At 34.9% G+C, this 72,089-nt stretch overlaps 4 protein-coding genes and 1 long non-coding RNA gene across 7 annotated transcripts; 1 reads left to right on the top strand and 4 right to left on the bottom strand.

Moving 5' to 3' along the window:
* Positions 1–29,969: 29,969 nt before the first annotated feature.
* Positions 29,970–38,518, top strand: LOC109148840 (probable cytokinin riboside 5'-monophosphate phosphoribohydrolase LOGL1). The gene is made up of 8 exons (XM_019296586.1): positions 29,970–30,016; positions 30,052–30,169; positions 30,319–30,416; positions 30,568–30,598; positions 30,928–31,027; positions 31,457–31,527; positions 36,620–36,763; positions 38,258–38,518. The coding sequence occupies exons 2-8, from the start codon at positions 30,074–30,076 to the stop codon at positions 38,336–38,338; spliced, it is 621 nt and encodes a 206-aa protein (XP_019152131.1). The 5' UTR covers positions 29,970–30,016; positions 30,052–30,073; the 3' UTR covers positions 38,339–38,518.
* Positions 38,519–38,638: 120 nt separating this feature from the next.
* LOC109148839 lies at positions 38,639–41,133 on the bottom strand. Its single transcript, XM_019296585.1, has 2 exons — positions 40,603–41,133; positions 38,639–40,527 (listed from the first exon to the last, which is right to left on the bottom strand). The coding sequence occupies exon 2, from the start codon at positions 40,507–40,509 to the stop codon at positions 38,836–38,838; it is 1,674 nt and encodes a 557-aa protein (XP_019152130.1). The 5' UTR covers positions 40,510–40,527; positions 40,603–41,133; the 3' UTR covers positions 38,639–38,835.
* Positions 41,134–56,677: 15,544 nt separating this feature from the next.
* On the bottom strand, positions 56,678–58,180 carry LOC109148708. 3 transcript variants are annotated; one of them, XR_002048841.1, is made up of 4 exons: positions 57,761–58,180; positions 57,161–57,358; positions 56,970–57,052; positions 56,678–56,852 (listed from the first exon to the last, which is right to left on the bottom strand). XR_002048841.1 is itself a non-coding variant. In XM_019296444.1 (4 exons), the coding sequence occupies exons 2-4, from the start codon at positions 57,324–57,326 to the stop codon at positions 56,793–56,795; spliced, it is 261 nt and encodes an 86-aa protein (XP_019151989.1). In that variant the 5' UTR covers positions 57,327–57,358; positions 57,761–58,180; the 3' UTR covers positions 56,678–56,792. The 3 variants fall into 3 exon arrangements, 2 of the variants coding, with proteins under 2 accessions (XP_019151989.1, XP_019151988.1); XM_019296444.1 differs by having other exon boundaries at positions 57,209–57,358; XM_019296443.1 differs by lacking the exon at positions 57,761–58,180 and adding an exon at positions 57,665–57,701 and having other exon boundaries at positions 57,209–57,379.
* Positions 58,181–59,195: 1,015 nt separating this feature from the next.
* On the bottom strand, positions 59,196–60,406 carry LOC109148555. Its single transcript, XR_002048832.1, has 2 exons — positions 60,190–60,406; positions 59,196–60,078 (listed from the first exon to the last, which is right to left on the bottom strand). It is a non-coding gene; the product is annotated as an uncharacterized LOC109148555 (long non-coding RNA).
* A 3,860-nt stretch (positions 60,407–64,266) lies between these two features.
* Positions 64,267–67,372, bottom strand: LOC109148611 (receptor like protein 30-like). The gene is made up of 2 exons (XM_019296344.1): positions 64,457–67,372; positions 64,267–64,356 (listed from the first exon to the last, which is right to left on the bottom strand). Exons 1-2 carry the CDS (start codon positions 67,370–67,372, stop codon positions 64,267–64,269), a joined length of 3,006 nt encoding a protein of 1,001 aa, XP_019151889.1.
* Between the last annotated feature and the right edge of the window lie 4,717 nt (positions 67,373–72,089).

The following is a 72,089-nucleotide window of genomic DNA, read 5'->3' as shown; positions in this document are numbered from 1 at the left end:
ATCACATCGATCAATGCGCAATGACCATGATATCCATCATCATTCAATCAAACAATCATGTAATCAACAATAATAATCAAGGCACATCAACAAACGACACACACTACACACAAATTCCTAGAACGATACTCAAAACGTCACACGAGACTCATAAACATCAAACGGGGTGCAACGGGACACGGGGAAACATCAAACGAGGGAAAACATTCCGCCACACACCCACTTTCCAGTGGGTGGGCGGTGGGTGGTGGACCTCGGCCGGCCACCCGCCGCTGTGCGGTAATGATTCATGCGGGTGCCCGGCGGGCAGCCCACTCCCTGCCGGTTACTCACTGGAATCGGGCAGTATGGGCAGTGAGTAGGTGGTGGGGACTTGTCCCCCCACCTACCCCCAACTGGTACGAAGGTGTAATTCTCGTTCGGTGTTCGTTCGTGGAACTCAAAACCATGTCCAAACACATTCTAACACGTAACAACAACATCACGGATTCAATTAACGAAGATTAAACCAAGAATCATTCCAATTTCATTCTAACACGATTCCTAAACATGCCAAGACTCGACATCACTCACATAACGGTTCAGGAACATCCGGAACCTCAAGAACATTAAGAAATCTATATGCAAAGCCCTATAGACAAGTCCTAGGCTAGACTCAACACCCGAGCATGCATAAACCCACCTAAGAATACCAAGAACATCACAACAACGAGATTCACGATATAAACCCTAGGGACAAGCTCTAGACATAATTAAATACAAGATTACACATATAATCAATCACAACATCAAGATCATCAAGATTATCAAATAAACACAACATAAACCCTAGGCAAAGCTCTATCAAGACTCAATCACATAATCACACATCAAAGGAGCCAATAATCAAGATATAGCAAGGAAAATAGGTTTTGTAAGACATGGGTTACCTCTTAGCCTTAATTAATCCTCCCTTGGCTGTTAAGATTCTTCTCTAAGATTTTCATCCGATTGATCTCCCTAGGCTTGGTGGTGGGGAATCTCTTGGGAATAATTTCGTGTAAATAACTATGGGTGGTAAGGGTTCTAACTGCTTTCTAATACCCTATTTATAGAGTTAGGGATCCTAATCAGAGTCTAAATAGTAAAGACCTACTTTCTATTCCTAACAGGTATATAGGTCTAGGATTCCTAATTAGAAACAATGGTCCACGGTCCTTCGTGGACCACATTAATTAATTAAGGGATCCTGGCCAGAATTAATTCATTTTTAACTATTCTATAACGGAATTAATTAAATAATTAATCTGGGATTAAAGGGCGTAACACGGGGTGTTACATCTCCGATCCTTGCTGCAAAGGCCAAGTCCGAGCATCACTCCGGTTGCTCATCACGGCATATGGCTCCAAACGGGGACTTGTTCGAGCTCTCCGATGCACATGAGTGCCCGTCATGGTATTCTCCCAGCCATGATGCTCAGCAGCTTGGCAGTTCTCTGATCCTTGTTGCCAAGATGGGGCATAGCTCCAGTGAGTCCCCACGTCATGAGGCTCCAACCGGGGCTTTGTTCGACCACTCCGGTGCACTGGAGAGCCAACCACGGTGGTCTCCCACTCATGATGCCCAACAACATCACTCGGCATCAAAGCAGGCCCACCATGCTTCATAGTCCCAACCCCACCATGCACCATAGACCTTGCCACCATTCCGCCACCCTTCAACGACGAAGAGCCGACGTCGAGGGAAGGGGCAGCGGCACGATTCTTCCTCCGACGTGGCCTCTTGATCCGGATCACCTTCGGTAATCTTCCAACCGGTAGGCCACCGATCTTTGAACGCCGGTCATCAAGCTCCATGTCTGCCCGTAAGAGGTCCCAAAGGTCCTCCCCCTCCGTCAAACATTTGGCCGCCTCCAAATTGCCGCCCACCAAGGCGAGCTTGGCCATCGCTGCCATATGGGACTCCTTCTCCGTCTTAGGCCTCGACTCCCTCACCCACACCTGGCCAAAAGGCCTTGCGGAGACAAGAGGTTCATGATCGCAAACCCTAGGTCCGAGAATGCGATCACAAACCCTAGGTTCGAGCTCTCGGTTGTGCGTGGTCTCATCCAACGCCCAAGTCTCAGCCAGAGACTCTTGAGCACGCTGTGGGGGCCCCGTGGCCTTCCCACGTAGACCACCGGCCACATCAGGCGACGAAACAACCGCCGTAAGCAGCCCCAAAGCCGAGACTTGCCGCGACCCCTCAACCAGCTCTGATGACGTGCAATCTCGGGCCCGAGCACATAGCTCGATCCCCTGACCCCCCCCCCCCCCTGACTTGTCCGGCAGCCCCAGATGGCCCCTCGGTGACCGGCAATATCGCCGGAGCCATCACATCAGAAGTCAAGGGACCAAAACCCTCGATCGCCTTCCTCGGCTAACGATAGCTAAACTGAGTATGGAAAACACCTTCTTGACCTCCCATGAGACTAATAGGTGGTCTTGGCTCAGGATCACCGGCTGGAGTGGCCAACAAAGGCCGCACGGCCGAAACCCTAGCGCCACCACCATCGCACTTCTGCACGCATGTCCGATCATCTCGATTGGCGAGGGGGATGGTTGTGGACTGGACGATGGAGGCTGAAGGTCGTCTAGGCCCCAGATCGCCAGCTTGGGAGACCGACATCGCCGTCGAGGCCGAAACCCTAGGTTCGTCGGAATCACGATCGCACACAGTCGCAAACGACCTCCGATCGTCGACATTTTTGGTGCGATTGAACGCTTGAAGCTTGATGAATGCTACAGATAGGCGAGGGAGTGGATCGCCGGCTTGGAGACAACGAATCACCACCAGTGAGAACTCGTAACCTTCGCGACACAGTACGGCCGCGAGGTGTTTTGCTTGTCGAAGGGCCTCCTCGACGGAGTCAAGCCATCTACCACCCTTCACCATGACCGCCTCACCGAGGCGGAGCCTTTCACCGATTCAGATCGCCGGCGTGAGACGTGCCGACGCCAGAAAAGTCGGTTCTTTATTTTTCGAAAGTGCAGTCGCCTTTTTTCTCTCAAAACGCCAGGAGTAAGTGGCTCGAGCGTGCGCGAGTGAGTTGTGTCGGGTGATTTTTGGTATAAGGTTTTAGGGTTTATGGCTTAGGGTTTTGGGTTTAGGGTTTAGGGTTTAGCGTTTAAGGGTTTAGAGTTTAAAGTTTTAAGTTTAGGGTTTAGGTTAGTTTTAGGGTTTATGGTGGTTTTAGTGTTTCGGGTTTAGGGTAGTTTAAGGGTTTAGGGTGGTTTAAGGGTAGTTTAAGGGTTTAGGTTTAGGGTAGTTTTAGGGGTTTAGGCTTTAGGGTAGTTTCAGGGGTTTAGGGTTTTTTTTTTTAAACAAGTTCTTTTATTAATAACTGAAAGGGAAATGAAAGCCATGGCCCAAAAGTGGCCAAGGCAACAAATAAAGCATAAAGGCCTAAGGCAAAAAAGTAAAGGAGATAGACTTAGAGAACGATGCTCCAAAAGCCAAAATAACCAGTACCACCTTCAAGCGTCAGGTCGGTCCCCCGTGGTACAGAGCTCTGCATTTTTATCCGAGGAAACCTATATGACCATCCACATGAGCAATGATACCAACCACCCTTATGCGTTGGACAGATCCCCTCCGGTACAGAGCTCTGCATTTTAATCCCGGGGGACCGTGAAAAGTCCGCCACATAAGCAATGGTTCTCACCTCCACCCACCCATGAAACCAATGCCACCCCCGTACGTACAGATCTCTGCATTTTGCCGTAGAGAGCTTCAACGGCCTAAAATCCTATGCGATGGCTCTCTAACCACTAGTGCCAACACATATACCACCCCCCTTAAGCGCTAGACCAGCTCCATCGGTACAGCGTACAGTATTTTGACCCGGGGAGCCTGTACGGCCATCCACAGAAGCAATAGTATATATGCTAAGCACCAGAAGCCCACCTCACACCCACCCAACCCTTTCGAGAACAACCAACCAAATTCACCAACATCAACTCAAACTAGATATAAACTAAAGACTAGTGGAGCACTCCCACCTCACAGTGTATGCTATGCATGAAACACAAGAATCAAATCCCGCTAGACACACAGCTACAAACAGAAGCAGAAAAAGCAGAGATAGCACAGAGCAAGAAAGAGAAAACCCCCAATACTGGAAAGCCCCCTACGCCATATGCCAGCAAGGCCGACTACTCAACTAGCCCAACAGAAAAGAAAAAGTAATAATACAAGTCAAAAGCAAGACTAGAAAATCCAAAAGAAAAAAGTGCAAAGCAAAGGGGTTTAGGGTTTAGGGTTGGTTTATTGTTTAGGGTTTAAGGTAGATTAAGGGTTTTGGGTGGTTTTAGGTTTTAGTGTTTAGGGATTAGGGTTTAGGGTTTATGGTGGTTTAGGGTTTACAGTTTAGGGTGGCTTATGGGTTTAGGGGTGTACAATTTATATTTTTTAGGGTTTAGGCTTGTTTAAAGGTTTAGGGTTTAAGATTTAAGGTGGTTTTAGTTTTAAGGGTTTTAGTGTTTAGGGTTTAGGATAGATTAATGGTTTAGGGTGATTAGTGTTTAGGGTTTAGGATAGATTAAGGGTTTAGGGTGATTTAGGGTTTAGGTTTTTTTATAAGTTTAGGGTTTAGGGTGATTTAGGGTTTAGGTTTTTTTATAAGTTTAGGGTTTAGGGTGGTTTATATGTTGAGGGTTTAGGATGGTTTAAGGGTTTAGAGTTTTAGGTTTTAATTTTAGGGTGGTTTTAGGGTTTAGGGTTTAAGTTTAGGGTTTAGGTTTAGGTTTAGGTTTAGGGTTAAGGGTTTAGAGTTTAGGGTTTCAGAGTTTAGAGTTTATGGGTTTAGTTTAGGGTGGTTTTATTTTTTTATTTTTTTGGTTTTAGGGTTTAAGGTTTAGCAGGTTTTGTTTTTTTGGGTAATTTAAAGGTTTAGTGTGGTTTAAGGGTTTAGGGTTTAGGTTTACGATGGATTTAGGGTTTAGGTTTACGATGGATTTAGGGTTTAGGTTTTGGGTGATTTTAGGGTTTAGGGGTTAGGGTGGTTTAAGTGTTTAGAGTTCAAGGTTGAACTACCTCACGATTACCTGTCCAGATATTTTGTTTCCTGTGGGTGTGAATAGTTAATTTGTGGTGTGATAATCATGATGTCATACATTTCACGAATAATTCGATTTTTCACAAGCGAAAGAAACATATTGAGGTAGATTGTCATTTTGTACGAGAGAAAATGGAACAATGACAAATATATGTCGTTCACGCTCGAAGCGGTGATCAACTGGGTGACACATTCACAAAAAGGCTTAGCAGAAGTCGGATTTTATATATATGTAACAAGTTCGGCATGTTTGATATCTATGCTCCAACTTGAGGGGGATTGTTAGAAGGTTGTTAATAATAAGTTCTTAGCTACTCATTTTGAAATTCAAATGAATGATTGAGTCCTGCTGTTAGAATGTATATATAGGCTTCTTGTACAAGTTGTAGATCATCAATTTTATACACTATAATTATACTACATACTTGTATTCCACAGTTGGACATTGTAAAATAGGTTAGGACAGGGTTATACGGGGATGAACGAGGCTTAGATGGGGTTGAGCTAAATTAGACTGGATAATACTAACTAGGCTAGGATAGGGTTAGACATGGTGAACATGATTGGACTGCAATGGACAGAGTTGGAACAAGTTTTACGGGGTTCAATAGGGTTTGATGAGGTTTAATGTCATTGAACAAGTTTAAATGGGGTTAAACAAAGTTTGACGATGTTAGACTAGGTTGGATAGGTTTAGATGGAGTTTGACGGGGTGCGGTTTGATGGTTATGAAGAGGATAGGGTTGAATAGGGTTAGACGGGATAAGATGACATCGGATTAGGTTGGACGGGTTAGATTGAGTTGGAAGAGAATGAAGGGAGTTGGATGGGTGTTTGACGCGGTAAAAACAGGTTGACATTAGTCAAGTATGGCATGAGATATGAATGTTATAATACGGTTACGGTACAGTAAGAATAGTTCAAAAGTTAAAGATAACATCTAAGTTTTCTAAACAAAACAGAAAGGATGGAAAAGCAACTTGGGAAACGAACCTGGAGGGTCAATGCACATGCAACCTCTTGCAGCAGCTGCACTTATGCAATGATAAATCCATAGCAGTGGAAACTCAGCTCACCTTGCCATAAGCTCAATACAGGATTCACTAGTGCAGGAGACAACAGGAAAAGTGTGATGATCATTCATAAATTGCTAAAAGAAAGTCTTTTTAGTTATCTCCATACAATAATTCATTTGAAGTCTAACTTGGTAAATAATAAACACTACTAGACTAAAGGAATGCAGAAGTGTGCATTAGGTTGCTTAATATTTGAAAGAATGTTAACACAGTTTTCATATTGGAACATGGAAGTTGGAATTGATAAACAGCTGAAACCTGCTTTAGTTGTTTCATTTGATAAATACAGTGGTACCTAAGAAAACATATACTGACTATATATAATTAGAATGATCATCAGTATCATGCACTGACCTTTGAAACTGGGTTGAGATCGTGTCTCAGGTTGATTACTTTGTCAATTTTTCTGATCTTATTTCTGAACTGCAAGATGATATATACTGTTGACCTGTACTGACTTGCAGTTGAGAAATCAAGAAAAAATTTCACCTCTCGGGAAGAATAAGTTGTGCGTATTTGCCAAGTGTGCTGACTGCTGAGGAGATACTTAACATCACAAGTGGGAGATGGGACCTGATGAAACACCATCCTTTTGTAAAATGTTCAGTTTATTCAAGTTTATGTTCCAGAAAAGCAAGGTGAGAAGATTTCATAGTACTATTACCTCTAATTTCCTACTCAGACAAATATAGCACTCAATTACTCTAATTTCGTTCCTACTCTCTTATATATAAATATAATTTTATTAGCTTTTCTTCTTTGTGTAATTTTAGAAATATTTCTTACATTTGAAACAGAAGGGGGAAAAAAATACAGTGTGATATTGTACATGTTTTAGGAGTAGAAAGCTACTGAATGCAGGATGTTTACATGGCTAGCAGGTATTTACCTCAATTATGTAAAATTAACTTAAAGTGTATCCACCACATTTTTTCTATGTTTTCTGTTTCTTTATAAGTACATCATTTTATGTTATTAACCATAGTACAACAGGAACTACCACACAAACAATCAAGAAAAAGGGAAGTAAAACAAACTTTTATACTGAAATGACAATTTATCGTAACAGATCAATTGACACAGTTAAACCAAAAGCAGTGTGGCATTTTCTTGATAACGGGTGACAAAAACTCAAACATTGTAAACCTTTTTTCAAAAAATTCAGACCTTTGTACATGCATGCTAGGAAATAAAACATAGAACCTCTTTGCGTATTCATGTAAGGGGACATATACCCCTTAGATCTCACAAGATGAATATGTAACAGTAAAACATCATCAAAACAAATAAAGTACAAGGCAATTGAAATTGAGAAAATAAATAGGTTTAGAATAAATACAAGGGTAAAGTATATCTAAAGTCTAAACTCTAAACGCATCAAAGATTCAGGATAGCCAAAGTTTTGAACAGATATATTCCCAATGTTAACATTATTTTCTGCATGATGCGGTCAGTAAGTCTTAATAATAAACCGGATGCTTCTACTTTCCTACTCATACAAATATGTCAGTCATATACTCAAATATAAGTTGAATTGTCACTCACTCAAACATAAAAAATATTTTCTTAATTTTTCTTCTTTAAGTAACATACTTTCAAAGCAATATGTTTTAGCAGATATTCACCTCAATTAAATAAAACTAACATGAACAGTATGTACCCCATTGTTAGATTATTATATTCTCTTTATAATACATCTTTTGATATTACTCTGTATTAACAGGACATCCTAATTATACTCACTTCCTTTGGATATTCGACTTTGAACATCAGAACTTCCTAAAATGTACAAAAGAAACCAACACAAACTATCAGGAAATGGGGAAGCAATAAGAACAATTATACAGAAAGTCTTCTAGTGTGATTGATCAATTGACAAAATTGAACCAAATGCAATATGGTTTTTTGTCAAATAACCCATAAGCAAAACTCAAAACACTCTTACAATCATTTGCAGATCATCAGAACTCAGAAGTTCTCTGTTTATTGGCATTGGGGCCCTACTTTGCCTAAGTCCATTCAAGGTCATTATTTTCAGAATAGGGAAAACAGCTACCAAAAATAATATTATGAGTTTGCATGAGTATATATAGCATAAGAGATATCTAACCTTCACTTTTTCTCGAGTTTAGGCATAAGAGATGTGTAACCCTTTGTATGCATTTGTCGAGATGTAGCTCACAAGTCACATTCCTTTAACAAATCACTCTCCAGAACCGCTCACAAGTCCTCAACACCAAAATGTAATGGAAAGAGCACCAGAACGGAAACTATTATACTTAAAATAAATATGGACACTTTTGGAGCAAACTAACTCACGACTATAGTTCTAGAAATTGATGCTTTTGGAAAGTACCCCTTTTTTAAAACACTTGAATATGAAACACTAATGCAATAGGTGGGTTGACAATTTGGGGTGGTGGATGGGTTTAGGGTTGTGGGTATAAGTTATGGGTGGTTTGGATTATTTGGGCTTGGGTGCCAAAAAATTCCCAAGGATGGAGTCACAATGGTCTCACCTAAATACCAACCTTCTTAGAATTTCTAGACACAATGCCCAAATAAAGAATATTTGACCAAGTGGTAAAGGATTTCCGTTGGTTTTCTTTCTAAATTCTAAATACTATCATGTATTTTTTTTAAGGGAATACTATCATGTATTTAACTGGGAACAAATTCATTGTTGCCTAATGCTTAATGAAAAGATGTACAAAATAAAAATAGTTAAGATTCTGTGGGTTTCAATTCAGTTCAATTTTGCCTACTTTTCATTCCAAGTCAATAGAGTAACTACTAAAGAGAATTAAAGTACTATACTGTGTTATTAGCCAGGTCTGGCATGAGATATGAATGTTGGAATTAAATATGAATAAATGTCGCAATATAGTATAGAGAATAGATCAAAGTTAGAGATGTCATTTAAGTTTTCTAAAACAACATGTGGACAACACTATAATGTTATAGAAAGAAATAGAAAAGCCACTTGAGAAACGAACCTCTTGCAGCATCTTGCAGCAGTTGTACCTATAAAATGCCAAATCCATAGCAGTGGAAACTCAGCTCACCTTGCCATCAGCTCAATACACCATTCACTAGTGTAGGAGATAACACGAAAACTGTGATGATCATCATTCATAAATTGCTAAAAGAAAGCCACTGGTCGCTAATAAAGGTTTCCATCTGCTTCTTTTCACAAGAATACACTGCTAATAAATCTAATTATCCAGCAGTGCAGCCGTGCAGGAGTTCTATCTTTTATTTCTCCATACAATAATTTATTTGAATTCTAACTTTGTAAATAATAAACATTACAAGACTAAGGGAATGCAAAGGTGTCCATTGGGTTGCTCTATATATGAAAGAATGTTAGTACAACATTCATATTGGAACTTAGAAGTTGGGTTCCATAAACCACTGAAACCTGCTCTAGTTGCACTTTCCAGTTTTTACCTTGACTGTCAATACAAATATACACTTAAAACTCAAGGATTAAACATACCTACTCTCTCGTATTTAAAAATAATTTTATTAGCTTTTCTTCTTCGAGTAACAATGTTTTAGAAACATGTCTTACATTTGAAACATAAACTTTCAGAGCAATATGTTTTAACAGATATTCACCTCAATTAAATAAAACTACCATGAACATGATGCACCCCATTTTTAGATTATTATATTCTCTGTTAGTACATCTTTTGATATTACTCCATATTAACCATACCCATCCTGACCACATACAGGACATCCTACTTACACTCACTTCCTTTGGATATTCAACTTTGAACATCAGAACTTCCTAAAATTTAAAAAACAAACCACTACACAACCTATTAGGAAATGGGGAAGCAATAAGAACATTTATACAAAAAGTCTTCTAGTGTGATTGATCAATTGACACAATTGACCGTCAGCAAAACTCAAAACACTCTTAAAATCATTTCCAGATAATCAGAAGTTCTCTGTTTATTCATGCATGCTAGCATATCAGAACTTGGAACCTCTTTATGTGTTCTTGCATTAACATAGCAAAGAGATGTTTACCACTGAAAGTAAGCACACAGAAAAATAAAAATAAAAAAAAATAATTAAAAAAAAAATCTCACAAGATAAACCTGAATAATATGCCTCAAGCAATCTGTTAAGTTTTGTAACACACAAACTATCAAGAAATGGGGAAGCAATAAGAACATTTATACAGAAAGCCTTCTAGTGTGGTTTTTCTTGTCAAATAACCCATGAGCAAATCTCAAAACACTCTTACAATCATTTCCAGAAAATCTGAAGTTCTTTGTTTAACATATCAAAACTTGGAACCTCTTAATGTGTTCTTCCAAGGCATATGTAATGTAAAATGACTACCTACATTAACATAGCAAAGAGAAGTTTACCTCTGAAAATAAGCACCCAGAAAAACAAAATCTCAAAAGATAAAAAGTGAAGAACTCTAAAAGCAACCAGGTATATGAAGATTCAATAAGCAGTATGTTACATTTCCTAAGACATTGAGATCATTCGTATGGGCATCATCTAATAGAAATTGAAAGGAATAAAAGGCTTTTAAAGTCAAATTTACAACTCATTAGCTTAGCAGAGTAAAGAATCAAATCATCTTTGCTCAATTAGTGAATGATCCCATAAGATGCAAGATTCAATGCAGCACATGGTTCAGCATGACAGAGTAGCAAACTTAGATAAGAATGCAGTTTGCAAAGGCATAAAAAGTATCAATATTACTTGAGAGCCTGTTGTGACAATGAACAAGTCTTTTGGGGCATACGAATCATTATCTTCTGCTGTCACCTGTGAAGAGATGCACATCAAAATCATAGCAAAAGTATGCCCCAGAAAAGCAAGGTGAGAAGATTTCATAGTACTATTACCTCCTACTCAGACAAATATAGCACTCAATTACTCTAATTTTGTTCCTACTCTCTTATATATAAATATAATTTTATTAGCTTTTCTTTTTTGTGTAAGAGTGCTTTAGAAATATGTCTTACATTTGAAACAGAAGGGGAAAAAAAAAATACATCACACTGTATATTGTACATGTTTTTGGAGTAGAAAGCTACTGAATGCAGGATGCATGTTTACATGGCTAGCAGGTATTTACCTCAATTATATAAAATTAACTTAAAGTGTATCCACCACATTTTACTATGTTTTCTGTTTCTTTATAAGTACATCATTTGATGTTATTAACCATAGTACAACAGGAACTATCACACAAAGAATCAGGAAAAATGGAAGCAGAACAAACTTTTATACTGAAATGACCATTTATCATAACAGATCAATTGACACAATTCTTCAATGTCATGCATGAGTTTCACTTTAAGAATAAAGAATTACCCATTCTTCATGGTGGCTGTGGCCAGATGTGTGCAACAGCTCATTCTTGCCCATGATTACTGTAGATCCTATTTCAGAAATACGATTTAACATTTTCATTACCCGAGTCTCATTGCCAGGGATCACCTATAAGATGTATTGCGTAATTTATCATGAAAATTGAACATCTCAAAAATTTATTGCACGAAGGGGAAAAAGTGAAAAACTCTAAAAGCAACCAGGTATATGAAGTTTCAATAAACAGTCTGTTAAATTTCCTAAGACATTGAGATCATTTTTATGTGCATCATCTAATACAAATTGAAAGGAATAGAAGTCTTTTAAAGTCAAATTTTACAACTCATAAGCTTAGCAGAGTAAAGAATCAAATCCTCTTTGCTCAATTTGAGTGAATGGCTACTCCCATAAGATGCAAGATTCAATGCAGCACGTTGTTCAGACTGACAGAGCAGTAAATGGGGAAGCAATAAGAACATTTATACAAAAAGTCTTCTAGTGTGGTTGATCAATTGACACAATTGAACCAAATGCAATGTGGTTTTTTGTCAAATAACCCATAAGCAAAACTCAAAACACTCTTACAATCATTTCCAGAAAATCAGAAGTTCTCTGTTTATTGGCATTGGGGCCCTACTTTGCCTAAGTCCATTCAAGGTCATTATTTACAGAACAGGGAAAACAGCTACCAGAAATAATATTATGAGTTTGCATGAGTATAGCATAAGAGATTAAGAGATATCTAACCTTCACTTTTTTCTCGAGTTTAGGCATAAGAGATGTGTAACCCTTTGTATGCATTTGTCGAGATGTAGCTCACAAGTCACATTCCTTTAACAAATCGCTCACCAGAACCGCTCACAAGTCCTCAACACCAAAATGTAATGGAAAGAGCACCAGAACGGAAACTATGACTTAAAATAAATATGGACACTTTTGGAGCAAACTAACTCACGGATTGATGCTTTTGGAAAGTACCCCTTTTCTAAAACACTTTAATATGAAACACTAATGCAATGGGTGGGTTGACAATTTGGGGTGGTGGATGGGTTTAGGGTTGTGGGTATAAGTTATGGGTGGTTTGGATTATTTGGGCTTGGGTGCCAAAAAAATTCCCAAGGATGGACTCACAATGGTCTCACCTAAATACCAACCTCCTCAGACAGAATTTCTAGACACAATGGCCAATGAAAGAATATTTGACCGAGGGGGTAAAGGATTTCCATTTGTTTGCTTTCTAAATACTATCATGTATTTCACTGGGCACAAATTGATTGTTGCCTAATGTTTAATTAAATGATGTACAAAAAAAAAAAAAAAAAAAAAAAAAAAAAAAAAGGGAAGTTAATATTCAGTGGGTTTCAATTCAGTTCAATTTTGCCTACTTTTCATTTTAAGTCAATAGAGTAACTACTAAAGAGAATTACAGTACTATACTGTGTTATTAGTCAGGTCTGGCATGAGATATGAATGTTGGAATTAAATATGAATAAATGTTGTAATATAGTATAGAGAATAGATCAAAGTTAGAGATTTCATTTAAGTTTTATAAACAACATGTGGACAACACTATAATGTTATAGAAAGAAATGGAAAAGCCACTTGAGAAACAAACCTCTTGCAGCATCTTGCAGCAGTTGTACCTATGCAATGCGAAATCCATAGCAGTGGAAACTCAGCTCACCTTGCCATCAGCTGAATACACCATTCACTAGTGCAGGAGATAACACGAAAACTGTGATGATCATTCATAAATTGCTAAAAGAAAGCCACTGGTTGCTAATAAAGGTTTCCAATTGCTTCTTTTCACAAGAATACACTGCTAATAAGTCTAATTATCCAGCAGTGCAGGAGTTCTAGCTTTTATTTCTCTATACAATAATTTTTTTGAATTCTAACTTTGTAAATAATAAACATTACCAAACTAAGGGAATGCAAAGGTGTCCATTCGGTTGCTCTATATATGAAAGAATGTTAGTACAACATTCATATTGGAACTTGGAAGTTGGGTTCCATAAACTGCTAAAACCTGCTCTAGTTGCACTTTCCAGTATTTACCTTGACTGTCAATACAAAATATACACTTTAAAACTCAAGGATTAAACATACACTAGACTTGAAGTATTTTTTGCAGCACAAGGTGCATCTCTCACAATTAAATCCTTGTAAGCGCATGATCTGAAATACTCTGTAGCAGAGTCCAAAACACAGTGGTGCCTAAGAAAAAAAAAATATAATGTGAGGGTGTTTATGCATCCAAAGAAGATGGGACCTGCTGAAATACTTACAGTTGACTGCTGAAGTACCTTCTTTAAGTACAATTTTCACTTTATTCGTGTTTATGCTCCATGAAAAGTAAGGTAAGAAGACTTCATAATACTATGTTTACTTTAATTTCCTACTCAGACAAATATAGCACTCAATTACTCAAATTCCATACCCACCCTCTCGTATATAAAAATAATTTTATTAGCTTTTCTTCTTCGAGTAACAATGCTTTAGAAACATGTCTTACATTTAAAACATACACTTTCAGAGCAATATGTTATAGCAGATATTCACCTCAATTAAATAAAACTACCATAAACAGGATGCACCCCATTTTTAGATTATTATATTCTCTGTATAGTACATCTTTTGATATTACTACGTATTAACCATACCGATCCTGACCACATGCAGGACATCCTACTTATACTCACTTCCTTTGAATATTCAACTTTGAACATCAAAACTTCCTAAAATTTAAAATAAATAAACACCACACAACCTATCAGGAAATGGGGAAGCAATAAGAACATTTATACAGAATGTTTTCTAGTGTGATTGATCAATTGACACAATTGAACCAAATGCAATGTGGTTTTTTGTCAAATAGCCCATGAGCAAAACTGAAACACTCTTAAAATAATTTCCAGATAACCAGAAGTTCTCTGTTTATTCATGCATGATAGCATATCAGAACTTGGAACCTCTTTATGCGTTCTTGCATTAACAAACATAGCAAAGAGACATTTACCTCTGAAAATAAGCACACAGAAAAACAAATCTCACAAGATAAACCTGAATAATATGCCTCAAGCAATCTGTTAAGTTTTGTAACACACAAACTATCAGGAAATAGGGAAGCAATAGCAACATTTATACAGAAAGTCTTCTAGTGCGGTTTTTCTGTCAAATAACCCGTGAGCAAATCTGAAAACACTCTTACAATCATTTCCAAAAAATTTAACGTAGCAAAGAGACGTTTACCTCTGAAAATAAGCGCCCAGAAGAACAAAATCTCACAAGGTAAACATGCCACATCAAAACATCATTAAGAAACCCGAATAATAATATGCCTCAAGAAATCTGTTATATTTTGTCAAACTAAAGTTACAATTAAAAATGTATAGAAGCTACACAATTTGATCGAAGAACAACACATACGCATATAAATTGTAAATAAATCTACATTTCTTGTCAATGAATGTACGTAAATCAATACATAGCTAAAATATCAGTTTCTAGACTTTCATAGCCAGTTTCTAGACTTTCAGTAACACTTGAAAAAAGTACAGAGTCGAATAAAAAAAATCACGAAGTCCGAAAATATTTTTGATTACCAATAGTTGCAATGATTCTTGGAGTCAGAACGTAATAGATTGTTGAAAACGAGGCTACGGGTCTGGTAATTTGGATAATGTTGATGGATTTCCATTCCCTAGTACTCCAGTAGTATCAATATGGCTACCGAAAATAGGTTCAGAGGGGTTTGGAAATGAACTCGGCATCGCTTTGGGGCTACAAAAAGAAGAGAAGAAATGTCATAGCCATCGAGCATAGAGTGCAAATATATATTGGAGGAGAGAATCGCAATTTGTCCGTTGAGATTTGAAAAATTGAAATGATAGGAAGTAAGAAATTGTTGCGAGTATAAGAAGCTTCGACGATATTCTCCAATTGATGTTTTTTATGTGTATTAAAATACAACAATCTCATGTGAATATTTTGGAAAAAAGAAGGTAAAAGAAATGAAATTGTTTTGAGTTAATTAATTATAGTGAAATGATCAATTAACTATAATTATTGTGATATTTTTATATTTGACAAATTTATCAGAAAAAGTAGTTGAAAGTTGAAAAGCTATAAGGTAGGAGTTGAAAACCGAAGAGTTGTTAAGCTAGCTGTTATGTTTGAAATTGTTTGTAAAATTAATTTTTTGATAGGTTTTTAAATGTAAAAAGACAAAAAATGACATCTTCATAAAATTTAAATTAGTTTGTTTACATATTAAAATTTAATATTTTATCTTCAAAAAAAATTAACATTTTGAAATAAAACTATTAACATAATCATGATCTAGCATCCCATAATAAAGTAGCAATATTGTCGCGAATCTCCTTCATATAATAATAATAATAATAATAATAATAATAATAATAATAATAATAATAATAATAATAATAATAATAATAATAATAATAATAATAATAATAATAATTGCGGTGAAAGTTGCGGATAAAGGAGAAGAGAAAAGAGTTTTAATTGGGAATGGTAAGGATGTCATTTTTTAAAAATAATAAGGACAAAATGAAAAAAAAAAAAAAAAAAAAAAAAAAAAAAAAAAAAAAAGAAGTTAGGAAGCTACTAGCTTATTTTGAAACACTAACATTCCAAAATAAGCTCTTATTTTAAGCTATGAGCTTATTTTGTAAACGTTACCAAACAGAACTTATAGTTTATTAGTAGCTTAAAATAAGCTATAAGCTTCTAAATAAATTCTACTAAACAAAGTCTCAATCATATTTTATTCCACCTATGTTGTTGTAAAAAGTTCATAAGCGATATAGTTATAAAAAATATATATATATACTCTCTTTATCTCAATTTTTTTTTTTTTGAAAGTTACTGGCTCTATTACATTGTAGTATCTGTTCATATACTTTCTCAACCTACTGAAACACAAAGAACCAATAACGCCTCCACTGAGGCTCGAACTTATAATCTTTCAAATGGAAGTCCAACCCGGATACCATTAGACCACTTATCTCAATTTAGTTGTCTTATTTACTAATTATTAGCCAATCCAACTTTTATTAAAATATTTTTAATAATTTTTAAATTTATTTATTTTTATATCTAATAGTATTTTTGGTGTAGTTTTTAAATATATAAATATTTTTATACTAACACTAAATTAAATCTTACAAAAAAAAATATTAAATAATTATAATCAAATTAAATCAGTCATATAAATTGGCATGGAGAGTGTATTGTTTATTATGTTATTTATAAATGTTTTTAAGCAGGAATAAAAGTTTATAAATTGTAATTACACGTTTCTTAAAATTTTGGAAACGACGACAAACGATGGCACAATTTGGTAATGCATATAGTCAGTGGCGGACCCAGAAATTTTGTTCAGTGGGGGCGAAATATTAAAATAAAAGGAATAGCTTAAAAAAATGAAATAGTTAAGAAATTAGCCATAAATATTGTTAGATATGAGCGAAAAAAAAAATATTTATAACGAAATATGAAATATAATTAATTTGATAAAATAATTCTAATAGAAAATACATTATAAATTACACATTTTATTATTAATAGAATACATATTATAAATTACACATCTAAAGGTAGCCAGCGAAAAATTATTTATAACAAAATATAAAACATAATTAATTTGATAAAATAATTCTAATAGAAAACACATTATAAATTACACATCTTATTATTAATAGAAAACACATTATCTTATTATTAATATAAAACTATATACATATATTTTAAGAGAGTCTAATTATGTTGAAGCCACTATTATTAAAATTACCACATAATATACGTTTAAGCCATTAATAAGAATCGAACCCCAGACCATCCTGAAACTAAGGCGCCCATCATACCACCTGCGCTAGCGCTTCTTTTGTTAATATTAGCTGTTTTTCTTCTACTTATACTAAAACCTTGTACTATATATACATACATATATACATACAAGAGTTATATAGGGGGTGGGGGTGGGGTGAGTGGGGGCAACTGCCCCCACTGCCCCCATTGTAGGTCCGCCCCTGCATATAGTAACTGAGCATGACTTCTAAGTTCTAATTATAAATTCCAAAATTCAAGAGATTTGGTCAGGAAGCTATCTTGTTAATTAGACATCTCTAACCCTCTGCACTAAATTTTACATCAAAATAAATATTTCTAATATATTTTTTATACTAAATTTTTTTCATCTCCAACCCATTGTACTAAATTTTATTTTTTCACTAAAATAATTTATTTTCTCATAAATTAAGACTTTGTATTATACCTTTAAATATTTTAATATAAAATATAATTATAATTAAAATACTATTTTATTCCAAAATAATATATCATAGATGAATTTAATGCAAATATTATTTTATTCCACAATTATAATGCAAATATTATTTAAGTATGTTTAAAGTAATTTTAGATGTAATTTGTTTTAATTTTGTTAAAATTATGCTTTATGTAGTTTCATTTTAAATTAATCTACGTGCAATATTAATTTTGTTTTAATCATCTCGATGAGATCTTTCAAATAATATAATTTATTTTTAATAATATAAAATTTATATATAACAATTTAACAAAATATACAAATTAAATACATTAAAACTAAATAAAGTAAATGGAATTAGAAATAAAAGCAAGGGGCAAAATGGGAAGAAAAATGCCACACCAAAATGGTGGGAGATGAACATTGAAGCCCTGTTCTTTCTGCACCAAATTTTTCCCAACCCGTTGGAGCATGTTTGCACCATTTTTTCCCCATTTTGGTGGTTTGCCTTGCCTGTTGGAAATAGTCTTACAATAAATCGAGTTGTTAATTGGATTTCTTGATTTGAATCAATCAGTTATGGATAGTCTAAATGGACTTATTTTCTTATAGTAAACCACAAGCTAGTTTGAAACGTCATCACCTTATGCACACTTTTCAGATAATGATGGAAAAAATTTTCTTTAACCAAAATTGAAAATTTCAAGTTAATGATGATTTTTTTTTTTTTAAACATAACATTTTTTTTTTAAAGAATAATGAAGCTAATTCATTAATCATAAGCTGAAACATTGACAATAAAGATCGATAGAATGATAAAACATTTCTTGCAGTCAGTCATAAAGAAACAACTTTCCTACCAATGCTACAAAAGACTTGATTGGTTGACTGTTTTACAAGATTGAAGTTGAATTCGTTGGAGGAACCTGAAACTTCTTTGATGTTGTTAATGATCTAGTTACCCAAGATTGACTCTGTTTGAGAAGTCTTGCATACCACCTAAGTATCAATTGCCGATTTTCTGTTCATAGACAATATCTCCATCAATCTGAAGTGCATATCATAGTTCATATCTTCTTCGTTGCTTATGATGAGATTAACATACGACATGACCAATTAAATCGTTTCAGCTTAATGAAAAAGAACTCGCCAAAGAAACGAGAGAAAAAATTTTGTCAAAATAACGGATGGAAAAACACAAATCTGCATAATAATGATAATGATAATGATAATAATAATAATAATAATAATAATAATAATAATAATAATAATAATAATAATAATAATAATAATAATAATAATAATAATAATAATAATAATAAACCAGTGAACAAAAACATGTAAATAGAAGTGCGAAAAGGAGGTTGAGGGGGCCGAGAGGGATAACGATCGGTAGCGGACAGTGGTTGTGGAGATGGAGGAAGAGGGATGAGGGAAGGGGGAGGTTTAACTGGGGGCTAAAGCGGAGGAGGTGGTGTAAATCGAACGAAGAAGCATGGAGATGGCAGCTCGAGAAAGCGATAACTAAGACAATGAAATTTGCAAGGCATCAATAGATGAAGGTTAGGAGATGGTGACAAGGGACGCCGCCTCCACTCGCTTCGCGGAGGCAGCGGCTGTGATGAAGGATTATTAAAACCACCAAAACTACAAGTAAATGAGACTAGACCAAACCATATCTCAAAATAAAATGGGGAAAAACCCTCAATACATCATATCAAACTCAAAACATGTAACGAAACTCGTAGTGGGCCGGCCTCTCGCGCCCACCACTCACCCTGGACCCTATGCGTCTATGCCCAAACTGGTCAACATATCCCTCATCGTCAAAGTCATCATCAAAGTCCTCTCGCGACCAACCCAAACGCGGATCATACTCCGAGTCCGAACCCGTATACTCTAGGGCTGAGCAATCCCTCTAAGTCTCTCGACTTAAGTAAACTGGACGAAGTACACTTCAATAACTGTACCTGATCCTCAGTGTATGTGTGTGTGTGTATATATATATATATATATATATATATATATATATATATATATATATATATATATATATAATATTAACATTTTTAAAAATGTAATTTTTTAAAATTTTAAATACGAAAAAATTAATATTATTTGTAGACTTTACTTTTTTTTTTTTTAACTTTGAATTAATATTAACTTTTGTTAAACTTTAAAGTTGGATTGCAAATTCACAATGTTAATATTTGTAGATTTTACTTATTTTTTAAAACTTTAAATTAAAAATAATAATAATAATAATAATAATAATAATAATAATAATAATAATAATAATAATAATAATAATAATAATAATAATAATAATAATAATAATAATAATAATAATAATAATAATAATAAAATCACGGGCCGGATCGGGGCCTGCCAACCTGCATGGGGCGGGCTATGGTTGCATGGACCCTAGTCTGCGGGCTTGATGGATCGGACCACAAAAGCCCGCTAAAAATTAGGCCCGACAAATTTTGCATGTGCATCCCTTGAAAAATGATTTCTCCCCAAAAAAAGGGGAAATCATTTTCCCTCTAATCATACCTATTTTCCTTTGACTAAGAGATCATTTCCATTAACCTCATTTTCCTCCCCTCTTACAAAACACTAGGAACCCGAAAAACATTTTTCACAAGTCATTTTGTAAGTTTCAAAATGCAACCTTAGTGTAGTAAAAGTCCCAAATCTTATTTGATGGTATAAACTTGGCACTTTCATTCATCCCACAATACTCAAATTTCTTTGCATTTGGATTAAAATTGGAATTAATTTGGCCCAACTCTTTTAGGCCCAAATTAAATCCACTAGGGATTTTGGGCCTAGCATCAACTATATTAATTTGGGCCATTAAATTTTGGCCCAACCCACTGTTCGAGGCAAATTATGTTGTGAGTACGTGCCCACCTTGCAAGGTGGGCACAATTTCATATCCATAATTTCTATACTATAGATTCATAATTTTTATATTGTAGATCCATAATTTTTATACTGTAGATTCATAAGTTTATACTTTAGGTTCTAATTGTTGAACTCTGTTTTCACAAATCAGAAAATTATATGTTCATAATTTGATAACTATACAGTTTAGAAATTATGAATTTACAGTACAGAAATTATGAATTTACAGTACAAATATTATGAATCAGTAGTATAGAAATTATGAATCTACTGTATTTAAATTATGAATCTACGGTTTAAGAATTATGAATCTAAAGAATAAATTTTATGAATCTACAATATAAAAATTATGAATTTAAAGTATAGAAATTATAAATTTACAGTATAGAAATTATAGATATGGAACCGTCTTGCTCCCAGCATAACGTTCTATCGAAACATCATCCATAATATTGCTATTTATATTATCACCCAATACTTCATCAGCTATCCTTTCTAAATGATTATCCACAGCCACATTAATTATATTTTCGGCAATCGTTATACCGTGCACCAGAGCGCACATAGCAATGTGCGCCTCGCGCTTCCCAAAACGACATCGTTTTGGTAAGTTCTGTATTTTCAGGTATAAAATTATGTGCATTCTATTATATAATTCTGTACATTTGAAACATAAGAATTTTTAATAAAACGACGTCATTTTTGCATCTATATGCACCATGCATGGTGCATACAGATGCACAGCATAACTATTCAATAATTTCACATAGAATAATGGGATTACCTTTTGGGCTTCTTTCTTCTTGGGCCTCCCTTGAGCTATCAAAAACTGAAAAAGCCTTCATTTAATTGTTTATTTAAATTAATATTTTATTAATTTTAAATTTGACCAATCATTTGTATTTAATAAAGTTTCAAATGTTATTTTAAAGAGTTTCTTTTGCACTTTTGGTCCCACGGCTATATTGTCATTAACAACTTTTAAAATTTATAAAATTAGTCCACAATTATGACTTTCTTAGCAAATTTGGTCCTTTCGGTGCATTTTCAGTTCAATTTTAGCCGAAAAATTTTACTCCTCATTTTAATATGGGTTATATTATCTTTCCATCTCACAAACTAATGACATAAATAAATAAACACATCTAATGGCACGGTGATTGATACTTTAGGCTTAGACTTTGGCAGTTTAAAATTGTAGTTTTGTGAAATTTTAGGCTAAAAATTATTGAGAAATTACAGGCTTAGCTAAAAAAATTTGGCGTTTAGCAAGGAGGGTGAAACTGAAAGTGGAATTGGAATTGTGTGACTTTTAATTTCAATCACCGTACCGTACCACTGACTGTGTTTATTTATTTATTTATTTATTTATATCATTAGTTTGTGAGATGGAAAAGACAATATTACCTATGTTAAAATGGGGAGTAAAATTTTTCGGCAAAAATTGAATGAAAAGTGCACCGGAAGGACCAAATTTGCTAAAAAAAAAAAAAGTCGTAGTCGTGGACCAATTCTACAAGTTTTAAAAGTCGTGGATCAAAGTTGTTAATGACACCATAGTCGTAGGACCAAAAGTGCAAAAAACTCTTATTTTTAAATACTCCGTATAAATTTTAAGCATTAATACCGAACGGGTCGATGCACTTTGTATTAAAAAGATCAAAATGCCCTTCAATTTAACGAAATTTTAATGGTTTTGTTGATAGAGGACCAAAATTGGTCATCACAATAATTCTAGGACAAAAATGGGATGTTATGATAAGAAAAGAAAAAAAAAAAAAAAAAGAGAGGGGGGGGGGGGGGGGGGGGGGGAGGGGGGCTAAAAGTGGATTTCCACCTATAAATTTAGAACAAAAAATTGAATTAACTCTTTTTTTGAGTGACGAGGAAAACTCACAGCCACTATATGAGGGTGTGCATTGAAAAAACTCTGTCTTGTCACCCTAGTCAGCGAAGGGTCATAAGGAGATAAACTAGCTTAATTAGGTTACCCATACTTGGCCGGCTCAAATCAAGAATTAGTACTTATAATCTTCTAGTAAAAGTCTTATGGAATATATCAACAGTCCGACCAACTTGTAACTTTCTTGTTAGGGGTGGGCATTTTGGTTCGCATTATTCGAACCGAATCGAAACCAAACTAAACAGTTAAATTTTAGTTTATTATTAAAAATGGACCGGTTCTATATTTTGTAAAGTGAATGGTTTCAGTTTAGTTCAATTAAAAACCAAACTCAATATTTTTATATTTACAAATTTACTTAAGAGTATAACTTGAGATTTTTAGTCCGTAAAACTCCTCTAAACTAATTTAGTTAAGAATTATGTAAGGAAAGATATGAAAATTCTAGTTTTTTTCGAGCTCTATTACATTGTAGTATCTGGAAACACAAATAGCTAATAACACCTCCATTGAGGCTCGAACTCACAACCTTCCAAATGGAAGTCCAACCCGAGTATAATTGGACCACATAGTCCTGGTCAAACATCCCATCTATTATCTATTATTCTCTTAATACCTAGATTAAAGCCAAGGACATTACAAGAAGTTTTGTAACTTCTATTATCATTATATCATTATTCTCATAATGGTAAGAATAATTTTAATTTAGTATTTAAATTATCCACATATAAAATATATGTAAAACTGATGAAGAATTTATTATATATGAATAAATATAATAAAACTAGTCCAACAAAGATGCATTAGAAAATATGCATAATGCTCGCAGGGCATTAATTAGCGGTTGAGAAGTTTCACTTAATACTTACATCTAGCATCAGAATATAGGTTTAAATTGAAACTATTTTGGACTTGGGGATGGGTTTATGGGATCCAAAGTATAGTTATGCAAATCTGACCTAAAAATCTGAGTTATCCAAAAAAAAAAAAAAAAAAAAAAAAAAAAAAAAAAAAAAAGAAGAAGAAGAAGAAAACATCAATAGATGATAGATCTTCATCTCATGAATAGAAGAATTTATCTTATCAAGTATGAAATAGATCGAGAAGATTAACTATAAGAAGTATCTTTGTTTGGTGGTGAATAATTAAACTAATATATACATGCATCATGCATGCACACATACATACACACGCATACATATATACATACATTCACACAAAATTATGTTCTACTCATTTGATCATCCTTCCGGAACAATCAAGTAATAATTCTTAAAATAGGAAAAAAATTAATATGAAATTCGAATTAAATGAGTTGGAGCTTGTATAAAATATATTAATTAAATAATGGAATCTCTCCCAAAACAAAATAAATAAAATGATTATGCTGAACTGATTAAATAGTAGGGGGGTTCAAAATTTTATCTTTAATTTATTCATTTATTATATTTTCATATGATGAGATTATTAGTGGTTGGTGAAGTGGATGCATTATGCCCCCCTCTCATCATAATCTCTAATGCACGCCTTGGATAGGAATGTGTGCACTGAGGGGCATTTACATATCCTTTGCAAGTTGCCAACACATACAAAAAGTTAGACTTTGAGATTGTGCAGTCCTGGCATGGGAATCTTAGTGCATGTCCCTAATGCAATTTATTAGTGCATAATGATCTTCTCAGATTGATTGCCCCATCAGTATTAATATAAGGATCCATATAATTATGAGTGCTGACTGGTCAAATATAAATCAATTCAATGCATTTCTTTAAAGGGTAAAAAAGATTGGGGGCCAAATTAAATATATAGTGTACCCATTGATGCTTTTCATTCAGGGACGGAGCCAGAAAATATGTTGAGGGGGGCAAAGAAGTAAGGATGGATTCAATGGCGGATTCAGAAATTTTTTTTAGTGAGGGAAAAAAATTAAAATAAAAGAGAAAGTTTAAAATAAATGAAATACTTCAAAAGTATAACAATAAATATTGTTGGATATAGCGAAAAATAAAACATATTAAAACTTTATAAAAATATTTATAACAAAATATGAAACATAGTTAATTTGATAAAACAATTCGAATATAAAACACATTATAAATTACACATTCCATTATTAATATAAAGAAAGTTATAATGGAAGTTATATATATCATGCCAAAATTTAATTGTGTTAATCAAAAAAGTAAAGAAGATGTGACATTGTCAATGCAAAAACTCGAACCCAAGCCATTCCAAAACTCATACATGTTAGCTACCACATTATCTATCACAGCTTTTGTTTACATAATCTGTTTTATAATACTTAGATGAATAATGTACTATATATACATATTATATACAATATAGGGTAGGGGTGGGGTGGGGTGGGGTGGGGGGGGGGGCAGCTGACCCCCCCTGCCCCCCCTCTGGCTCCGTCTATGTTTTCATTGATTCGTATTTCTTGTAAATATAAAATAAAATAATTCACTGAATTTAAATCTGGTCCATACAAATTTATTTTTGATTTATCTAAAATATTTCATACTAGCTAATAGAGTATTGGTCAGGTTTTCTCAGTCAATCAATTATAATCACATATTCTAGACGATTATGGGAGTCGCACCCAAGACGTATAGTTAAAAACAAAAAAAAAGTTTTACCAAAGATTAATAAATTAGTTTTGTTGTGGATCAATTGAAGCATATCTTTAAATTTATCTCTTTTACTCGAATAGAAATGATGAAATTTTAAGAGAGCGTGCAATATGAAATAAATAAATAAAGAGAATCACGTCAACCCGTAAACAAATAACTCCTGGGTTCCTTGTATGCAAGATATTTCATTTTCCTTCACTTTAATTTAAATAAATCAAATGATGATGGAGCTAGCTAGATATGATAAATTTATAGCAAAACAATTGCTTTAAGAAATTAATCCGTACATGCTTATAATTCAAACAATCACAATTATAAATCCTAGTCACCTTACTCCTGTGTAATAGCCATCATCATCTGAATTTAATTTGTTTATACAAGGAAAGGTGTAGTATGGTGTTAGGTTTCAATCATTTGGCCACAATATAATTTTCTATATATAAAAAATATATATATTAGACAGATTCAAATAATCAAGTCTAATATATATATATATATAATATTTTCAATGAGATGTACAAATATATAAAATACACAATTGTAACCAAAGCAAATTGTGCTTAGATGGCATCTTTGTGACTCTCCTTAAAAGAAGGTCACAGGATCGATCAAGTGATAAATATACACACCAATCACAATATATTTTTAAGATACCTATAACAATTAATGTTAATCCATGAGACTTAAGAACTCTTGGGCTTCCAAGACTCAAAGTGTGAACCTGAATGATTGTTAAAAACTTAAATATTATATGTTGCTAATAATGCTCTATTTAATAAACATAAGGTCAAATTAAACACTATCAGCGAAATTATTTGTGTATATGTCTTGTATTCAAACCCATTTTAAAAGAATTATTTTAATAGATGTTATTATATTCATAAGGTGTGACTTTAAAATTTTACTTAAAAAGAATTAAGCTCTGCCCTTTCACGCGCTTGAATTACAAGTTTTTGGTAAGCTTGAATAGCTTTATAGCTTATAAAAATATCAAAACCAGTATAAGAAATCCAATTAGGGAAGATGATGATCTGATTTGGAATATTTAAGTAGATGTTGACTAAGGCCCTCAATGGAATCTGCAATTAACTTGCAAAAGACAACATATATAAGTCTAGTCTCCCATATATAGGGGTATGGGTGTATGATTAAGCTAGCTAGCTAGGAAAGGCAAGAGACAACTAGGTATCAAATTAGACTTAATATCAAACCTTTATTTTGTAGGCTAGCTTTGGCAATTATTTTACAAAGAGTAAATACTCAAAATGGTCCCTCGACTATAGCTAAATTCACAAATTGGTCCTCGACTTTTAATTTCAACCAATTAAGTCTTTAACTTTGTAATTTTAACACAATTTGGTCCTCTGGCTATTTGACCGTTTGTTGACTGTGATTTTTGAGGATATATATGCGATTTCATGCTCCATCGTCAATTTTTTAAGGTTTTGGTTGCATTTCTAGACCGCACTGTTACATTTAAATCCACTGCCAAAAAGCAATCTACCAAATCCGGTCGTCTTTCTTCATCCTCCATTTGGATTCAATGTAGTTGAGTTCGTACCAGAGGGAAGAAGACGACGTGTTTCCAAACCAGTGCAACGTCATCCTGGAGGCCTCCACGTGCTCCGACGAGAGCTGAAGGTTCTTCTGGAGATCGTCGATCACGGTCAACAAACGGTCAAATAGATGGAGGACCAAATCGTGTCAAAATTACAAAGTTAAGGACTTAATTGGTTGAAATTAAAAGTCGAGGACCAATTTGTGAATTTAGCTATAGTCGAGGGACCATTTTGAGTATTTACTCTTTTACAAATTAAAAGAGATTAAGCACATAAATTGTACCCGTAGCTACCGGGAATCATGTATCTGACTCTTTGCTTCGACATCGACAAAAATGGAGATAAAAATAGGAAATAAGGGATGGAGATGAGAAATTTTTTTAATTCCCAATCGGGAACAAGGACATATATGGGGAGTACATATTCTCCACGCCCTACCCTGTCCCTTAATATATATATATATATATATATATAAGGGAAAATGACACTTTTTCCCCCTGAGTTATATACTTATAGCACTTTTTCCCCCTCAATTATTTAGGTAAGCACATTAGCCCCTTCAATTATTCTAAAAGTGGTGGTTTTTCCCCCTAATATATTAAATTGACATTTATACCCTTAAAATAAATATTTTATTTATTTTACTTCTCCAACAAATTATTGCGTATACGTAGGGATGACCACGATTCGGTTCGAACTGAATCGGACACTATAGCAATCGAATTAAAAGTTTTCGGTTATGATTCAGATCTAGAACCCAATATTTGGATTTCAATTTATTAAAATTATGAATCAAAGAAATTGGATCCTGAACCGTGAACCAGCGGTTCCGGACCCGATTCGCGATTTTGAACCGTTTTTATTTTAAAATTTTATTTTTATTTTAAAAATAATCTAAATTCAACAATAAATGTATTTTATTTTTTCAGTTCGGAACATGAACCGTCCATTCCGGGATTTTAATAAACTCTAAATATTGATTTTCGATTCTAAATTGTAATTGGAATATTTCGGTTTGGTTGCTATAGTGTTTATTTGGTTTGAACCAAATTATGGTCATAATTTGTTGGAGAAGAAAAATAAATAAAATATTTATTTTAAGGGTAAATATGTCCATTTAACATTTTAGGGGGAAAAACAGCCACTTGAATAATTGAGGGGGGAAAAGTGCTATAAGTATATAACTCAGGGGGAAAAAGTGCCATTTTCCCTATATATAATTTTAGTAACATTCTTGTTATTGTATGTCGTACTTATGAAATACATCTTTAGATAACATGTATAATTGTAAAATATTTAATACTTTGTATTACTTTAAAATGAATATAAATATATATGTAAATATATATTTTAAAAATTTTAATATTTTTTAAATAATTTATAAATGGGGAAGGAAACTCCCCGTACGTGTCCCTATATATTTTCCGTTGAGATAAGGATGATGAGATTTTTTCTTTTCTTAACAAAAATTGAGACAGAGACGAAAAATAGAAGAAAAAATTGGGACGAAAATTTGTGTATGTCCCCATTCCCGCCCCGCTCTTTTGACATCCCTAAAGGAGATGAATCAGGAGCCAAATTCCAATTAAGAAGGTGAGGGAAGAGAAGAGTTGCTTAATTTTGGCATTTGCTGGTGGCTGGTGCACCAACCAAAATATTAAATAATAATTAAGTTGAAAATGAAATTAAATGAGAGAATACACTTTGACTTTTATCAAAAGTGGTGGCAAAAATGAGTTATTCATCTCATGGCCCATGGACCCACCCCTTGCCTGCCTACATGTCATGCAGGTCATTCTTACACTGATTGCCATTTTACTTTCTTTTTAATAATATATAAATAAATAGCACGCAGACAGCAAAAAGTATTGATTAGATCAAGTGTTGTGTATATAAAGCACAAAATTATTAACTAATCACCAAAATAGTACATTGATCAAATGTTAAATAGGGAAAATGATATATACACTCCAAGGAGTAAAACTCATGTCATGTGTCTTGATTTTATTGAAGGAAGATGAAAATAAAGTAATACAAATTATGTTTCACATTTTTTTTTGAATAAATCAAATGGTGACATGTAAGTAAGGAGTAGAAAATGGAATAGAATGTGAGAGTACATATAGTATAACTCTCTTAAATAGTGTGGTGATAAAATGTTACATGGCATGACATATTGTAAGTAATTAACTATTCAATTAAAAAGTCTATATGTAAGATTATATTTAGTGATTACTTAGGGCATCTCCAATAAGGAATTTTTCATAGATTTTCATAAATATTTGCTGATTTAGAATATAATAGAGAAGAGAAGAAATAGACAATTTGAGCTTTTTCCGTCGTGCTCGGTATTTTTGTTAAGAAAAGAAAAAGTACAAACGAAAAGAAAAGAAGCTTGTGTAGGGAAAACTTGCACGCCTAGCTAGCAAAGAGTGTGCATTTCACTTGTCCTAAGAGTGGTTAGTTGTCAATTAATGGACCCAACCAAAAAAAATCTTGCCAAAAATTCAAAGAATTGAGTAATACTACATGGACTCTCATTTTCTACTTCACTTTTTTTTATTCTATACTATGTGTCATACTTTGATTGATTAATAAAATAAGCCAAGCCATGTTTTTTTTTTTTTTTTTTTTTTTTTTTTTTTTTTTTTGCATTCCTTTTCCTTCATCTAATAAAATTAAATATTTTGTGGGAGTTATACTCTATAGAGTACAACTACTATTTTTCAAATTAAAATCTATAACCATTGGGGTTGCTCTTATAAACCAGTCAATTATATCGTGATGTTAATGAGTTAACTAGCCCTTTCACAATGCTCATGAATTTACTTATCTCATTACTAGTTTAAAAAAAAATGAATCTACTAAATACTTAGATACAGAAAAAGGCTTCAATAGGTTGAAAAAATATGTTTGAACAAATACTCCAATATAATAGAGTCAGTAACATTAAAAAAACTACAAAAAAAAAATTAAAATACACAATCTCGCAATATAATATTTAATAAATCATGACGTGACATGTCAAAGAATAATTTTACTGGACGGAAATAAATAACTTTTTCATTTTATTATTAGTTTTTGCCTTAGTTTTTAAGTAGATGATAGTTTAACCGGCACACCCAATAATTAACCCTACAAACGTGTATATAATCACATCAATAAGAGTAACCATGTTGACCACAAAAGTGAACTCTCTTTCTAGGAGAAACCCCCACCCACCCATATATAGAGTTGAAGGCCAGGATCATCTTCATCATCATCAACAACAAAGAAATGGGCAAATTCAAGAAGATTTGTGTGTTCTGTGGGAGTAATCCAGGCAACAGGAAAATCTTCAGTGATGCTGCTCTTCATCTTGGAACAGAACTGGTTCTCCTCATCCATAACTCCATCTATTTCTGTGTTTAATTTTTATCAAATACATACAAAATCTGTATATATGTATGTAATTACATATTTCATCATTTATATATATATATATATGTGTGTGTGTACAAATTAAATATTTATTATTATAGGTGGAGAGGAAAATCGATCTGATCTATGGAGGGGGAAGTGCTGGTCTTATGGGTTTGGTTTCTCAGACTGTTCATGATGGTGGCTGTAATGTTACTGGGTAACTTCAATTTCTCCTACTTATCACTGTTTTACTTATTTATTTTACTCATCTTTAAAAGGGATTTACTCAAATAATAAATGAAAATTATTAATTAATAGAGTCATTTAAATTTATTTTTGTTTTTTCATGTTGGATATATATTCTTCAGGGTTATCCCAAGAGCTCTTGTTCCGGTAGAGGTATCAATTTCATTCATTATCCCAATAATTCTCCTTCTTTACGCTCGTGCATATATACATATATACATACATGTATGTATATATGTGTATGCACGCCCGAATTTTAAGTCATACAAAAAATGTTTTGTTGGGCTGAGGCCAGTAAAGGTCAAGTCAATCAATTAGTGACTAGAAAATTGTTAGACGGAAGTCGGTGAAGGACAAGTGCAGTACCCTGCCTCTCAAAAATGTTGATGACGGTCTCTAAAAAATAAAGTTAGGTCTTCGTTACTAGCTAGAGTTTTCAAAAACTATTTAATATTGCTAATATATATAGTATAATAGAACAGATATCGGGACATGCGGTGGGAGAAGTATTAATCGTTTCTGATATGCACGAAAGGAAGGCTGAGATGGCTCGCCGAGCTGACGCTTTTGTCGCGCTTCCTGGTAACAAAACCCTAATAAACAACCTTAACATACATGAAATTATTATTGAACAATATATAAACTGTGTTTTTAATTTGATGAATATAATGAACGAACCAACCAATTTTACTTAACCAGCAAATAGAGGTGCGAACTGAATTTAACGTGGAAACATGCCTAATTCTGAACGATTACACCACACTTATTATATGATTGTACTACGTACACCTGGATACAATTGCAACACAAGGTCCCCCAGACATGTCTGGGAGCTGTAGCGGTGCAATTATATAGTAGTTGCGGTGCAATCATTTAGAAGTTCATAGGGTCACAGATTAAGGTTGGTTCTCACCTGATTATGATTATATATATATATAGAGAGAGTTCTGGAATTAAAGAACCTTATTTAAATTAGCTTGTAATTAAATATGATTTGGTGTTGGATTGAAGGAGGATATGGAACTATGGAAGAGACGCTGGAGATGATAACATGGTCTCAACTTGGTATTCATGACAAACCAGTAAGACCTTCTGCTAGTTACCTAGCTACTTTCTCATTATATTTTTAATTTATTCTAATAAAATTTGTTTGTTCAATTTGAAGTATGCGTTTTATTTCAATTAAAAATTTAACGTATGATAGATTGAAGTACATGTTTTGTGTATATATTTATAATTTTGTATATTTTATGTTCCACATATACATGTGATGTGATATGATATGATATGATAGAATTGGATAGGGTATATGATATCTCTTTGGCAATTATAAGGATAGGGCCTAGCTAGGTAGAGAGATTATGGGGGAAATTAAATCTAGAAATCTTTTCAAGAATATAACAAGGAAACATCATACTTTTGTGATTGCTAAAGAATGGAAATAAAATGTTCCAAATGTACATGGTTGAATCTGCATAAGTAATTTTCAAATACTTCATTTCACTGTTAATTTAATAGAGAAATCACTTATTCTAAACGTTAAGAAACTGGCCATTAGCCTTTGTTATGGAGCAGTTTTAAATTTTTAAGTCAGTTATCCTACCCTTATAAGTGTCTACACTTTAACAAGGGAATTAGTCATTGTATCGAACATACAAAATACTATTTTTGCTTGTAACTTTCTATTATATATGTGGCATTATCTATAAGATTTCTTTATTTAAAAAAATCCGAGAGGGAGAAACTTTTTAATCGATTCTACAATGAGTAATAATAAAATTTACATAATAATCATACATATAACAAATAATTAAATTAAATACATTAATAACCCAATATTAAATGATTTTTGTAACAAAATGTAGCATTATTATTAATCTTTTACCAATTGTAGTCCAGCCCTTATTTCTATTTGTGCATACCATACTTAGAGAACTCTCAACTATGATTTTTTAATTTTAGAAGTTTTTATGTTGTGTTGGAAGAAAGAGAAGGTGAGGTGACAGACAAAAGAGAAAATTCATGTTTTTTTTTTTTTTTAACAAAAAATATAATTTTTGAATTAAAAAGAACAAAAGATTACAACCTATGCATGCAATCGGGAGGCATGTGTAGTGCCATCGAATGCATGAAATTAAGACACTTTCATTAGACACTTTACACTGGTGATCACTCTCACATATTATTACTTTAAAAAAAATCTTGCAACAATCTAACTTGATAAAAGAATCTCACCAAAAATTTGTAAAAAAAGAGAGATGAAAAGAAAATTAATGCTTTGTGAATTGAAATAGACATTATGAAAGATTAGGGTGCGGCACGAATAATCTGATATAGTTCATGGTGCAGAATGACATTTAAAAAAAAAAAAAAAAGAGATCTTATATCACTAAAGATATGGCAAATATTCTCATTAGAGTCACATGATCTCCCAATCTTCGTGGATTATATCCTGGCTAGTGGCTACGACACACCAAATCCGGAATTATTTTTCTTAATCTGTCTAAGATGGATGATATCTTCACTAATTTTAACTCCATATATTAGTTAATTAATTATACAATAATGTACTAATTAATATACTTATATACATAAAAACTACGGAGTATATAAAATTAAGTCTTTTGTTTTCATTGCTTAATTATTTATTTGGGGAAGAGCAAACAGATCCCTCAAATTAGGTGTAAGTTGTAAATAAAAATGCATTAAAGCTTAATCAAATTCCACTATTCAACTTGTGATGTTGACTTTTGTCACTCTTTTTTTTTTTTTTTTTTTTTCTTTTATTTGTTTAAATTTTGTTAATTAATTAAAAGTCTAAGCAAGTCCTTTTAAACGATTCCACCGGGGTTAAGTTGATATTAACAATTCATCACTTAAGCAATATAAATTCAATTTTTATTGACAACTATATATATATATATATATATATATATATATATATATATATATATATATATATATATATATATATATATATATATATATAGAAAAGCGCTCATATGTTGTCATGTCATTAGGTGTGGTCGTGTGGTCGTATCTGTGTCGTTGAATCAGTTTAATCTAACGGCAATGGTAATTTTGAAAATTTTCGCGCGTTTTGGTAAGTGGGGGTGTTATGGTAATTACAGTGGCCATTTATAACGGGCGGGTTCCAGAATACACCAACAGTGTTGACAACATACACCAATAGTGTAATAAAACACACCACAGTGAAACACACCAATGGCGTATTCCCGTGTTATGGTAATTACAATGGCCATTTATAGCGGTCGGCTTCCAGAATACACCAACAGTGTTGACAACATGCACCAATAGTGTAATAAAATACACAACAATGTGATTTCCTCTACTCTGGTGTTTTATGACGAGTTTACCCTTGCAGTTCGCTGGGTAGGAGAATGTGCGCGAAAATACTGAAAAAATCTTGATTAATATGATTCATTGGATCTATCTAATCTAATGGCCTATAATTGACCATATGACCACACCTAACAACATGACCACATGTGATCACTCCTATATATATATATATATATATATATATATATATATATATATATATATATATATATATATATATATATATATATATATATATATATATATATATATATATATATATATATATATATACTGATTCAAATGAGGACAGAGCTTTCTGTGCAGCCGGCGCGGATTGCACCATTAGGTATGCATAAATGCACCACATAATGTTTGAAAATGCATAAGAATAAAATACACAAATGCACCACAAAATGCAACACACATTAAAAAATGCACCATACCTAATGGTGATTTTCAAACACTTAGTAGTTCAATTATGCGTACCTAATATTGTGTGACCGCACGACCACACCGGAACTTGACCCTAAAGGTCAATTTGGATCGAATTTTGGTAATTTTTGCATCTAGGTCAAATTTAAGGTGCGTGGTTTTTGTGCTTAAGGTGCGTGAGTTGTGTGCTTAATGTGAGCAGTTGTTGAAACTTAAGGTGTGTGGTTTTTGTGCTTATGGTGCATGATTTTTGTACTTAAGGTGCATTGTTTTTTTGCTTAAAGTGCGTGGGTTTTGTGCTTAATGTGAGTAGTTGTTGAAACTTAAGGTGCGTGATTTTCTTTCTTAAGGTGCGTTGTTTTTCTTCTTAAGGTGCATTGTTTTCCTTCTTAAGGTGCGTGATTTGTATGCTTAAGGTGTGTTAGTTGTGGGAAACTTAAGGTGATCCATTTTAAAACTTTAGGTGCGTGGTTTGTGTTCTTAAGGTGCTTTGTTGTGTGCTTAAGGCGCGTGATTTGTGTACTTAAGGTATTCTGTTTGTGTGCTTAAAGTGTGTGGTTTGTGTACTTTAAGGTGCGTCATTTTAATACTTAAGGTGCGTCAACTACAACCCGCACGGGAAGCTATACCCGCATCTGAACCCTTCCCATTATATATATATATATATATATATATATATAGGTTTAAGTTTCAGTGTGGGTGAATGCTTCCCGTGCGGTTGTGCGGGTGATTAATGTGCGTGAGTTTTGTACTTAATGTGCGTAAGTCTTGTGCTTAAGTTGCGTGAGATTTGTGCTTAATGTGCGTGGGTCTGTAGTGCTTAATGTACGTGAGTTTTGTACTTAAGGTGCGTGAGTGATCTTGTGCCTAAGCTGCGGGAGTTGTGTGCTTAATGTGCGTGAATGTGTACTTTAATGTGAGTTGTTGTTGAAACTTTAAAATGTATGAGTTTTGTGCTTAATGTGCGTGAGTTTTGTGCTTAAGGTGCGTGAGTCTTGTGCTTAAGGTGCATGAGTTTCGTACTTAATGTGCGTGAGTGTGTACTTAATGTGAGCTGTTAAAACGTAAGGTTCGTGTGTTTTTGTGCTTAAGGTACGTGAGTTTTGTGCTTAAGGTGCGTGAGGGTTGTGCTTAAGATACGTGAGTTTTGTACTTAAATACTTGAGTTTGTGTTCTTAATGTATTTTGTTTGTGTGTTTAATGTGCGTCTATTGTGTACTTAAAGTGCGCCAGTGTAATGCTAAATGTGAGTCTACCCCCACAACCGCACAGGAAGCACCACCCGTACCTGATCCCTTCCCTATATATATATATATATATATATATATATATATATATATATATATATATATATATATATATATATATATATATATATATATATAATGGGAAGGGTTTAGATGTGGGTATAGCTTCTCATGCGGTTGTACAGTTGACGCACCTTAAGTATTAAAATGGTGCACCTTAAGTACACAAACCACGCACCTTAAACACATAAATAAAACATCTTAAAGTATACAAATCACGCAACTTATGCACACAACAAAGTACCTTATGCCCTGAGCCACGGTATAATTTGTATTTTGTAGCATCTGTTATGTTCATAATTGTCGTGTTCTATAATACAAAAAGGCAAGCAAAATTTATATTATCTGAATTAAACCATGAATCTCGAAAAGGATTTTATAGAGTTAATTCTAGGAATGGTCCATTAATTATTGATTATTATCAATTTTTATCATTAAACTTTTAATTGGATTATAAATGGTCCATCGATTATTGATCTTTATCAATTTTTATTCTCAACTTTCAATTTGATCATAAATGGTTCATTGATTATTGATTTTGTTCTAAATTTGGTCATTCAGTTAAATGTCCATTTATTAAACATTAAATTTATGAATAATAATGTAAAAAATTGGATTTTTGAGATGGACAAATTGAAATCATAAATTTAATACATTGAGTTTATCATTAGGAATGCGAAAAACTAAAATTTTTACATTATTACCTTTAAATTTAATGTTTATTAAATTGATATTTAACTAGACGATTAAATTTGAAACAAAATCAATAGTCAATGAAACATTTATGATTAAATTGAGAGTCGATGATAAAAATTGATAAATGTCAATAGTCAATAGACCATATATGGTACAATTGAAAATCGGAAATAAAAATTGATAATTCTTGAAATTAACTCGAATTTTATATTAGCGATGAATTTCATTGAAATTCAAGTAAAATATTTCTAAGTTATATAGTATATATGAGTTATAATTTGATTCATATATCGAACGAAATACCATCGGTCCATCATCACCTTCCTATCCCTCAATAATAAGATTTTGGTATTAAAAAAAAAAAAATATCTTATGACAAATTTTCCTTAAACAGGTTGGACTTCTAAACATCGACGGATATTATGATTGCTTACTGGGATTATTCGACAAGGGTGTAGAAGAAGGTTTTATTAGGCCATCAGCAAGAAACATTGTGATATCAGCAACAAATGCTGGAGAACTCCTACACAAGATGGAGGTAATAACTTAATCACAACTTCATGTTTTACACAATATAATTTAGGTTGTGTTTGGTTCGAACATGAGAATCGGAATCAGAATGGGAATAAAATGCTTGGTATTTGGAATGAGTTTTTTTGAAACTATTTTACATGTTTAATAGTAAAGTGAAATTGAAATGATTACTAATATTGATGTTTGATTATGTATGATCATATATCAGTATAAAAGGTTTTAAAAATACAAAATAAAAAATCAATGCAATTGATTTTAAAAGTGAGGATGAAGTGAGTATGTAGGCAATGTAATGAGAAAGTCGATGAAGTGAGGAGAGACGAGTGATGAGGTGAAGAAATAACGAGGGGATGAAATAAGGAGGGATAGTGCTGAATTAATGGAATGATGATATCTTATTTAAAATAGGTAATGAGTTTTGTAATTGTAGGGGTAATCGAATCATATATTGTGTTTTAAAAAGTTGTCGACCAAACAATGTATATGACTTTTATTCCCATTTCTTATGTTTAACCCCATGAACCAAACGCACCCTTAGTTAATAATCTTCCGCCACAAGCCAAGTCCTGAAAACTTCAGCAAATTATACTATGAATTATGGTCCACATTGTATTATAGACTATTGATAAACGATCATTTTTATTTTACTGAATGTTTATTTTTAGGTAGTATATTGATCAGTAAATTAAAATTAAATCTTTAAAAAATGAACATTGAATACACAAAATAAACTTCTATATCAATGTATAGTTTACCTTGCAAGGTAGATCATAACAAATGATATGTTGTGAAACTCCAAACATGAGATCAAGGAGTCGATTTTCTATATAAAATAATCTTGAGTCTTATGTAGAGAGAGTGCATGGCATATCTATTTATTTAAGGGTGTTATGATACTTCATTGTTAATTGTAGACTCAATAATTTTCCAAACTAAAAACTTATAAGATTTGATAATGGAGGCTGCTGCTACACACATTTACCTAAGGTGTGCAAACTATGGCAAAATTTCGATTAACCGACTAAATCGATGAATTTTAGTTAATCGTTTTTTAATTAAAATATTTCAATTCGGTTAATGGTCAAAGGTTTTATAAAATTTTGATTAATGATTAATTCAGTTTGAAAATATCGGTTGACTATTATAATACAGTATTATTTATATTTACACTTTTTAAATTTGTGCTTTTATAAGTGTTGTTATTGTATTGTTTTTTAAATATTTTTCTTATAGATTTATTAATATTATTATAGGTATTGATGTAATTGGTAATGTTAATTTTTATTTATAATTTTAAAAATTTAGCTAAAAAAACTTTCGGTTAATCGATTAACACCCCCCCTAAAAAAAAAAAAAAAAAAACAACTTTGGTTCAATTAATTCGGTAATAAAAGTTTAATTTGATTAACGGTTAAAGCTTAAAATTTTTTTATTAATTCAGTTCGGTTAATTGAATGAACACCCCTGCACTTACCACATTTCTGCGTTGTCAATGCAGGAGTATGAACCATTTCAGGATCAAGTAGCATCATCAGAGAGCTGGAATGCAGATAGTCCTGGAAGTAGAGAATGTAGCTAATGGCTAGTTAGGCTTCATGTCTTCTTTTTTTTTTTTTTTTTTTTTTTTTTTTTTTTTTTTTTTCTGCACTGTGTATGAAATTCTTCTTGATTCACAACAACATGAAAATGCAGTTGAAAGGGACACAACACACACACAAAAGAATACTTCATTCTCTGAAGGGAAAAATTTACTATTCTCGTCATAAACTCTTCCAAAGCTGAAGAAAGAATAAAACGCGATGCAATCTAGCGTGGCTTGGAACTGTATTATAGCACAAAAGAGCAAATGAAGATGAGCGGAAACAAGATAATTGCATTGTGGTATTAGAAAACTGAATATATTGTACAAATATGTCATGACAGAAGGGGGGTACAATCAATATGATCGATGGAAAATCCACGCTAATAACAACCCTGATAAATTTATGACTTAGCATCTTGGTTCTAAAATTGGGTACGCCAAAAAGCATGCGAAATGGTATATATGAACTCACAAATGATACGCAGCCTGCCTAGCTAGCATGTGTTGATCCCATCCTTGCAATCTTTGGTCAAGTTGTAAAACGTCTCCACCTTTGTCTTGGCTCTGTAAAGAACCTCGGTGTCTACTTCAACCCTCATGTACCCATCGAATTCGACGGGGCGCCCACCGTTCAGCTGGGTTGTTTCATTGTACCATTCGCTCGTATTGCTCCACAAATACTGGTAATCATCTAGCAAGTGAAGCTTGTAGTGAGGTCTCAATTTATCGAAGTAATTATAGAACGGTTCGTTTGTGGCGATATACAGATTCCTTCCAGGCACGACCGCTTTTTGGATCTTTTCGACGAGGGCATCTGGCGATGTATCGGCATCCAAGTGGGGCCATAACGCCTTATTCTCGGCTTTCTGTCCCCGGACAACATGAGCAGCGTCAAAGTCCCAATCCATACTCCCGCTAATTGCAGTAACTATGTTCATCAATCGTTTAGATTTCCACAATGCGTGCCACGGTCTATGGATGTACTTTGCGGAGGGACCTTCGCAGACTCTATACCAATAGTTTTCGGGCTCGGGGGCATCGAATTGTCGCCATATTATCGTGCTCTTGTCTTTCCTCAGCTGCATTGGCGTGACTTTATAGCCAGCCACCTTTCTTACCGGGATTTTCTTCTTGTGCGTCTTGTCCCATTTCCGCCAATCCGTAAGGAAATCTACTTGATCAACAATCGACGCCTCTTCTTTCAAGTGCTCGAAATCGAAGTAGAACCGGAAGTCTTTCCCTTCCTCGTCCTTGTGACTCTGAGTGTAAGTAGACGCTAAACAGATGCTCAGATCCATCACGAATGTCCGGTTCAAGTACTGAGCCTCGCCCAGAGCGCACAGAAAGCTCCAGAGAAATTGATTCATTCCTTTACAACGATCACCGCCACGAGAATAGTACAAGTATTTCCCATTTCTAAAAGCCAAATCCGATGCTAGCACGGGGATCGTATCATTGATCTCCTCATCCCGAACTGGCGGAGCGATTTTCCCTTTCGGGCCAGGTCTAGCGGTACTATTAGCTTGAACCCTCGGAGGACGAGCATTTGCCCCCGAATGCCATTTCCCGGCATAAGTCACTTTATAACTACAATTCCCGGTATATCCAATCCTAAACCTCCGGAAATCCCTATACTTCCTCCACGACTTCTCTCGCTTGTTCCTATACCTCCAGGCAACATCACATTCGTCGGGGCGAGATCCATTAACCGGAGTTTGGTAATCCAAGAACACAATGGACTTAAACCTCTTGAAATTAAACCTCTCGACGGTGAACATGACTCTAGGATCCGAGCAATTGATGGCATCCCCATCCGCACAATTCGATTTCAAAGTCGAATTCGGGAGCTTCCCTTCGGATTTCTCAATCGTATCCTCTGTGATTGGGACCACGGTAAACGCAGGGGACACAGCAGGGGAACTGGCAATGCCAATGAGATCCTCACCGGTTTTCAGGATAGAACTGTCGGTCTTAAACGTGGCATTTCCGACCTCGGTGAAAACCCTAGTTAGGGCTCTAGCAGATTCCCAGGGATCAGGGGGTTGGTATGTAACCGCAATCATAGTTAAGATTAGCACAGAGAACACAAACACTGAGAAACACACATTGCTTATCTGCTTAATTATGTTTTGCCCAATTGGATCAGTTATTGAATTCTGTTCTCTCATTGCAACAAAACCCTACTCAAATCCAAACCATTCACAACACAGATGAACACAAACTTTCCAAATTGAAGATTTTGAAGCTAAAGGGTTCACTCACCTCTGATCTGTTTACTCCATAGACACCTTTAATCAATGAAAAACTGGATCTTGAAGTTCGACAATGCCTCAAACTTCAATGGCGGGCTAGCTTTAATCTTCTTTTGTTTTTGAAGGAAACACTGGATCTTGTAGTTGCGAGTGTGAATAATGACTGAATCTAAACTCAAGAATTCCGTTTATGCGCTCTCTCTCCAGAAGTTCTTGGAAGAAGAATTGGGTTGTGAAGAAAGCTTGGATCTTGAAGATGGTTTCCAGAATCTGGGTACTATAGCGCTAAAGGAGGGTATGTCTGTATGTATAATGTATGTATCATGCATTGATTAGATTTGAAGGAAGCTATAGAATATGGAGGAAAATAGAGACAGATCTGGGAATGTTTTGGTTTAATTTCAGAATTTATGAGAGTTTTGGGGGCTAATTATCAATTTTTGTTTTGCTTCAGTTGGTACTATGTAGTTATCAATAGGTAGTGTGTATCAATTGTGAGTTGGTGTATAGACTTCAATCAGCGTCACAAAGTGGAATCCCACCGACATCGTTAAACTGCAGTTGGTTTTGTAGTCACCGAATCAAAGAAACACGAATATGTTGACGTCGAGGTTATGCCTTACTTTCTTTTCTCAGTGATTTTTGTCTCACTGTAATTTTCTTATTTATTATTATTACTAGTAATGCACGGAAAAAAAATTATGTTATTATAAATATAAAGGGAAAATGACACTTTTTTCCCCTGAGTTATATACCTATAGTGTTTTTTCCCCCTAAATGATTGAAGTGACTGTTTTTTCCCCTGAAATGTTAATTGGACATATTTACCCTTAAACTAAATATTTAATTTATTTTTTTTCTCCAACAAATTATGGTTCAAACTAAACAAACACTATAGCAACCAAACCGAAATATTCCAATTACAATTTAGAATCGAAATTCGATATTTAGAGTTTGTTAAAATCGTGAACCGGAACGGACGGTTCATGTTCCAAACTGAAAAAATAAAATACATTTATTGTTGAATTTAGACTATTTTAAAATAAAAAATACAATTTTAAAATAAAGATGATTCAAAATCGCAAATCAGATCTGGAACCGCCGGTTCACGGTTCAAGATTCAATTTTTTTGATACATAATTTTAATAAATTGACATTTAAATATTGAGTTCTAGATCTGAATTATAACCGTAAACTATTAATTCGATTGCTTTAGTATCCGGTTCAATTCAAACCGAACCGTGGTCATCCCTACGTATACGCAATAATTTGTTGGAGTAGTAAAATAAATAAAATGTTTACTTTAAGGGTATAAATGTCAATTTAATATATCAGGGGGGATAAAGCACCACTTTTAGAATAATTGAGGGGGCTAATGTGCTTACCTAAATAATTGAGGGGGAAAAAGTGCTATAAGTATATAACTCAGGGGTAAAAAGTGCCATTTTCCCTAAATATAAATAAAAAATAGAATAACTAAAATATTTTAAATTATTTGATATAATAATATTTTTGAGTTTCCATTGGTCAAGTATTTATTATTTTTATAGAATACAAAATTACAATTAAAATTAAAATTTTAATTATAATTTTGTACGGTTAATATGATCTCTAATTATGTGCATATTCAAATAAACTTATAGAGATAATTTACATAATTACATTGATTTATTCTTAATTGTATTTTATCTATATTATAATTTTCACAATATAAATAATAACTAAGATAATTACATTTGGAAAGCAAATTTCAAATTTTGTATGTGTAAATTTAAACGCTAATTGAACACATTTTTTATATGATTATATAATATATAGCTATTTTATTTTTCAAAAGTATATTTTTTATATGATTATATAATATATATAGCTATTTTATTTTTTAAATGTTTTGTTTTTTTTTTAAATTTTTTTATTTTATTTTTTATAATAAAGGATGTTGTGACATTAATTTTAACATTAATTATTTCCCAAACCATATAGCTTTATTATATAAAGGATTTTTTTTGGAGTTAATATCATCTAGGATCCTACGAGTATAGTGATTTAGCTACGTTTAATCATAAACTTTCAAATTGATCACCCTTGATCATTCGATTTTCAAATTGAGTTAATGTCATATATAGATAGTAGTTATCTATGTATAATATTTTTCTACATTTAATTCTAAACTTTCAAGTTCCCGTGATCCTTTTAATTGGACTAATGGCATGAAATTAGTTCATTTAGGGATTCAATTAAATATTTTTGTTATGTTCATTAGTCTAATTACATTATATTGCGCAATTGGATGACCTATTTAATCCTTATTCTAAATTTAAAATTGTTGTTATCATTACACTTTATTCCGTATGCTTCATCCTCTATTATTACCATTTCTTATGGGTCACTTTCATCTCGGTCGAATTAATTAAGGAAAGAACTGGTAGTAGTTATAACAAATTTCATTATATTCAATTCACCAATTTCATTATTTATTTACTTTTACTAGCTAAACTTCTTCACTAGGAATATTCAAGCAAAAAAAAAAAAAAGACTAATAGTTATAGGCTATAGCAATTTCTGGTCCATTCAATTCTCTAATCTTTAAATATGTGTGAATCAAGATATTATGATAATACTTTTAACTTCTCAAATATGTACATATATTCTTTTTTATTATAAGGAAGGAAATATCCTATATACACACTTTACTTGTCTCAAGTGAGGTTCGAACCTTTCACCTCCCACTTAGGAGAGCAATCGGGTACAAATAGACCACAAGCCACATATAGTTAGACCAAGTAAGGCCACAATAAATATAAGAAATTAGTCTTTACTTACCCTCAGTTAGTTAACATTCTCCACTAGGTGCACTTGTAGATAAAACAGTATATAGTGTTTTGAAATGACCAAATAGCATGAAGATGTCCTAGTACATAACATGTATGCATCTAAGGATTCACTCATTCACACCTCTTAGTTTATATATATATATATATATATATATATATATATATATATATATATATATATATATATATATATATATATATATAGTGTGAATGTTTCCATTCTTATTATAAATTTATTTAATAATGATGGATTATATTGACCCGGGGTTCGAATCAATTAACTCGATTAATTAAAGATATGACAAGTAAAGGATAACAATATGAAAGATAATGGTAAATGTAATGTAATGGAGAGATAAAAGATTATAAGCCACGGAGGACAAATCTTATATTGATTATGTATTAATGCTATTACAAGGAATACTTGTGTAATAAAAAGTACAAGACAATGTAGAAGATAAAGATTAAGTCATTAAGATGATGTTCCCAAATAATGACATATGATGCTTATTTAAAGTAATAAGCCTAACCAACTCCACGAAAATAGTGTGATCCGTAAGATGATAAGAATACCTTAGCTAACCCAGGTCGGCTCTCCATCTTCTTTCGGGTCAGTTTTCTTCGATCAGGATCCATTCTTAATATATCCGTCATTAGCCCCCCACTCTCTGAGCTGCGAGAAGTCGTCAGTGAAAGAGAGTTCTCCTGCTCTGACCTTGATCAACATGGTGATATCCCCATCTATGTGCCCCACAATTGCTCCTTAGGTTTTGCATTGTGCAAAAAAAACATACATTGCTTGGCACCGACACGACCATGCCATTGACTTTGGGCGCCTTTGGGGTGCTCCATACGACTGTTCCATACTTTTCCGCGACTGGGCTCCAAAAGCTTGAGCTTCTCACTTTGCTCTGGCCGACCTCAAAGGTCTTGGTTCCTACCCTTGGCCGGACAAGAGAACTTGAGCTCCTCACTTTGCGTTGAGCTCTAACCTTCGCCTTGATCGAGCTCAAGAACTTGATCTCCAAACTTAGAGCTCCTCGTGTTGAGCTCCTCACCTTGAGCTCCTTGTATTATGCTCCTCACTTTAACCTCCTATGTGTGCGAAGACTTGAGCTCCGCACGTTGCCCTTGTTGAGTTCCAAAGCTCGTGGCCCAAGCTTCACACGAAGTGCAAAGGCTCCAAAACTCCTCATCATACTCAGGTTGAGCTCCAAAACTTGAGGTCCAAACCTCATATAAGTGCAAAGGCTTGAGTTCCTCACCTTGCTCTGGTTGAGCTCCAAAACTTGAGGTCCAAAACTCAAATAAACGTAAAGGCTTTAGCTCCTTACCTTACTCCGGTGGACCTCCAAAGCTTGAGGTACAAACCTCAAATAAATGCAAGGACTTGAACTCCTCACTTTACTCTGGCGGACCTTTTAATAAACATGGGCTCTACCCCGTCCGAGCTCAAGGGCTAGGTCTCGTCTCCTTGATCACGCGCTAGACGTCTTTCGGCTGAGCTTCACTCTGGTAAAGCTCAAGGGCTAGGGGGTCGGCTCCTTGTTAGTGTTAGCCACTAGGTCAAGGTCATCCGACCTTGGACCCCAAATTGTTAGTGTTAGCCACTGGGTCGAGGTCAACCGACCTTGGACCCCAAAGCTTTTCCGTTCGGCGACAAGCGAGGTTGGACCTCGTACCGCCCCTAGGGCACTAGCCATTAGGTCAATGTCATCCGACTTTAGACCCGAAGCTCTTCCGTTTAGCGATAGGTGAGGTCGGACCTCATACCGCCCATATGGCACTATCCATTAGGTGGAGGTCATCCGACCTTGGACCCAAGCTCTTTCGTTCGACGATAGGCGAGGTCGAACCTCGTACCGCCCTTAGGGCACTAGCCATTACGTCGAGGTCATCTGGCCTTGGACTCGAAGCTCTTCCGTTCAGTGAATAAAAGAATATACCAAAGCCCAAAAAATAAGCCAGGTCTAAAGAATGAAATAAATAAAATATAAAATATTCTAACTAATAATTGCAGAAATGCAGATGGAGGATCCTCTAATAAGCCCAAGTCTTTCAGTCAGCACTCGAAAATCTGGCAGCATAACAGCAGAACATAGACATATCACCCCTGCTAGGAACCCCAAAAAATTGAAACACACATGCTGCCATAAAGAAATAAATCAAGTACGAGACACATGCTCCCATCAAAATTTGGCTCAAACGCCACCCGATCATAAAATATAAAGAATCTAAACATGGCTCGCAGGCCGAAAGTAAGAATATGGCACGCAGGCCATAAACAAAACTCATGTCCGCAGGATATGGCACAAGCCCAAAAAACATGGCACGCAAGCCTCATCAAAACAACATCAGTATAACTAGCAGCAACCTGTACCCCAACGGGATTAGCTACTATTGGTCATCAGCATGTCTGGTCAGACCAACAGATTTGATTAATTCATACCCGGCCACCATTCAGCCCGGGACAGGGTGCAACTTTTTACCGTAAACACCGACGTTGAGGCATGAACTGTTCAAAGAAAAGCCCACAATGGCCAAACCAAGAAAGCTCCTAGGCCAAACATACATCGAAAAGCCAAAAGAAAGTTAAAAGAGGCATACAAAGAAGAAAAAACATGCACACATCAACTAAATAAAACTAAACTAGTAAGTATATGGTAAAGAATGAATGAATTAATTAATATTAGTATCCAGGAAAATAGAAGACACGAAAGAAATGCAGACACCCCTTGTATTTCCAAGCTCACCTGAAATCTGGATGGGGTTCAGCTACTATTGGCCAGCAGCAAGCATGACTAAGTCAACGGATTTGATAAATCCTGCCTGACCACCGTTCTGCCCGGACTAAGGTGTATCTTGTACCCCTGACACCTGCATTGTTAAAGCTAAACCTGACATAAAGCCAAGCCATCATTGCCTCCAAAACAAGCAACCAGCAATACCAACTCTCTTTCGCATTTTCTATTTTTTTCTCTTTTTCATTTTTCCTTTTTTTATTCTTTTCATTCTTCTCTTTTTCTTTTCATTTTTCTCTCTTTTCTTTTTCAACTTCATCAAGAAAATCAAATCAATGTGGATCATCATCCTCAAAGAACATCGAGGGGACATCATAATAAATAATTAATGCACGAACCCTCGGAGGTAGGTCAAACAGACTATGAAAGATGAACTCCCCATACTTACCCACAACCCAATCTGCTAAGGCAGCCATAAGGAGATTACTCTGCAGTAGACACTGAAGAACGGAAACAGATGCACAAGAGCAAAGAAAATAGAGTTATAACACATCAGAGTCCAGGATCTAAGGAATCGGAACAGAGGTGTCAACATATCCCTTAAGCTTAGGCAATACCGACTCTAAGACCAAAGATCTAAATCCCTCAACTAAACACTATTCAAGACAGTGAGACAAAACTCGATAAATATCCCGAAACCCATCAACTTCCAAAATGGCCAAACCATAGCAGAACCCCCCCCCCCCCCCCCCCCCCCCGGTTACGCACCAAGGTAGCAGTCCCAGCCACAGACTCAGAGTATGAAAGATTGACATTTCTAGAGCCCTCTGGAGGATGACCCCATTGAATAGCACGCACCACACGCCGATGCACATTTGAATCCATGTAGGACAGAATGGCATACCAATTTGGTGGCAGAATGTGCTCCCTCGGCCACCGCCTAAAGAGACACTCCACCATCCCCTTGGCCACGCCATACACCACCCGGGGCAGACTCAGCACTCCCCTGCCATGCAAACACGTATTTCTATGCTTCCACAACTCCTAAATGATGAGATACGGCAACCTGATAACAAAGGCAACAAGACGGTTACTTGTAACCACCCGCCTCCACCCAGTCAACAAAGTCCGTAGACCATGATGACTGAACTAAAGGCCAAGTGACCCTATAAAAAAACCCCAACACAGCTTTGGTCGTGTCCCCCGCATAAAAGATGTGATCAATGGTCTCCCTAATAGGATTATGGCAGCACCAACATCTGGAACCATAAGGTGCCCAAATCTAGTCATAGCATCATCAGTGGGTAAACGACCACGTAATACTCGCCAGACCAAAAAGGACATCTTAAAGGGCAGATGCTTATGGCAACAAATGCTCAAAAGAGGGTTAGAATTCACAGGTTCAGGTCTTAACAAAGATTTTGCAGAAGAGAAAGAAAACAAACCGTCCGTAGCTACTTGCCAAATAGGAATGTCAGCCAATTGTTGGCCTAGGCGGGACATGTCCGCCTCCAAACCAGCCGGCAAAAAGTCATCATAGGCAGACAAATCCAGTTCCCCATCCTGAATTAAATTAGACAACAACTCACCAGAGTACTCAACCCCTGGGAAGGGGTAAAGACACCCTAGCGATCCAAGTCCAGACCAGCTGTAGAGGCTAACATCACCATGAGTCAGGCGCCATCCCAAGACTGCCTCCACCTCATTCCTGACGTTGAGCATGCGCTTCCAAGTGTGTGAATCTGAAATCTGCACCAATTTCGCCACTGGGTGAACATGGTTGCAGTACTTAGCTCTCATGAAATTTCCCCATAGAGAATATACCGTGTGAAAATTTCACCATAACTTCGCACTAGATGTACGTACCATCAGATCCAGATCAAGGAAACCCACACCACCCTCTTTTTAGGGATGGAGAGTGTTTTCCATGACGCCCAATTGTAACGAGCACCTCCCGACTGCCTCCAAAAGATGCTTGCGAAGCACCGCTCAAGATCCAGGATAACCTGCTTAGGAGGAGCACAAGTTGCAAAAAGATGTACATGGATAGCTTGCAAAATAGAAGTGATAAGAATCGCTTCCCCCCGCCCCCCTTAGATAACAACCTACACTACCACCCAAGGCACTTAGCCTTAACTTTGTCTACCACAGATGAAAAGTAAATACACTTTTTCCTTCCTACAGGGCACACGAGATAAGTAAAAGGGAAGGGCCTATGAATGCATCTAGTGAAACCCCTAATCATACGAATAACATGACTCATAGTACGAGGGTGCATGTAAAAAAACACTTTAGTTTAAGGCTTAGGTTTTTTTTTTTTTTTTTTTTTTTTTTTTTTTTTTTTTTAAGGAAACCCAACCATTTTATTAAAACCTCCAAAAACAAATACAAGTATAAGAGACTGGACCATACCATGTCTCAAAAGAAAATGTAACAAGCCCACTAAACAACATCAAAACCTGTACCTAAACTCATAGTGGGCATGTCTCTCGCGCCCACTACCTGACTTGGATCCTCTATGCTTGCACTCAATCTGCTCAACGTACTCCTCATCATAAAAAAACCATCACCATACTTTGAATATCCAAAACTCGACTCGTACTCTAAGTCAGACCCTATATCTCCATGATGCAACTAAGATGAAACTCTAGGACAGAGTAATCCCTCTAAGTCTCTCGACTCAAGTAGGCTAGATGAAGTAGACTTCAATAGTTGAACCTGGTCTGCAGACCTATCCTCCTTAGTATGACAAAAGTCCCAAGTCTTATTTGATGGTATATACTTGGCACTTCTATTCGTCTCACAATACTCAAATTTCTTGGCATTAGGATTAAGTTTGGAATTAATTTGGCCCAACTCCTTTAGGCCCAAATTAAATCCACAAGGAATTTTCATACTAGAACCAACAATATTAATTTGGGCTATTAAGCCCAAATTCTTCTCCTCATTTCGGCCCAGCTTCACTATCATACCACCTTCTTCAGCCATAACTTTGGTAGCAATTCTATTCAATTGAATATCAACTGCAGCCTCTATTATTTCATCAGCCATACAGCCCAATGTGTCCTCGCTAGGCCCAAAATCCACAGCATTTAAATTCTGTTGGGTTACCGGCCCATTTTTTATTTCATTATTTTCGCCCAACTGGGCTTCTTGCTCAACACAATTAATTTCAAAAGATGAGAACTTAGCATTACCTTATTGGGCCTCCAAATCTCCTCCTTGCGCCACCAAAAATTGAAATGCATTATCCGTCCTTGCCCTTCCTTCTTATTGCCCTTGTTTGGACTCCCAACCCATTTGTAGCCCTTGCAACTTTCATCTTTTTCCTTCCAATTTTTCCTTAACCCACCAGCGTGTTCCTAGACTCTTGTGAACCTGGCCCAACTAAATTTTCCATCTCGCAATTTCCAATAGCTTGCCCCTTCTCTTGGGCCATATTAATTTTATTCAATAATTCCTCTGGCCCATTATCAGCATGCCCATTCGAATTTTTCTATTGATGCAACCCATTCTATTCAATTGTAGCCAAAAGCCCAACTGTTATTTCTTTATCCAAATTCCCATCTTTGGCCATGCCTAAATCAGTCCCAATTACTTCTTCGCCCTATCTCCCCCTTTCTTTTTCTTACATAATCCCATCCAAATTATTTGGATCATAACTAAGCCTATCTTCCAATTCTCCCTCTTGCATTCCCCATCTTAAAGCATACGCCAGCGAGTCCAGTTCCTCTTCCCCCCCTCTCCCTCTTGGCCCACTTCTTCTCCCACTTGAGCCAAATTATGAGCCCAACTTCACTCGCCTGACCCCGCCCAGACCCACGCCCAGACCTAGACCCGCGACTCGACCCAAGTCTGGTTCTAGATTCTTCTTCCCTAACCGCCTCCTCCACAATTGGTCCTCCTTCGCAACCTCACCCTCTGGCAATCACCTTCCTCCACCAGCCTCGCCGCCACAGCTCTGTCGCCTCCGTTCTTCGCCACATCCGTCGTTGGTTGATCTTCTCTAATTTTTCTATTTCGACATTCAATCGATTTGTGACCAAATCTCTTGCAATGAACACAATACTTCAGATCATATGCATATTCAATCTTTTGCTAGAATCCTCTCACCTCTTCTCCCTGACTCTCCACTTCAATCCAAACATTTTCCTAGCGATAATGGAGTAGATTAATATCCACCTTCGCTCGAGATACACCCGGTCTTGTTCTTCGCATTGTGGTTGCATCTAAAGCTAAAAGCCTCCCAAATGGAAACCTAAACAGAGTAATCCAGACTGATGCAAATGGCAAGTCACTTCTCGAACTCCAGTCCGACGATCATCGCATAAATTGGGCGTATCTTCCTTCAATTTCTACTCTGTTTTTCACAAAAACTTATGTGCAATCTATCTCCTATGTAAACTTAATCAATACATTCCTTGCATCAAAGGATCCTACATGTGCCGTGCTAGTGAGATGGAAAATTCTTTAGAATTTTTCCCTAATTATTTTGATTGGAGACTTCTCCCTTAGGAATTTGCCTATCAATGTTACCTTCATCTTCTTTTCTGCTAGATGAATCCAATCGGACTCTTTAATCGAGACGATTCGCTTACCTAAATGTTTCCTTTGCATATTCGAATTTAGGTTAGAAGTTGTATGACCTTCAATTTGTCGTTCCGCAGGTGTACCACAACGATTTCTCAGCATCTCTACAAAGGTCGCCGACAATCAACCTTCTCTACGCTGCTCATCCAGATTCTGGCCCTACTGCAGAGCGATCTGAGTTCCCTGCTATTTTCGTAAAATTTTCCTCCCCAATTCGATCGCTCTGAACGTTCTGGAGATTTTTTGTAATGCTTTCTATGTTTTCTATATCCATTTGTTCACGATCTATAGTTTCCACATCGATTTGCTCTGTCTGGATATTTTCCCCTTCGATTTGTATATTCTGGACAGGTTTAGAATTTCCAATTTTTGGCACTGACCAGTGGCGATCGCCAGCCACCACGGAGGCACCGTCATTGCCTTAGCCATCATGCCCCGCCGGAAAAATCATATGCATGAACAATGTGTGAATATATGTGTTTCGCATATGAACGTATGGATGAGTTTATGAATTTTGGGTAGTATTGGAATTTTAGAAAATTATAGCCTTAAGAGAGAGAAAGTAGAGAGATGTGTTTGGAGAAGAATGGGTTTGGTTTTTTTTTTTTTAAGGAAATGAGAACTTTATTAATACTAAAGAACAAGGGCAAAACCCTTACAAAGTCTGAAGGTCAAGGCCACACATAGCCAAAACCAACTAAGTCAAAAAAGTAAAAAATACAACTAAAAGGCCCAACATAAAAAGGTTAACATAAAGAAGGCCTAACATAGAAAAGACTAACATATGAAGGCCTAACACTTAGGCTCAAACGACATAAACATAAATGGCAAAGAACCTCCTCCGTGATGCCAACGCGCCTCAACGTAATGCCTCAATGCCTCATTGCGCCACAATGTTACACTACCGCAATGCTGCAATGCCGCGACTCTGCACCACAATGCAACAAAACAACTCCGCCAACGGGTTTGGGTTTTTGGGGGTTTAGGGTTTAGGCGTTAGGGTTACTGTTTAAGGTTTAGGGGTTAGAGGTTAGGGTTTAGGTTTTAGGGGATGGGTTTAAGATTTTTTTAAGGTTTAGGGTTACAATTGGGTTAGGGTTAAGGTTTAAGATTTAGAGTTTTGATTTAGGGGTTAGGGTTTAGTGTTTAAGGTTAAGGTTTAAAAAAAAAAAGAAAAAAAAAAAGAAAAAAAAACTAAGCCGAAGCTTTTTATTTCACCAAACAAAGAGGCCAAAGCCTTACAAACGCCTTAGGCCCAAAAGTGATCTAAGGCTCAAAATACAAGTGGCCCGAGAGCTATACAATTTCAAAGGGCTAAAAAAGCTTAAATTTACATGGGCTAAAAAGCCTAAACAATCTAAAGGCCAACAAGGCTAGCAAATGATAAGGCCTAAAAGGCTACCAATAGTAAAGCCGAAAAGGCTTACAAAAAAACAATAGATTAATGGCTCATTCGGCCATTTAATTCTCAGGCCCTCTAGGCCAAATTAATTCCTTCACCCCATCTTGCTGATAATTCATTGACCCAACTTTATTTAGTCCATGAGACTAAACAATTAGGCCCATCAGAGACCAACAGGAATTAATTTCCTTTCACATTGTCCATATGGCCCAGCCGAACAACTAGCTCAAAATGAATTTAATTCAGTCACAGCTAATAAAAGCCCAAAATGAATTAATTCAATTAGTCAAGCCCAGTTTTATTTATCATTGCCCAGCTCAAGTGAGGCTCTCATCTGTCCATTTATTTGTCACATGCGGTCCAGGGGTCGAGACCTACAACCTTTCATTTCATCCGCCAAGTAAAGATCCAAGGGTCGAATCTCTGGCTGCCCTCCTTCTAATCAGAGATAGTGATCAGCCAAACAGAGACCCACCATCCTCCATTAGTCCACCAAACTTAATGAACTATCCTCTTTCACTCAATCTTTCATTTTTTCTGCTGCAAAGAAACATCAGCCTCTCATCATTATGTTCTAGCAGCTTAAATTAGCTTACCATATATCTCCAAACCAATGGAAGCCACAGCCATTTTAGGAAACAACATCATCTAAGCACAACTTCAATGGATTCAATTCTTTATGGCTAATCTGTCGGCCAAGCTCCATGGGCCAATCAAGAGTTAGTCCACCAATTTAGGTAGACCTCCTTATACCTCCATCATCACAAACATAGCACCTCCACCCCTCAGACTGCCATCAAATTTCTCAGATTCTAGCAGAAGTAATTCCCAGGTTCAACAGGCTAGAGATCAACTCCTTAGCCATTTATTCAAAGCTCAAATAATAATTCTCAGCTTGCAATAGATCTATGCTCAGCAGTTATAAGCCATCAATTGCCTCTGATCCTGATTTCTCTTGAGCCAAATTACCTTCAGTGGCATATCAGAACATGGTGCATCATTTCCCATGGTGAGATCAGCACATGGCAGCATTCCCACCACTTCATGAAGCTTTGGGCTGCTGCAGTTATTCTGGGACTCATGACTGCAACAATCCTCCACATTAAATGTTTTAGATTGCTGCTGCACATCAGTCACCATATGCCCCCTTCTTCTGATTTAGTTTTCCAGCTGCAAAGCTTGCACAGCAGCCCAAAATCAAATAGCTGCAGTTATTCCAATTTCCACACACATACTGCATTGTCAACTTTCAATCAGAATTAACAAAAGGATTCATCTCCCTAACTGGGATCATCCCCTTGTCAACAACCTCCTTCCACATTAGATGCTTTAGAAGGCTGTTGTGGTTCCGATATACAACCTTCCACCATCCATTAAATTCTCCATTGATCCACCAAGCTAGGTGCACCAATAGATTTCAGCATCAACCATAGACCTGCTGTTGCACTTCTAAAACTGCAGTTCAGTTCCTGCATTCTGCCAGCATTCAGTGTTTTATCAAGCATCATTTCCTAACTCTCAGAGTCATCAAGCAACCAGCAACAATTTAGGTTTGGGGTTTAGGGTTAAGGGTTTAGTGGTTAAAATTTAAGATTTAGGGTTACAATTTAAGGGTTAGGGTTTAGGTTTTTTAGGTTAGTGTTTAGGTTTAAGGTATAGGGTTCGAGTTTATGTTTAGTTTTACAATTCAAGAGTTAAGGTTTAGGGTTACAATTTAGAGGTTAGGGTTTAAAGTTTAGGGTTCAAGAGTTTGGTTTACGATTTATGAGTTAGGGTTTAGAGTTTAGGTTTGGAGTTTTAGGTTTGGGGTTAGGGTAACATTTCAGGGGTTAGGGTTTAGAGTTTAGGGTGTAGATTTTATGGTTACAATTTAGAGGTTAGGGGTTAGGGTTTAAGGTTTAGGGGGTTAGAGTTAGGGTTTAGGGTTACCGTTTAGGGGTTAGGGTTTAGGGTTTAACATTTAAAGTTATGATTTAGGGGTTAAGGTTTAAGAGTTAGGGTTTAAAGTTAGGGTTTAGGTTTTAAGGTTTAGGGTTTAGGGTTTAAAGTTTAGTGTTAGGGTTTGAGTTTAGGGTTAGGGGTTAAGATTACAATTTAGGGGTCAAACTTTAGGGTTTAGGGTTACAATTTAGGGGTTAGAGTTGGGTTTAGAATTTTTTTAGAGTTTAGGGTTACAATTTAAGGGTTAGAGTTGGGTTTAGGATTTTTTTAGGGTTTAGGGTTACAATTTAAGAGTTAGGGTTTAAGATTTAGAGTTACAATTTAGGGGTTAGGGTTTAAGAGTTAGGTTTATGATTTAGGGGTTAGGGGTTAGGGTTTAGGGTTTACAAATAGGGTTTAGGTTTGGAGTTTGAGGTTTGGGGTTAGGGTTACATTTTAGGGGTTAGGGTTTAAAATCTAAGGTTACAATTTAGAGGTTAGGGGTTAGGGTTTAGAATCTAAGGTTACAATTTAGAGGTTAGGGTTAGTTTTTTTTTTTTTTTTTTTTTTTTTAAATAACTGTGCATTTATTCCATTTTCAAAATCCAGAGTCTACAAGTATACGTCATAGCCCCAAAAGTGGACTATGGCTCAAAAAAGTCCTTGGCCTTTTCGGCCATAACAAAGCAATAAAACAAACTCAATATATACAAGAGGTGGCCCGAAAGTGACCACCCCTAACTAGAAACTCCCAGCTCATCGAATGAGCAAATATGCAATCTAAAGCTAATAAGCTCATAACTAAAAGAGATTTAAAGGTAGATTATAGCCTTAAAGCCCCAATCCTCTCCAAAACAACCACAATCATAGTCAAAATAGGCTCCCCGTCCCACACAAGTGATGGGAACGATGCCTAAGCTCATGGATCCAGTCTACTCTATCCTAGCCCTACTATCCTCAAGTCAAAGTCTCATCCCCATCGGCACGGCGTACCGTGTTTTGGTCCGGGGGGGACTTTACGGGTCCCGACTTGAGCGATAGTACTCGCCTCCGTCTACCCTCGTGCCCAAGACCAACTCCCCTCGGCATAGCGTACTATGTTTTGCCCGGGGGAGCTTTTGAGGACCCGACAGGAGCGGTGGCTCCCTCCCCGACCACCCTTAGGCTAAAGGCCAACTCCCACGGCAAGGCGTACCGTGTTTTAAGCCCGGGGAGCCTTTATGGCCCCGACCTAAGCGGTGGCTATCCTCCAACTCACCCCTTCCCTCAACCCCTTCTTCTTTTCTTTCTCTCTTTCTTTTCATCACTTTTTCTCATCATACTTTCTCTTTTATTCCATTTCCTTTTCTCCCTTATCTCTCCCTCCTCCACCTATTCAGCCTCTCTCTTTTTTCTTCTTTTTTACTATGGATCCAAACAAGCTAAAGACACTCCCAACTCCGAGTGTGAGCTGTACTTGGAGCCTACAAAGACCCCACCATTCATGGCGCAAACCCGAATGGGCCCCTAAGGCTAGAAGCTACCCCAAAATCTCTTTTAGAGAAGCTTTTTTGCCCCAAGAAGCAAAATTATGCCCATACTAGAGCCGGGAGCTCAATAAACTAATCCATCAAACTCTTTGTCTTCAATGCTTTCTCCTACCTGCAAAACAATTACATGGCTTCATCTCTACACCAACAAGGGTGTAGATCCACCAAACAACATCTGCACAGTGATTACACTGCCAGTTCCCTCAACAGGCTGTATAGCCCTCAGCAGCTGCCCAGCAAGCAGCCCATCATTGGGCCAAAGGGGGTGTATCTCAGCTAGATAGCCTCATAGACCCAACCCCCCATAGACTTCATGAACAAACTTACTAGTAGGACCAACCTTGGCATGAGCTTCATTGGCTGGTCCCCTAGGCCTGTTAGCCCCCTCAGTAGGGGTTAGGGTTTAAGGTATAAGGTTTAGTATTTAGAGTTACGATTTAGAGGGTTTAGTATTTAGGGGTTAGAGTTAGGGTTTAGGGTTTAAGGTTTAGGGTTTAGGGTTTAGGGGTTTAAGGTTTAGGGTTTAATTTTTAAGGTTTAGGAGTTAAGGGTTTAGGGTGATTTAGGGATGATATATTCATAATATCAAACAAAATAAAGCAAGATGGCGCGCAGGCCTAAAACGAAAAATATATGGCACGTAGGCCAACAAACAGTAAAGCCACAGAAAGCCAGAACAAGAAAACAGCAACACCAACTCAACAAAATTTAATTTAATAATCCACAATAATCAATTCAATCCAATAATATCCATCCAAAAAAATAGCAATTTACGTCTGTTGTAAAAGACTTTTTACGTCTGTTTTACAATAGATGCAAAGTTGACAATAGGCGTTTGTTCCTCAGTAGGAACAAACGCTTGTTGTTAATTTTTTTTTTATAAAAATAATTAATTTAATAAAAATACAATTTTTTTCTGATACATTCCAACCAATATAAACTCATCAATACTATCAATATTTCACGTCACAGTGATGTATTTAATGAATATGACATAATAACAATAAAAACATAATTGAAGTAGGCAATTTAATGAATATACATTAGAAATTAAAATTAACGATGGCAGAAAACACAATCGGGAAGTGAAAGTGATAAATAGATACAACTGACCCTTCAAATGAAGCAGCTATGCAAAGAACTACTCAAACTTTAACAGTATTATTGTCAAAATAGAATGAACTTACATAAGAGTGACATCTAAGGGAAATCCTTCGGGTACTGCCACAACCACAATGGTAACCTGCAGATTTATACAACTTTTGTAACAGATTCAAAAGCAATCATACATGAAAACATTAGGAGGAAAACATTCATTCAAACAGAAATAAGTGCCTGCCAAACTGCAATCTTCAAATACCTGATCATAAGTACAAGCAGAACAACTAAAGCTACTATAAGGCCAACCATACCAATCAATGTTGCCACACCATTTAAATGGACCTGATAACAAACACTAGAGTCACAATGGATAACTATATATGAAAGCATTATCTGTATTTTATAGACTACCAAAATTTGATAAGTGCAACCTGTATTTTATAGACTAACCGAACAATGTCAGATCCATTCAATGGGATTTTGAGTTCTGGGTCATACCGGCAGTTTGTGCATATGGAGTCTCTCCAACAGCCATAATGGCATATGAGAAGTCTTGACCACTAAAGGTTTCTTCTGAAGGAGATGGCTCAAAGATTATTTCTGTTTTGTCTCCCATCACTTCTTTTAGTGCATCCAAAATGGTTGTGCCTACAAAACACAAATCATCTGATACATAATATGCTTGAATGAGACCAGTTCATTGCAAAATACCACCCTGCTTGAGTGCGGAATAATCCCCAATTCTGATCAAACATTGATAAAGCACAAAAAGCAGATGCTTTACATATACTTAAGTACTTATCACAGCAACAACCAAAAAAAAAAAAAGGCTATAGCTAAACTATGGAGGATTTGTTGGGAGGGGGGTTAACTAACTTATATTATTCAATCTCTGTGGCAACATATCACAAGAACAAACTACAGAAGAAAGTTAAACTCTTAAATTAAATAACTTGATATTATAGAAATTATCACTGATCATACTGCCACCGATCATATATATATATATATATATATATATATATATATATGCACCTATGAATAACTTACCAATTGTGATTCTGCCGCTGGTTCCCAACCAGGTTAATGTCCAGCCTCCACACTGGTGACCAAGATCATCAGCATGGGTTCCTGCAACAAGGATCTTCTTGGCATTCTTTAGTAAAACTAAGGACTTGTGTACAGCTTCACGTGCTAGCTCTCTATGTGCCTAAAACAATTGTCAAGAAAAAGTTATACAATGATATTTGAATTTTAGATTTTTTCTGGCTACTATACAGTGGTAGGTAAAAGATATACAGGTCTAAATATGTACAGATCTTCCAACATAAGAATTAGTGGTTAGTTAATCTAATATATTATGAGGATACAAATATAGAAAAATCAAGGATTAAGAGATAAGATAAATGACAGAAACTCAAATACAAAGGCTAGAAACTGTTCCTTACTATACTTCCTCAAATTTATGAGTATTTGAGTAACTCCTTCCCAGTCTGTAATCACAAACCCTGGAGTGGAAAATGCACAACTACAGCTACAGATCCATATTACAAAGATACAGAGCAATAAAGAAACAAGCAACAATCTAATGGGGTTGTTTCAATTTTCAATTTTCAATTTTCAATAAAGGCTCTCATTACCCAAATTAAAGAAGAAAGAAGTATTTTCCAATTTTAACATCAGAATTAAATATATATGAAAATTTTAAATACATATTCTGAAAATTAAAGAAAAGAAGCAGGGAAAAGTCTAAGCCCAATCTCAATGGACTACAAGGCCCTTGGAATGGATAGAAAATTATGAACTGAGCAACTTCATATTGAGAATAACCCATAAGGAAATGGAGCATGGAAAGAATCTAATAATGGGGAATTTCAAACTTGCTACTAAAATCAGCATAATTTGTTAATCAAGAAACTTTAAAACAGTGCCAAGTTGGATCCTTGTGTTATACAGCAAATTTGAATTTTCTAAATCAAAATGAACCCTCAGTTTCCAAGATGAGATAATGAGGAAAATTAGTATGGGGTAGACATTTATCCAACATAAAACTTGCCTCCTCACTTCCAACTAATGCAGATCTGAGTTACATCATATGCAAGGAACCAATGAACTTCTAACATATGAAATACAACCTAGAAGTTAAATAGAGCACTCAGATGCTCTTAATATTTTCTTCATTTGGCAGCCACAATATATTGATTCAACTTTAGTTTCCAATTTAAATTTTTTTTCTCAATTTGTGTAAGACTGACATATCAAGCACATTTCCTATCATCAGTCACTCAAAATTTGAGAATCAACTTTACTTCAATTCAGGTGAATCACTACACCTTTCATAATAAATACTCATCAATCTACATTCAAACAGAAGTTAATCAAAAACCTAGTAGCTCCAAGCCCAATAAAGTGGGGAAAAACAGTGGCACCATAGACATTGTTGTTCCCATGAATGATGATCGGAATACCGAGCCGGGTCATACTCACAATCTTGCTTTCCCCAGTCATACTTGATTCATCAAGTGCAAGAGAGTGTGCAGATATTACAATTCCATCAGCAGGCACCTGAAGGGAATTTAGCAAGCAAGAGAGTACTGATGAATGAAATTAAATCATAGAGTCCAAGACGTCTGGTAATTTATCACTTTAAGATAAACTCCAGTTTAAAAAGAATTAAAAAAGGAAAACCCATATAAACCCCACATCAGAAAGTGTGAAAAGATAAACAGAGATAGAACACCTAATGATTTAAAAGTTTGTTTAAATTGCAATGACCTGCATAATGGCAGTACTATCTAAATTATGCACAATACCTGTTGCAGGTTACAATGAGTCAAGATAGCAACCAAGATGGGATTATTACAAGTCATATGAAGTGCAGGTAGAAGATAGACATATTCTACAAAAATTATGATATGGAATCGTTAAGAGTCATGAATGATAACAAAGATTAACAAGCAAGGGAAGAAAATGAAAGAAAATTTTCAGAAAAGAACAACTACGATTTCATTCATGAGGATTCACAAGGGATATAAATAGTTGTTCAAATAGCACTGATGTCGAGATATCTTCTATGGGAATTCGCGACATTAATTACCTAGAAGTGTCGCCGATACCCATCATTTTTAAAATAAAATAAATGACGTCTACTGGTCACCTGATAATTTGCATCTACTAGCAGAGAAAAGATTTGTGTAGCAACAACAAAAAACTCAACAGCAAGAAATAAAAAAAAAATCAAAGGAAAAATTTTTTAAAAAAGAAAGAAAGATCAACACCGCTACTCCGCTGCGGACCGTTGCGTCCGGATCTGTACTCACAGCGAGGAGAAAGAGGCGACTGAGGAGAGCGAAAATGAGAGAGTAGATCTGGGCAAGAGGAGAAAAACGAGTGAAAAAAATGACTTGAAGATTAGATTAGAGAGTAAATAGACTATAAAATATTAATGAAAGAATATAAAACAAAAAGAACAAAAGCACCTTAGGATGGGGTCATTTTCTTTCCCAAGTTTAATAATCTAAGAACATCGATGATCTCGGCCTCATCAAGGTATCCGCCGCCGCCGCAGATCAGCCGCCGGCTTGCTTCCAGTCCAGATCTGAGAGGCCAGGCCACCGCCTGCTTCCGGTTGTCACTCTACCGCAGTCTGGACAACGCCGCCACCAGGAAGTCTGGAAGAGAAAAAGAAGAGACTATAAAACCTTTGATGAAGGAAAATTAAAGGAGAAAAAAGGCTTTAAGAAACAAACGGATATATTGTGGACGAAGTCTGAGAAAAGCTTTAAATCAAGAAAGAGAGATTTCGAATTTCAAAGTTACTTTACGCGACATTTCTTAAAAAGGTGCCGCAGAAAGTATATTAAGACCACTAACGTAAACTATTTTTTATTTTTATTTTTTAATTTTAAAATTTTCGTTTTCTATTTAGAAAAATTATTTATTAACACTTATTTTTCAAATTTAATTTTTTTTAAGATTAATGCTATATAATTTACACAATTTTAATTTTGAATAATTTTTAAATTACATCTTTAAAATATTTTAAAATATATATGTAGTTTAAATAGAATAAATATAGTTTTTACTTTTAAGCCCAATATATGTAATATTTTTACATTTGATAGTCGAACCAAATTTATATATGTATACAACATAATTAAAAATATATCTAAATCAATAACATGTTCACCTAAAATTTAATTCATATAATATTAATATTCTTTGAACTAATACTTAAAATATTCTTCGAGTGCATCCAATTTGTTTCCTACTTAGTTTCTCCTTTGAGTGCATATCTCTGTGTCTTTGAGAGCAAAATTTGACCTCCAAGTGCATGTTTTCCTTTCTAAGATTGCACAATTAATTGTCTTCAAATTTTCACTTTTAGTGTCTTTTTTTTTTTCCCTTGTCTTCTAGCTAGTGATCCTCTTTATGCATTCAAGTACTCAACTTCATGCCTACAAGTGCATGTAAGTCTTTCTATTGTGTACTTAGCATTCCATTGAATCTTTTTTTTTTTTTTTCTTCTAGTGCATGTTTTTAGTCTTAGGTGCACGTTTTGTAGCCTTCAAGTGCATGTTTTTCTTTCTAAAAGTGCACAATTAGTTTCCTTCAAATTTTTTCTTTTAGTGTCTTTTTTTCTCCATTGCCTCTACTGATCATCTTTATGCCTTCAAGTGCTCAATTTCATTTCTACAAGTGTATGTCTGTTTTACTATAATGTAAAAAAAAAAAAAAAAATACTTAGCATTCCAAGTGAAGCATTTTTTTTTCCTTCTAGTTCATGTTTTTAGTCTTCGACTTCACGTTTTGTAGGTTCAAGTGCATACATGTTTAGCTTTGAGTGTAGATTTTTTGCCTTCAAGTGCACATTTTTATGCCTTCAAATGTTTTTTTTTATTTTTTATTTTTTTATTTTACTTCAAGTGCACAATTCTAAGTCAGTATTTGTTATATATTTTGCACTTTTTTCAATAACATATAACTAAATTTCTAATGAAATTTGTGAGATTTACGAACGATTTGTATGAGTAATTGTTTTAATAACACTTAAGTAACTTACATTTTTGGTACCATAAATTGCATAAATTTTTGCTTTCAAGTGCTCACAATAAAAAGCGCCGCAGAAAGTATATTAAGACCTGTTTACTAACGTAAATTATTTTTTATTTTTATTTTTTAATTTTAAATTTTTTTGTTTTCTATTTAGAAAAATTATTTATTAACACTTATTTTTCAAATTTAATTTTTTTGGATTAATGCTATATAATTTACACAAGTTTAATTTTGAATAACTTTTAAATTACATCCTTTAAAATATTTTAAAATATATGTAGTTTAAATAGAATAAATATAGTTTTTATTTTTAAGCCCAATATATGTAATATTTTTACATTTGATAGCCGAACCAAATTTATATATGTATATAACATAACAAAAAATATATCTGAATCAATAACATGTTCACCTAAAATTTAGTTCAGATAATATTAATATTCTTTTAACTAATATTTAAAATATTCTTCGAGTGCATCTGATTTGTTTCCTACTTAGTTTCTCCTTTGAGTGCGCATATTTGTGTTTTTGAGAGCAAAAATTTGACTTTCAAATGCATGTTTTCCTTTCTAAGAGTGCATAATTAATTTTCTTCAAATTTTCTCTTTTAGTGTCTTTTTTTTTTTCTTTGTCTTCTAGCTAGTGATCCTTTTTATGCATTCAAGTACTCAATTTCATGCCTACAAGTGCATGTGTGTCTTTCTATTGTGTACTTAGCATTCCATTGAATCTTGTTTTTTCTTTTTCTTTTTCTTTTTCTTCTAGTGCATGTTTTTAGCCTTAAGTGCACGTTTTGTAGCATTCAAATGCATGATTTTCTTTCTAAAAGTGCACAATTAGTTTCCTTTGAATTTTCTCTTTTAGTGTCTTTTTTTTTTCCTTGCCTTCTAGTGATCATCTTTCAATTTCATTCCTACAAGTGTATGTCTGTCTTACTATAATGTAAAAACAAAAAAAAATACTTAGCATTCCAAGTGAACCATTTTTTTCCTTCTAGTTCATGTTTTTAGCCTTCAAGTGCATATTTTTAGTCTTCAACATCACGTTTTGTAGGTTCAAGTGCATGTTTACCTTCGAGAGTAGATTTTTTGCATTCAAGTGCACATTTTTATGCCTTCAAGTGCATTTTTTTTTTTTACTTGAAGTGCACAATTCTGAGTCAGTATTTGTATATCTTTTGCATTTTTTTCAATAACATATAACTAAATTTCTAATGAAATTTGTGAGATTTACTAACGATTTGTATGAGTAATTGATTTAATAACACTTAAGTAACTTCTATTTTTGGTACCCTAAATTGCATTAATTGCACATCTATTTGCCTTTGAGTGCAGAATTTTTGCTTTCAAGTGCACATTTTTGTACCTTCAAATGCATGTGTTTGAACTTTCAAGTGCACATTTTGTATAGAACTTCTTTTAAGAGAGACATTGATCATGATTAAAAAAAATGCAAAGCAATGGTAATCATGGAATCATCTACATACATAAATATCATTTACAACACTTCTCTTTTTTGTTTTTTGTTTTTTGTTTTTGTTTTTTTTTTTTTTTGTCATTTTTCTTTTGCCTTTGTGGTTGCATTCTGGAGAGGAATGAATATTATTAGGGCATCCCCAAAAGGGGGATTTTACAAAACTTTTGGAACAATAAAACTTGGCCTAAGACATTTTGACAAATGGGGGTGTTGCATTTTGGAGAAATCTTTCTCCTGCAACACCACACCCCCAAAATTTGTCAGACTTTAAAAAAAAAAAAAAAAAAAGAAATGTCAGTGAGATTGAGAGTGGCCGCCAGCTAGCGGCTACTCTCAATTGAAAACTACTTTTTTTTTTTTTATTTATTTACGCTGGCCGTTGCAACGGCCAGCTTCTTACTTTTTTTTTTTTTTTTTTTTTTTAAATTCTTGTTTTTAAAAATTTAAATTATTATTATTAAATTTATTAATATTTTTATTAATTAAATTAAATTTATATCTGTACATATGTTATACGCATATTTATGTATGTTCATTCATAGCATTATTTCCATAATTACATATGTTCATTCATTTATGTTTATTATAAAATTATAAATCAAATAAACAAAGAAATAATTAAAATATGAATATAAAATGGTGAGTCCATAAAAAGTTGTGCAAAAATTTAAAACTAATGGGAAGAAGAGATTTTGTGATTGAGTGAGATAGTGGATGATGAGGTGGATGTTGGGGCCCACAAAAATGTGAGGTAAAATCCCCAATTATTGAGGATGCCCTTACTATGTACTGGTCTTTTAGCTTTGTTTAATCATTTGCTTTTTCCCTCAACTAGCTATTTGTTTTATGCAAATCCCAAAACATGCTATATAATTATCAATTTTACAACATATTTTACCATCCATAAAATCTTACAAACAATTCTTACATTTCGAAATATGAAGAAGATACGTACAACTCAATCAAGTGAAACTAAAGCATAACTAATCTGGTAGAGATTTTCATAAATAGAAAATAAAATTTATTCAAACTATCCAATAGTCTAACACATAAATCAACTCCTTGAATGAATTTGAAGTGAATTCCTTTATCAGAGAAAAGTTACCGAGAATGCCCTGAAAACATGAAACCAAAATCAGTTGTAAAAACAATAAGAACAAGTAAAATCAACATTTATTAATTAGTTACCTAGCTTCTCCTTCTACTCCTTAGTGCCTTTGACTTCTTTCTCCTGGCCTTCATCATAATTTTGTATCCTTCTTCTTCAACAATTCTAGTAAACCAGTAAGGCTTTTGGGTTAAAAGCATGAGACTTCCCACTATCAATCCAAAAGCAATGCCACAACCATAGCCAAATAGCACAGCTTTCCAAGTAAACCCATCTAAAATGCTCTCATTGTGTTCTTGAGGGAGCATTTGTAGTGTAGGTGGTTGAGATGAGACACCATTATTCCCACAACCTTTTGTCACTGGATATCCATGTAGGCCATCATTCCCTACATATGAATCGTTTTCAAAAGTATTGAACTGATTTCCTGTGGGTATGCATCCCGTAAGGTGATTGTGGGAGAGATTGAAAACACTAAGAAATGTAATAGATTCCAACTCATTTGGAATCTCCCCCACAAGTTGATTTGAAGAAAGGTCCAATGATTCAAGCAAGGATAAATTTCTAAGAGAATGAGGGATACTACCACACAACATGTTGTGCGATAAATTCAAACCTCGAAGGGAATGTAGTTGTCCTATGGCACCTGGAATATTCCCTTCAAATTTGTTACTCGAGAGATCAATGGTGGTGAACACAGTTAAGATTCTTTCAAAGTTACGCTGGCTTCCCTTCACGACCAGGACCAAAGAGTCTTTGTAGTAGGTTCTTTGTCCAAAATAGCTTCGTGCCTTTCCAACTTCGCCATCAGTGTTTTTCATAGCAGTAAGACTCTGGAACAACTCCATTGGCAAATGTCCAGTGAACTCGTTGTGAGAGAGATCAATGATCTTTAGTTGAGAGGAGATGGATTTAGTAATTGAAGTGGCTAAGGTACCATGGAAGTTGTTAGATCTCAGACTAAGTACCTGTAATTTTGGGAGTTTCAGTAGCCACTGAGGGAGTATATCATTGAAGTAGTTGTTTCCAAGGTCGAGAACTTCCAAGTTAATACAATTGACCAAGGATAGAGGAATTTTTCCTTCTAACTTATTTCCTCGCACATTAAGAGTTTGTAATTGATTTCCTGCGGAAAAAGTTAGAGGAATGAAACCACCAAACTCATTGTTATGCATATCCAATACCTCCAAATACTTGCTTGCATTTCCAAGACATTGTGGGATCGTACCACTTAAATTGTTGTTTCCCAAGTCTAGAAAGGAAATATACTTTAAATTGCAAAAAGTCAAAGGTATCTCCCCACTGAATTTGTTTTGTGATGCAAGAAAAATGCCCAAAGGACCCAACAGAACGGGAAGTGGCCCCTCTACCAAGTTGAATCGAAGATCAATTGTATGAAGTGAAAGAAGTTGAATTCCTTCCACACCACTAGTGAGGTAGTTGTGGGAAAGATTAAGATCCATCAATTGCCGGTTGGACCAAACCCATTCAGGAATTCTTCCTTGAATTTTATTGTTGGAAAGATCTACAGACACAAGGTACTTTGAATCTCTTAAAAAACTCAAAGTCTTCAAATTGCATGAAGATAACCCCAAGAAATTGAGGTTTGGAGACCAAGTTGTAGCATTATTGGTTTTGGTGTTGGAGACTAGGGATATGCAATTGTTAGAAAGCTCTAGTTCCATCAACCTTTGGAGGTATGAAAGCACACTAACGTCTATAGTACCACTGAAATTGTTGGATGAAAGGTCAAGAACAAACAAATTCTTGTTTTTGAAAAGTGATGGTGGAATGGGTCCATGAAACCGATTTTCACCGAGATTAAGGATGTATAGAGTAGAAAGATTAGAGAACAAGGATGAGGGTAGTGTTCCATACAGTGAATTTTCTGGAACAGATAAAACCTGCAACTGAGTAATGTTGGTGATGGAAGACGGGAAGTTGCCAGTGATGTTGTTATTATAAAGATATAACTTCTTCAACCTCCAAAGCTTTATAAACGAGAGATCAGAAAACTTGCCTTCCAAATAGTTATCTGAGAGGTCTAATCCCGTGAGTTGCTCAAGATTTATAATCGTCTCTGAGACCTCATTACTTAATCCACAGCTCGCTAATCCCAAGTACTGGAGTCTGCTAAGATTTGCAATGGATTCAATAATATTTGGAGGACATGTAGTGTAGCCAAGATCTAAGTATGTAAGGGAAGAACTACTGTTCCATCTGCTGTTTTGAATGTCAACTGTGAGATCAAAGTTGAAATTCAAATCAAGTTTTCTCAAGTTTGGGAGGTGAAAGATGCTAGATGGCAAGCTTCCTCGTAATCCTGTGTCAGAAACGGTTTGAGAAAGGCTCAAAGTTGTTATGTGAAAAGAGAGATTTTTTGGCATGGTCGAATAAAGAGGTATTTCATCAAGAACTATTTCCCTTATTTGTGTTGAGTTTTGAAGGAGAAACTTGAAACTAGGAGGTTCAAGTATTACCTCACTGAGTTTAGAGAGGTCGAGGGAGTATAAGTTGGGAAGACGCAAGATTTCCATAGGAATTTGGCCATAGAAGTATGAGGAAGAGAGGTTTAAATGTGTCAAATAAGAAAAGTTTCCAAATTTATGTAGTGAACTAAATGATCCGGAGAGATCATTCCCAGCAAGGTTTAACTTTTTGAGATAAGAAAGGCGGAATAGGATGCTGTTGGAATCAATTGTTCCATAAAGTTGGCTGCAACTAAGATCAAGCTCGATCACTTGGCCGGTGGATTCGTCACATGTAACACCATCCCACAAACAACAATCGATGCTACTATTCCAAGAAAAAGTTCTTGGATAGGATTTCTGGCTATCATAACTATTATAAGCACACGCATCCATGGCCATGGGTGGGGTACTTACAATGAGAGATTGTTTGAATTGGAGAAGAATGAGACTTTGATCATTTTGGCACAAAGAAGATGATGCAGATGGGGAAATTAAAAGGAGGAGACAGTGTATCACAAATAGCAATGATGGGATTACAAGCCGATTGCCCATTTGCGTAAATTTCAAGTAAAAGAATTGAAAGCACAAACTCTATATGCTCATCAAAATTGGCATCAGCATTTATAGAACCATTTGTTTGTCTTCAAAGGATTGGGAAGATTTAGAAGATTTCTAATTAGGACTGAAGTTTTTTGCCTTTTGTGTAATAATAAATAATTATTATAAATATTTTGTTTTATTTGTTTGTCTAATATTGCCTTGCACGTGGTATCATAAGATCAGATGATCCTACATTTCAATCTATACTGTCTTACATTACTAATGATTCACGATACATGCCATATTTTAAGGTAAAATTTGACCATTATTATTATTATTATTATTATTTTAAGATTGATTATATATATATATATATATATATATATATATATATATATATATATATATATATATATATATATATATGAATAGGATTGTATTGAATGCATTAACGATACTCATACAGCAACGTGCATCCCTGAGGTCGATCAACTGCGATGTAGAGGGACAAAAGGAATTTCTACTTTCAATGTTTTGGCAGCGTGTGACTTTAATTTGATATGTGTTTCACTTTTATATCTGTTGGATGGCAAGGATCAACACATGATACACGTGTATTTCTTCATGCAATTATTACACCATCAATGAACTTTTCCAAGCCGCCCCACGGTATCATATTCGTATTACTTTAACTCTAATAAAAATCATATAATTTTATTCCTTATAAAAGTTTAGTGTTATATTTTTTTAGGAAGAAGAGATAGAAGATACTTGCTAGAATGCCACAGTTTAGTGTGGAGACCCAAATTGATGTTATTATGGCCACATTTGCACTATTGAGATGAAGAAGATTCACAACAATATTGATACTTCATTATGAGATGCTAGATCATAATTATGCTAATAGTTTTATTTCAAAATGTTTTTTTTTTTGAAAACAAAATGTTAAATTTTAATATGTAAACAAACCAATTTAAATTTTATGGAGATGTCCTTTTTAGTCTTTTTACATTTATCAGCTTATCAAAAAACTAATTTTACCAAACACTTTTAAGTATACCAGTTAGCTTAACAACTCTTCAGTTTTCAGCTCTTAACTTATAACTTTTCAGATTTGCTACCTTTACAGCTAGGTTTGCCAAACATAGCCATTGTGCTCTTCTCCAAATTAAACAAATTTAGGCTTTCATCATGGGATGTAATCTCCTTTTGTTAACCTATTAAAGTATCACCAAAAAAAGGAAAAAAACTTGTGTGAGACTGTCTCACAAATCCTTGTCCGTGAGACGGGTCGGGTCAAGATGAAATATAATACTTATACGAGCAAATGTAATACTAAATCATGCATAAAATGTTTACAATTTATATTGAAAAATGTAATACTTTTTCAAAAAAATGTAATGCTTTTACATTATGATAATTTAAATGTATTATATTTTTCATCAAAATTTTTATTTTTAACATACGACGTTGGTTTTTAGGTAAAAACCGATGTCATATGTTAATTTAAAAAAAATTAAATAATATTCTCCGTCTTTTTTAGCTTAAAAACTGACCTAAAAACCGACGTCGTATGTTTTATTTATTTTTTTTAAAAAAATATACGACATTGGTTTTTTTATAACCGACATCGTATCATTTATTTATTACGTCTGCAAGAACGATGTCGAAAAAAATCGGCATCGTATGCCTCAAATTACTGACTTATCTATTTGATAGATTGTTTTGTCACAAATCCTAAACTCGTTTGTTCGAACAGTTATTGCAACAACGATATGACTAAGTGTGGAATAATGTAAATCAAATAGAGAGCTGAGTATTGGAAGCAAAGTATTTTTTAACCAGTTCGATACAATCGTATCTACGGCTGGAGGACCATCATTAGTGAGTTCAATCCACTATCTCATCAGCAATTCAAACAGACGGTAAGAGAACGCATTCTCAGCCCAATGTGAGATATACCTAGCTCACTGAATAAAAACTCAATCTGAAGAAGCTATAGAGATTGTGGAGGCCAGAGATTCGTGCAATATGCAGTCCAAAAATCCAATTTTTGGAGATCTGCACTTTCGTTGTCCACCTCGCTGACTCACCCACCACTACACCACAATTGTATGGAATATAGTCCAAAGATAAAGCTTTGCAGAACTTTCTTTTCAATTACCTTCTTAAACTCAGATCATGAACAATGTCTTCGGAAGATGATATCTCAGATTATTCTCTTTTTAAATGGTAGAGAGAGTTTCTTGGATTGTAAAAGTAGCTTTATAAACTCTTCAACTCTCTTTTTGAATTCTCTCTCTAACAAGTATATAATACTCTGAATCTTTGAACACAAAGACAAGTAATTCCTAAGATATTCCATGCATGTAGTGGGAATTACTATCTTACCCTTGAGGTTTTAAGTCAGGTAAGGGTTTTCTTGTAAAATAACCTTAGACCGTAGAATTCCTCAGCTAGTTGTTCCTGATAAGTCGTTGTAGTTCCAACGACTAGCTTTCAAAGACTCTGGTGTAGTGAGATCTTTAATCAAAACTCTAACTGACACTAAACCTAACCTAGCTATCTAGTTTCCCATAATAGTTTTGCCAATTACAAGTTAGGGTTTACAAATTACAACACTAAACACTATCAAATGCTCCTTTTGGTTATTATTTGGCAAAAGAACTCGATAAAAAAAACAATATAATTAAACCACCATAAACTTAAAACAAAAGAGCAATTACTAACATAAAGATAAAGGATAACATCCTTTCCAGATCAGAGGACAATTGTTCAAACTTTTACAGACCTAAATACGAAAACTAACTTAAACAAAGGCATGTAAAACCAAGTAACCATTGTCTTCAAGAAACTCTCAACACTTACACTAAACGAACTCCCCCTTAATCAGCACTACTCCCCATTTTTGCCACAATAATAAAAAAGTAAATTAAGCAGTAGGGGGTTCCCTTCAGTGACATGTTTATCATCAGCAGCTGGTTACACTTCTCATAGACTTAGTCGAAGCAAGACAGTAGCTAGCTAGTTCAGTCCGGGCAGCGTCCTATTGTTGATTGAATACTATATTTGAATAGCAACTTCAAGGTAATTCACAATGCGTTTTAACTTGAGTGACAATCTCATATCTCGGCACATGGGAGTGAGGTTTTCTTCATCGACATCTGACAGGGTTGGCACTAGCTAGAGATGGTGTGACTGGCTCAACATCTTTAACATGCTTACTACCCAACAGCTTTTCATCAACTCGCTAATGAGTTGTGGTTTTCAAATTAACCTTATGGGGTATAGAGACTTTCCTTAAGAAGTTAATATTCCAAGAATCAGATTAGGATATGGTAATTAATTTTACCTTCTGCTCACGTGGATGGATGAATGAAAGTATATGAGAGAAAATAATTCTCCCAAGAGCAATGCCCTTCTTAACGCCAACTCGGTACATAAATGCACTCAATTCCTTACAAACAGAATAGTGATGTGCTAATGGAATCCAATTGTAAGTAGTCAGATCAGACGATGTAGTATGGCATACTTTGAGCTCAAATCTGCACTGTATATCACGTCTAGTGGGCTGTTGGTAGGCCAGTGAGATTAAGCTCCACCAGTGACTGTCCTAGCTATTAGATCCCAATTTTTGAGTTCCTCCATGGTTTTTGCTTCTAGTCCGTAAAATTCATTAACCACTTGGAGACTAAACTTGTAGCACTTGCCCCCGATAAACACCTTGTGATGCCTTGGACTTGTTGGATCATTTACTGAATCAGTGAGATTACACAGTAAAACTCACAAGTTAAGAGCTTAGAGTAAGGACCTACATTCTTCACTATTGAGAACAAACTAATGTCTTGAAGTAGAGACACAACATCACAAACAGAATTTTGCTGATTAACATCCACATATTTCTGAAAGATCAGTTCCCTTTGTAATATGGATTCTCATTTGCTTTCAGTTTCCTCATTTAACAGAATTGGAATGAAGGTTTGTGCTTCCTCAATTTGTTGTTTCTTAGGAATTTCAGGAGTTACACTCCTCTTCTTAACAAGATGAGGAACAAGTTTCTTGTCCTTTGATGTAGTAGCAGCAGATCTCATATTTCTAAAAACCTGTTGAATATGGACTTCTTGGTTAGAATCTGACTCAGTAGAAACTCTTCTTCTCTTCTCAATACAGGGCACAATGGTTGGCTCAGATGATTGACCATAAAACTTCTCAGACACCACTACGCCACAGTTGCATGGAATACAGTCCAAATTAAAGATAATGCTTTGTAGAACTTGTTAGACTTAAATATATATCACATGCATATAATATGTGATACAGGACCGACTAACCTCCCGCCATAGTTTTGAGACGGTTGAACGATCCGGACTGCTGCAGAGATAACACGAGTGCTTTGTCTCTCACTTTACTCAGCTCCCTCTAGATGGTGTATGAGGTATGTAGTGTGAGCAGTGAGAGGACTAGTGACCTTATATAACCACTGGCCATCATTGTGGTTGTGTGTCTTTAGGTCTCCTAAACCCTAACTAGACTCCAAACCATAATGGTAGTCTAGCTATTAGGTTATTAGTGTTGCACCACATATCAAATACTTAATATTATCATAACTTATCCTAATGTTATAATAATAGTAATGGATAAAACATTACATTCTCCCACTTGTGCAAGAACTACCATTCAATAACAGAAAAACACCAACCATAATGATATGTTCTCATTAGCGCGAGTA

This window comes from Ipomoea nil, unplaced genomic scaffold (assembly GCF_001879475.1).
Source record: "Ipomoea nil cultivar Tokyo-kokei standard unplaced genomic scaffold, Asagao_1.1 scaffold2144, whole genome shotgun sequence".
In the NCBI taxonomy this organism is placed as follows: Eukaryota; Viridiplantae; Streptophyta; class Magnoliopsida; order Solanales; family Convolvulaceae; genus Ipomoea; species Ipomoea nil.
Note: the sequence above shows the minus strand (reverse complement) of the source record. Positions and strands in the feature narration are given on the sequence as shown.

What these genes read in the sequence shown, in the direction of transcription:
- LOC109148840 (XM_019296586.1), top strand. Translation starts at nt 30,074, where the DNA reads ATGGGCAAATTCAAGAAGATTTGTGTGTTCTGTGGGAGTAATCCAGGC. An exon ending in GGTGGCTGTAATGTTACTGG is followed by an intron (nt 30,417 to 30,567) that starts GTAACTTCAATT and finishes TATATTCTTCAG; the next exon opens with GGTTATCCCAAGAGCTCTTG. An exon ending in TTGGTATTCATGACAAACCA is followed by an intron (nt 31,528 to 36,619) that starts GTAAGACCTTCT and finishes TTCCTTAAACAG; the next exon opens with GTTGGACTTCTAAACATCGA.
- LOC109148839 (XM_019296585.1), bottom strand. Translation starts at nt 40,509, where the DNA reads ATGAGAGAACAGAATTCAATAACTGATCCAATTGGGCAAAACATAATT.
- LOC109148708 (XM_019296443.1), bottom strand. Translation starts at nt 57,692, where the DNA reads ATGATCAGTGATAATTTCTATAATATCA. An exon ending in TGATAATTTCTATAATATCA is followed by an intron (nt 57,380 to 57,664) that starts AGTTATTTAATT and finishes CATATTATGTAT; the next exon opens with CAGATGATTTGTGTTTTGTA. An exon ending in TCCATATGCACAAACTGCCG is followed by an intron (nt 57,053 to 57,208) that starts GTATGACCCAGA and finishes GTTTGTTATCAG; the next exon opens with GTCCATTTAAATGGTGTGGC.
- LOC109148611 (XM_019296344.1), bottom strand. Translation starts at nt 67,372, where the DNA reads ATGGGCAATCGGCTTGTAATCCCATCATTGCTATTTGTGATACACTGT. An exon ending in CCAGGAGAAAGAAGTCAAAG is followed by an intron (nt 64,357 to 64,456) that starts GCACTAAGGAGT and finishes TCATGTTTTCAG; the next exon opens with GGCATTCTCGGTAACTTTTC.